Below are 72089 nucleotides of genomic sequence, written 5' to 3' on the forward strand. Positions count from 1 at the left end.
TTTTAAACTTTTTATTCAGTTTGTTGAGAGATGGAGAGAGACAGAGCATGAGCGGGGGAGGGGCAGAAAAAGAGGGAGACACAGAATCCGAAGCAGGCTCCATGCTCCGAGCTGTCAGCTCAGAACCTGATGCGGGGCTCGAACTCACCAACCGTGAGCTCATGACCTGAGCTGAAGTCGGACGCTTAACCGACTGAGCCACCCAGGCGCCCCTTTTTCTTATGACATTTAGGGTAGAAAAGGATATTGAACATTGTCAAAAAAACCTCCCTAAGAAAATCATCGTAAATGTTGAACACACGTCAACATTTTAAAGGTTCCATTCTGCATTTTGAATTTATAAAAGAATAAAAACAGTATCAATTATCCATAAAACGAGCCTGTATTGAGATATCCATTTCCACCTGTGTTTTGATAGCATCGGATATTGCTACTTTTCTCAGCAGCTTAAAAAATGTACCTTTTGGCAATCAGAATGATAACAGCTTTTTGGAGGGGTATTTTTCTGCCCAGTGCTAATTCCTATCTATCAACGCTTTCTGATACTGCGGTCAGCCCCGGGAGGGAAGTGCTTAATTAAATGAATGAGCTCTTAAGTGTTGCACAACTGTTTTCTTTGTTTTCTCTTGCTTCCTGTCCAACCTGTGCTGCTGATTCCAAAAACAGAGCAGCATCCAATGAACTTAAGAAGGAAGTTTTATATATAAAGCGATAACACGCTCCTCCTTGCTCCAGAAGTAATGGGAGAGGCTATTCTACGTGTGATTGATGGGTCCCAAGTGACTTGTTCCAAAAAGTAACTGATCCTTCATCGTGCCTGACTATAAAAGCAACAACGTACAGGGAAAGGCAGAGTGGAAGGAAGAAAAGAAAGTGGATAATTGGGGCAGCTAACATCGAATAAGAAGAAAAGAGAGAGAGAGATTGAATATTTACCTTGAAGTCTTTATTGTTCAGACACTGGGATAAAATGGTGCCCACCATTTTTCTGAGCACCTTCTTGCTTCATTTTACTGTTTCTGTGGCTTCAGAACCGTAAGGAAATGTATACTCTGTATTCTTACCCTGAGTCCTGGCAAAGTGACCAGGGGAAATGCGTGCTGTGTTAAAATATGATTCTACTTGACTGTTTCAACTTCTGAGACTGAGTGCTGGTTTGCCTTATAAATTTTAAACAAGCATATGAGGGGATTAGGACCTTTTTCTTAAGATGCCTCTCTCTACATACTCAAGTTTATCGCAATGCTATGAAAAATGTTTCAGAAACATTTCAATACGTTAAAATTGTTTCTTATGCGTGTTCTGCATTTCTGCTACACTTGTTTAAAGCCTTGGTTACTTTCTTTGCACAGGCAATATATCCTATGGGTGTCCTCCGTGATGCAGAGTCATTCTACAGAGAAGGCTTGTCTCCACCTTTCAAACCTTAACGAATCTGTATCCTTGAGTGTTGTCCTAGAATATGATGGATACAACACCACGATTTTTGACCAGTCTGTGGACGACGATAACTTCTACGCTTGTGCAGATTTCAAGGTGAGGCACTGAACTTGCCGTTTCCGAACTTCAGCGGGGGTGAGGAAATTATTACTGAAAAATTATTTTTAGAGAGGGGTCCCTGAGCGGCTCCGTCAGTTCAACGTCTGACTTCGGCTCAGAGATCATGATCTCATGGTTCGGGAGTTCGAGCCCCACATCAGGTTCGCTCCCGTCAGCGCAGAGCCTGCTTGGGACCCTCTGTCCCCCTCTCTCTGCCCCTTCCCCAACTTGCGCTCTCTCACAAACAAATAAGCATTAAAGCATTACTTTTAGAGAGATAACAAACCTTGATTTTGGATGCAATGTGGAAGCTAGGGAATGGGATCAGAGACTTCCTGAGAGGCAAGAAACAAAAGGAAAATTTACCCATGCAACAAAACCTGTGAAATACTGCCATTATTCTTTCATAGGCAGTGATAATCAAGCACAATCACTGCCCTTTGGATAGAACCGTTTAACAATATGAGGAAAGAAAATACAGGTAAAAAGAAGCAAGATTGACAGTGAGGGCAACACACACACACACACACACACACACACACACACAGAAAATAGAAGGCTAGCGGACGTAAAAATAAGTTTGTCAGAAACAGTCCTCATGCTAACTAAAGCAATTGTAAAAAGTGGTCTCCGAGTCTCCCTTTAAGACATAAGGTCCTGGGGCGCCTGGATGGCTCAGTCGGTTAAGCGTCCGACTTCAGCCCGGGTCACGATCTCGCGGTCCGTGAGTTCGAGCCCCGCGTCGGGCTCTGCGCTGATGGCTCAGAGCCTGGAGCCTGCTTCCGATTCTGTGTCTCCCTCTCTCTCTGCCCCTCCCCCGTTCATGCTCTGTCTCTGTCTCAAAAATAAATAAACGTTAAAAAAAAATTAAAAAAATAAAAAAAGACATAAGGTCCTCTCTAGAGGCTCGCGGCCTGAGAAGCCAGTTTAAGACCTTATTTACCAGCTCAATGTCTACAACTTGTTTTCCCATTCTCTGCTCTTTAACATGAACAGGTGTCTCAAAAGTCCTCTGAGCCCTTGGCCTTTGTGACATTGCGGGCTAAGGGAGAGACTCTTAAAATCTTTGAGAGGAGGTCCGTAGCACTCGCTTCAGAGGAGACCGTAACCTTTGTGCAGACAGATAAGCCCATCTATCAACCTGGACAGAAGGGTAAGTCAGTGTTCTTGTTTCCTTTGTTTCACTGGCCTCAGGAACACATTCCTCAAATTTAGAGCACCCCGAACGTGTGAATGTCAGTCTCAAGTTTATTCTGAATGGTACGGGATCACGGATTTCTCGAATTTCTACTGGCCGCCTAGGTCAGTTACGTAACAGTGCCCTCCAGCCCCAGGAACTGAATGCTTTGCTTCTTAAACGCGTGCATGCCACTTGAAAAGTTTAAAAGTTCTAGTGACAGACTTTCGTAATAAAATGGATACGAGCCTGGGATGCAAAACGTTTGGTTTCACTTCTTGCTCCATAATTTACCAGTTGGGCCAGCCAAGTAAATCTCTGTGTAGACTCAAGTCTTTTCATCTGTAGAATGGAGGGAATAAAAATGCCTCCCTTCCGGAAATAGTGTGAGAATAAAATGAGACAGTCAATGTAAAATAGGACCTAGCACAAAGACTCCTTATTATTATTATTATTATTCGTGCCAGTAGAAATAATCACTAATCTGATAACCTAAGCAGAGTTCTTCTATTTTCTTTAGTATTGTGGTAAGTAAAAGGTGGCAGAAAGAACACCAAACTAGGATTCTGAACTGGGGTGGTTTTTGTTTTGGCTGTACCAGTAAATTATTGGATTTCGCCAAGGAAATTCTGCTCTTTGAGATCTTTAGCTTTCTCATTTGTAAAATTAGGGGGTTGGATGACATCATCTATGTATTTTCTTCTAATATTACATATTTGTATGATTTATTTTGAAAAGAAATAAAAGAATTAAAACAGAATTCCTATACTGAGATTTTTTTCCCTGCATTATATTCTCTCTGTACTTATTAAAATGTTATCATGACAGTTATGTATATAAAGGTAGTTAAAATGATCTTTCTGGAATTCTGCTAAAATTAATTTAATGTTTGCTAACGTTACTATCCTTTTCCAGAAAATTATGTTTAACTTCTACTATACATACTTCACATTTTTCTTTCTACAATTAATTCTGGCACCAATTTTTTATAACGTTTATTTATTTTGAGAGAGAGAAAGCACGTGCGTGCATGCGCACACATATGCAAGCCGGGGAGGGTCAGAGAGAGGGAGAGAGATGCCGAAGTGGGCTCCACACTGTCAGTGCAGAGCCCCATGTGGGGCTTGAACTCACAAACCGTGAGATCATGACCTGAGGCAAAATCGAAAGTCAGATGCTCAACTGACTGAGCCACGCAGGTGCCCCGAGGCTCCAATTTTTAAGGTGTCCCTGTGGGCCATTTAGGGCAAAACTTTCCAGTTGGTGGTAGCAGCTTTGGTAATAATAGAGCATCGTCAACAGTCAACAGAGGAATTACAAATGTGTAACGAGAGCTCTTTCCAAATAGGACCCAAATTTCAAAGGGTCACATCAGAGCTAGGGGACACAGGGCAGCATTCCGTGACAGCAAGACAATTAATTGCTATGTCTATTTACAAGCATTCGTAGACATACCTATGTCTATTTACAAGCATTCATCCCTTCTTCCTCTTTTCTTTTAGTTCAAATTCGCATCGTGACGCTGGATACCAAGTTCAGACCTGTTGAGGAATTGGTGAGTTCATTAATTTCTAACGGTACAATGAAATCGAAGCAAAGTAAACAAATCCATTACCATCTAAAGTGTCACCAGGAGGCTTTGCATAAGTACGGAAATTGATTCTAACATGGAATACTGTACAGGTGGAGTTTCAATGCTGACCCCCAAATTTAGAACTTGTCTTTACTGGGAGTTAGTTTGTACTTCTTTAGGTCTTTTCATCATATAAGGGGGGAAAAAAATGGGTTGCATGGAACCTGCTTTCCACTTCCCTGATGAGGTTCAGGATCTCTCACATTTGGGGTTTTCTTGGCACGCTTAGCTACGGAAACTTGGTCTTCTGCGAAACTTAAGGCCGTCTCAACACGAAGCCAGACGATCTTAACAATGCAATATCTGGCAAAAAAAAAAAAAAAAGAAGAAGAAGAAAAAAACACTATTACAATATTAACCTGCATTTTTTTCTTTTCAGTATCCATTGATCACACTTCAGGTAAGCGATCTGCTTTATCACACTCATTATTTTGAATATTCAGATAAATAAGGATGTGTGTGTGTGTGTGTGTGTGTGTGTGTGCGTGTGTGTGTAGTTTTCATTACATGTAGTTAGAAAGTAAGGGAACTGAAATAAGGGGAAGAGAAATGTTTATCTACTTACAATGTAAGGCATCAGCCGAAGATGTAAATAAAAAGCTGCCACTTTGGTATTGATCCTGTGTGGCAAATGCAGTAATGGATTTCCACAGAAAATGAACGATTGGGCTCCTTCTAAGGGAGGTTTATGTTTAAAATTGCTTCATTTTGGCTACTGGCCCTTCTCAATGTTAATTTAACCATATCTTATTTTAAGGAAATAGAAAACACAAACACCTAAAGGTTTGAAATAGAGTCGGTGATATTATTACAAAATGGACCCTTTGCTTTCAGAAAATAGTTAATGGAGTCTCCTTCTACAGTTCAAAGCTCTAGTGCAGTAGAGTGTGACTTAATTTCAGATCTTAAGTCTGTCAGTAAATCTTTTGTGCCCATCAACTCCAACATATGTACTTTAATTTCTACGTGCAATATGTATTATTACTATTAACTAAGTCTAAATGTTATACTGAGGGGCGCCTGGGTGGCTCAGCTGCTTAAGCGTCTGACTTCGGCTCAGGTCATGATCTCGTGGTTCGTGAGTTTGAGCCCCCCGTCGGGCTCTGTGCTGACAGCTCAGGGCCTGGAGCCTGCTTCGGATTCTGTGTCTCCCTCCCCTCAGCTCCTTCCCTGCTCGCACTCTCTCTCTCTCAAAATAAATAAAGATTAAAAAAAAAATTAAATGTTAATACACGAGGATCTAGGTTCATTGTCATTATATATGTATATAAATATTCCAAATTGTCTTTATAATACGAATTTTTTTGTCTTTATAATGCGATATATAATATAATTTTGTATATATATATATATATATATATATATATATATATATACAATATAATTTTGTCTTTATAATACGAATTCCTTCTTACGTGGGTGGCAAATAGCTCATCCTTCCAGTAGGATAAATATCAAGTCAGCCATTTTCATGTTTTCCGCATCCTTCGTAATCTGTAAATAGCATTATCTTCACATCCTAGTGTGAACACTAGGATTCTACCTTCACAGTTACCTTCACAGCTAGTGTTCCACTGAAAGCAACAGAAAGCTTAACCAACATTTGTTTAAATGAGTAAAAGTTTTATTGTTTTCACAAACCACTAAGTCTGAGTGCAGGCACTTTAAGGTCTGGACAAGAACAACATAATATTACGAAGGATCCGGGCTTCTTCTATGTAACCTCTCGGCTGGCCTCAGTGTGTTGTTTTATTCTCAAGGCCAGCCGCATCTGATTCTTTTAGAAATAATGTCTACTCGGTGACTTCTACTTACATTTCATTGGCCAAGCTGGTTACATTGGTCATTTCATTGGCCAACTTGGTTACATTGGTCATATGGACAATCCTTACTGAAAGGAAGCCTGGAAAATTAATTTAGTTTTCTAGGTTTTATTGTAAAGGAGAGAAAAAAAAATTAAATTAAGTGAGTAGTAAATAATGTTTTTGTTTCTTTGTAGAAATCTTTTTATCAGGAATTCTTTAATCACAACTGGTTGATATCTTTAAATAGGCTTATGGAAGCAGGCTCACATAAGATGTAATATGCTAAAAACAAATAAAGAAGAAAATGTAGAACTCCCATTAAACAGCTCTTGCATGCATTGTGTAAATTCATAACCAGTTTATTTATAGACCAAATAAACACCAGTGACAAATAGAAGTATTTGTTAGAATAAATCCCTCCTTATGCATCTGTTGGAGTGGGTCCACTCTACTGTGGAAAGCACTACTCTGGGGCAGGCATGTTGCGTTTTATTTTTTTAAATTTTTTTTGTGTTTAATTTTATATTTGAGAGAGAGAGAGAGAGACAGAGTGTGAGCAGGGGAGGGGCAGAGAGACAGAGACAGAATCTGAAGCAGGCTCCAGGCTCTGAGCTGTAACACAGGGCCTGAAAAGGGGCTCGAACTCATGAGCAGCGAGAGCATGACCTGAGCCAAAGTCAGATGCTTAACCGACTGAGCCACCCAGGCGCCCCTGTGTTTTATTTATTTTTTTATTATTATTATTTTTTTATTTATTTTTGAGACAGAGAGAGACAGAGCATGAACGGGGGAGGGGCAGAGAGAGGGAGACACAGAATCCGAAACAGGCTCCAGGCTCTGAGCGGTCAGCACAGAGCCCGACGAGGGGCTCGAACTCACAGACTGTGAGATAATGACCTGAGCTGAAGCCGGCCGCTCAACTGACTGAGCCACCCAGGCGCCCCGCCCCTGTGTTTTAAACTTGTTAACTATGGAACTCTGGTTCAGAAGGACAAAAATCCAAAGCAATAGTTAGAGATTGTTGTTCTTATCCTTTTGGGGCTTAACAGAGACATACTGTAATATTGAATTTGTATACCCGAGGAAGTTATGTTATTGTCACAGTGCAAGATATTAGTGCAATAAAATGGTAGTTTTCTTTACTTCCAATAACTATAGAAGGTACTCAGAATAAAGAAAGAAGGGATAATACTCTTCATGACCTCTAATTTTATTTCTTCTTTATTTCTAGGATCCTCAACACAATAGGATTTTTCAGTGGCAAAATGTGACCTCCTTTCAAAACATTACCCAACTCTCATTCCAACTGATTTCAGAACCAATATTTGGAGATTACTCTATTATCGTGAAAGAAAAATCAGGAAAGACATTGACACACCAATTTACTGTTGATAGATATGGTAATGAATTACTACTTATGGTTGTTTCCTTATAAAGGAAGAGTTCAAAGGGCTGAACAAAACAAATTTTATGTTAGATTTAGCCAAAAGATTTAGGTGAGGCTTGATTTGATTTTCTGCCATTTTCCTTTCTTGGGGTTTTCTGCTTTATCATCCTTCCTTCTTGCCCTGTATCCTTATTCTAACCCCTGACCTTCCTACCTGGGAAATGTCTCATCTTCTAGAATCCAGACAATCTTCTAAGACGATCTAAATGATTACGATAAATAACATGTGAAGTTCTGAGAACAGGGAAGATAAAGGAAAGGCCCTATGACTTACTGGTGCCACACACAGAATTGGGGGCAGTTGAAATGTGGGCTATCGAGATGCATACATAGGAAAATGTTGTGCACAGAAACCTACCTAGTTACATGATTAGTTACGTGATTGCCATAAGTTTTTCTCACCAGTGGTTGTAGGGGCTGAAGTCTATTTCTTTTTGTTTCCAGTGTTGCCCAGGTTTGAAGTTAAGGTCAGTGCACCACAAATAGTAACTATTTCGGATGATGAGTTCCAAGTGAATGTATGTGCTAAGTAAGTATTCAGGAGATTTGACTCCAATGGTCAATATAGAGCTCAGAAAGAATGAGAAATGAGATTAACCATGTAACTTTATTTATATGCTTCCTTTAAGATTGTTAGAGAAAGAGTGAATTCTTGTTGTAAAATATTTTAAAAACAAAGAAAACCATAAGAAATTACCTGTAATTAATTCTGCCGATTCCCATTTACATTGTAAGGTATTTTCTTCTAGTCTTGTATGAATCTTTTCATATTCATCAACTGCAATCATCCTTTTCTATACACTATAATTAAGAAAACATGTCTTCATATTCAGCTCATCTTTTACTAATTCCAATTCCTTGCTGCATAAACATAACTCTATGTGGCCATACCAAATTAACTTTTCTTTATTATATAACATGGAGGCTATTCAGCTTTTTTCCGTACTATTATAGTATATGTCTTTGTGTATAAGTGTATAAGAAGTATCTTCTGAATTAAAAACGATTTACTTAAGAAAGATGTCCAGAACTGGAATTGTCAAGACAGAATGTATAATATTCTTTTAGTTTTTTGATTGCCATATTACTCACTAAATACGTTGCATCAGTGTAAAGTTCCAGCAGCTGATACAGAAGTACCTGCCTCACTGAATCTTCACCATCATTGATATTTTCATTTTAAATAAAAAAGAAACTCTTCAAAATGTCATAGTGGGAAAAAAGGTATTTTTAGCAATTAGAATTAATTTGAATCTTCCTCGTGTGAAAAAAAAAAATCCTGTATGATTTGAGAAATTTTAGTTTTCTTTTTGGGAAATGATTTCGAATGCCTTTTACATTTTTAAGAGTATGATGCCTTTTCTCAAATTTCTAATAATAATTAATATAGTTAATATTTATTGAATGCCAATTTCTGTGCTGAGCATTGCCCTTATTATATTCTTACCCCCATGCTATGTGACAGGAGCTGTTATCATCTTTGTTTTAGAAAAAAAAGATAACAAGATACAGAGAACTGAAATAATTTATCAATAGTAATGGCGCCTTTTGATGGCCGACTTAGGATTTAGACCAATACTATTTGATGTTAGAAGTACTCTTCTAACCAAGACCTCTGTTATAATTTATATAAACAATTAAAAATTGTAATATATGACATATTTGTTCCAACTTTTTATTTAATTGGCGACATGGAAATAGTTTGCTTTAGAGCATCTTCAGAGGGTTTCAAAGTAGATTTTGACTTTCAAAATATTCTTGAGTAGAGTCAAGGTACTTTAAAGATATATTGGGTGAAAGGCTGACAGTATCTACAATGTTCTTTGGACTCTAGCACAACTGTACGAATATTTTCTTGTCTCGGTGAAGAGTAGCTGACACGTGCTAGAATTTCATAAACGTAATATATGAAAGATGTAGATATGTGTGCTAAAAATAAGGAGGTAATCAAATACGCTTCAAAAAATCCAGGCTCCTAAACTAGTTTCACTCATAAAATCCCACACAAGCCAGAATTGTCAATGGGATTAATACCTATAATTTATCTGCCCAGGGGTATGCTAAAAAAAAAAAGTACGACACAGATATCAGGAGAGCCAAAGCATTTATCAAGTATCGCCTTCATAGGAGACTTGCTAAACTAACTGTTGATACAGAATTGGGAGTTCTCAAAAACTTCTTGAATGTTACATTTCATTTAGATTTGACATGACATGGTATTCAGTTATCAGCAATCATGATGCCCTGCAACAGGACCAGGCAGTTGAGACAGAAGCTCTCGTGGCTACAGAAATATTTCTGGGCAGGTTACAGGAACAGGATGAATAAAATCAGTATGTCTAGGAGTGAACATCCATGCATGAGTTGCCTACTTCAGGTTGCACGCACTACGTCTGTGCATTGTTTCTTCAGGACTCCCTGGCACTTGAGAAAACAACAGCAAGCCAGGGTATTTTGGCAAACGGCCCCCTTTTAGCAAACAGGGAAGAAAACGCGCCTATAGGCAAAGACACCTTAATAAACCGCATTAGTACCCACCAAAAGCTTTTCAAATCACAAAGGGAAAATGTTTATTCTTTCTGATCTGTACGAACATTTAAGCTACATATTTCACAGGCATGTGTTAACCCCTAGAAAATACGACAATGAGAGTTTTATTTTGTAAGCAAAAGACAGTAAGAAGCAATAATAAGATATGTTCAGTTGTGTCACCTGTGGCCTGATCTGAGTCTTGCCGCTGTGTTATATGTAATTGATCTTTAAAGCGCATGGATGATTTTAGCGATTTGGCTCGAATCGAATTCTCAGAAGCATTGACAATTTTTAAGTAGGGAGAGAAAAGCAACTTAGTGGAAGAGCCCGGACTGTGGGAAGGGAGGAAGATCAGAGTTTGAATTTCAATTCCGTATCTTACAACGTAGGCGAGTTGCTTGACCTCAGTTCACTAATCTGCGCAATGACATTATACGCCGACGTCTCAGGATCGCTTAAAAAATAAATTAGATCATCTGTGTAACCACCAGATACATAGTAGTGCCCAAAAATTAGAAAAAAAAATATTATCATTGATAAATTTAATTATTTTCAGTTTTACTACTTACTAATTTCACAGGTGCTATGTTTTTCCAAATGAAGCAATCCTCAAATAACAAAAAATTTCAAATCAACTGTATTTGCCTTTGATTGAAATTAAAAAAAAAAAACCCACCTTGTGTTGTGGTTTTCTGTGTGTTTTAGGAGAAAATGAGATATTTATTTAATCTCACCCCACAAGACATACTTTTGATCAAAATTTATCTAGTTTATGCCAATCTCCCTACCTGCTGCATTTGTTGGATGTACAATGAGAATTGTTGTTTAAAGTATTGATCTGGGGGTACCTGGGTGGCTCAGTCGGTTAAGTGTCCAACTTTGGCTCAGGTGATGCTCTTCCGGTTCGTGAGTCACAGACCAGTGTCGGGCTCTGGGCTGACCGCTCAGAGCCTGGAGCCTGCTTCAGGTTCTGTCTCTCCTTCTCTCTCTGCCGCTCCCCTGCTCGCATTCTGTCTCTCTCTCTCTCAAAAATAAATAAATATAAAAATTTTTTTTTAAGTATTGATCTGGAAGTATTTTAAGATCCTAAATAATCCAGGAGCGCCTGGGTGGCTCAGTCGGTTAAGCCTCTGACTCTTGGTTTCTGCTCAGGTCATGATCTCATGGTTTCTTGAGTTCGAGCCCCACATCGGGCTTCAAGATGACAGTGCAGAGCCCGCTTGGGATTCTCTGTCTCCCTCTCTCTGCCCCTCCCCTACTTGCACTATCTCTGCCTCTCTCAAAATATAAATAAACTTAAAAAAATGTATCCTAATAATCCACATGTTACTTAGATCCATATATATTTTCTGCTAAAAAAAAAAAAATGGTGCTGCAGACAAATTTTATAATATTTCTATCAGGCTAAAATGTAATTTAAAAAACTCGATGTGATCATTAAATCCCTTTTGCTGAGACTTTAGGTTCTACATTTCCCTGAATTTGATTTTTGTTTTCTTTTAAGTAGGCTCTGCGCCCAACGTGGGGCTTGAACTCACGGTGCTGAGATCAGCCGACACATGCTGTATCAACTGAGCCAACCAGGCACCCCTTGAGTTTGATTTTTAAAAAGGCAGCCGAATCCTCATAACAGATCACATGCCTAATTGAATTCAAATTCGGTGGGGAAGATAGCACTAATAGATGATGATTGCTAATAGAATTCAGTCATTGGGGTAGCCATACGTTCCAGATTTCATATACAATTTCTGAAAAAGCCCATAAAATAGGCCCATGGTATTGATCATCTATAATTGTCACTACACTTTCTCCTACCAGGTACACCTATGGCCAGCCGGTGCAAGGAAAAGCTCAAATCCGGGTGTGCAGAAAATTCTTTTCCTCCGAGAACTGTGAGAACAACAACAATGAAATATGTGAACAATTTATTGCGCAGGTACAGATCATCATTATTATTGTCATTATCATTATATTTCATTATTATTCTTTCTTCGATTCTGTAGAGAAGGAAAAAATCCTCCCTCTACCCTTTAAAGTCTTCCACTGGACTAAATAGAATTAAGTTTACATGAAGCAGGTTAACAGGAGAAAAAAACCCAAAATTTTATTAGGTACATACAGCGGTCCCATAATGAAATTGAGGTCCAAAAAGATGACCAAGGCAAGCAGCTTTTATACTTTTTGACAGAGGGACAATAAATTTGTGAGGAATTGACAGGACAAAGAAAACAGGTGTTTGTAAGCTTTAATTAGTAAGGAATTCGAATTGGAATTTGGGTCGAGGTAGTAGATTAGAAAAAAAACAGCAAGGTTTTTTTTGGGGGTTTTTGGTTTGTTTTTTTTTTTCTAGAGCTTTCTTGGCTTTAAAGTCCCTGTCTCTGGTGGTAAGGATGTCTTTTTACTTTTTAGTGCAGCGAGGGTGCCTTTCACCTGGGAGTTTTTTTCCCTTCTTTCAGGGGGACCAAGGAGGATCTAAGTGTCCTTGCACCGGCTCTTCCTTAAGTAACTTTTATGTAAAATAATCAATATGCCTTGGGGCGCCTGGGTGGTAAGTTAAGTGTCCGACTTTTGATTTTGATTTTGACTCAGGTCACAATCTCATGGTTGTGAGATCGAGCCCACATCAGGCTCTGTGTTGACAGCATGGACCCTACTTTGAATGCTTTCTCCCTCTCTCTCTATCCCTTCCCTTCTCTCTCTCTCTCTCTCTCTTTCTCAATAAGTAAACATATAAAATAAAATAATAAAATGAAATTAAAATAAAATGAAATTAAATGATAAAATAAAATATCGATAAGCCCATGTGGCATGTTTGGGGGGAACCTTGGCCCCTACAATTCCATTTATAAAAGGGACTTAAAAACATTATTTTCATTTCGTGGGTAATGGAGGCTGCAGCTAGATAAGGTGAAGAATAAGGAGCAAATACAACGTCCACCAATAGTCTCTTTCTCTAGGCCATGTAAATGGTTACCCACCTATGGATTCATAGAATTTTTAAATTTGAAAAACCTTATTGGTTTTCTTGTTTTATATACCGTCTAGATGATCTCTCTGGTCTTCCCATGTGGAATCATTAGTCATCTGTTAAATTAGCAAATCCCTGATAAGACCCACCATGCAATCTAGAATTGTCCTTGTGAAAAAAGTTCATTCGCACACACCTGCGATTCGGAGTATCTACCTGCATTGCTTTAAATTTGAGGTTCATTTCTGAAGCCGCCACCTGCTTTCCTGATCTGTGGCATCTTAATCTCAGTAAACAATCCTGCCCATTTATTTGAGAATCAACTTAGGACCTCGAAAATGAGATTTGCATATATTTCAGTTTATAATTTAAGCCTGATCGTCCTGAAGTTACTCACCAAATTGATGAACATCAATTGGTAAATATCGAGATTTGCTAAAGACAAGCAGAACTCCTGTAGATAAGAATTGCAGGCAAAGAAAGGCTGAGTCGACTTCTTCCATATCAGCAGTGCAGTTTTCTGTAGTGTGATTTTAATGTAATTTAGTCATTTTACCAAGTGATGGGTGTTCTCTCCGCGAATGGCTTTTTGCTCCCCAGTGTGACAAATATAGCAATAAATAATCTGCTAAAACTATCTTTCTATATCAGTGGTTTTATGTATTTCATACAGATTCCTTCGCATGGATTTCATGAATCAAAGTAGATGATAGATAGATAGATGATAGAATCACACACAATTTTACATTTAAAAAATATTGTCAAAAAAATTTTTAAGCATTTAAATTCCTGTCAGCAATGTGTGAGAGGACTATAGTTCCCAAGTTACTGCCGGCAATATGTATAGCAGGTTTTAAAATGTTGCCATTTTGAAAGAAGTTTCTTTTGGTTTAATTGGTATTATTTGTGAACTTGAGTGTATTTTCATATTTTTGTTATGAGTTTGAATTTGTTCTTTCAAGAATTCTTAATGGTCCTTGTTTTCCCTGTTTGTGTGAAACTGAAACTTTCTTTTAGTATAAATATTGCCCTCTATCCCCTAAGCAAATATTTTTTCAAGTCTGTTATTTAAATATTGACTTTGATTGTGTTATTTTTGAAATACCAAAGTTCCTGATGTTTACAGGTTCTCAGCCTTAGAAAAAGTTCTCACCTATCACCATGTTGTACGTGTAGCTATCTAAGCGTGATTTTAACATTTTAAAAATTTCTCTAATCAACATAAAGTAGTTTTTATTATGTTGTAAAATAACACATTTCGTTTTCTTCTAAATGGATACTAAGTTGTGTTGTATTAGCATCTAATCTTATACAACTTTGGTCTCCCTCTTTATTCTAAATAGTGCTCGTAAAAGGTTATTCTGTTTTGTTGGATTTCCTCTGACTTTTGTTTTATTATTTCCTTTCCGATATTATTTTTTTGTTCCTAAATCATTTTTTTTAATTTTTTTTTATGTTTTATTTCTTATATTTGAGAGAGACGGACAGAGGGACAGAGCACAGGTGGGGTGGGAACAAAGAGAGAGGGAGACACAGAATCTGAAGCAGGCTCCAGGTTCTAAGTGGTTAGCACAGAGCCTGATGAAGGGCTCGAACTCATGAGCCATGAGATCATGACCTGAGCCAAACAAAGGAGAATGTCCAACCGACTGAGCCACCCAGGCACCCCTAAATCATTTATTTTTATAGTCATCATATTCTTTCTTTTCCCTGAAATTTTAGTTTATTTTGGTGGCTTTAAAAAATGTTGTTTCTTCTCGTTAAAAACACATTGTGTTTTACTTTCTCTTTTAACCATAGCTTAATACCATAGATTTTGATGCAAAACACTTTTTTCCGTGTCTTTAATGTCGAGATTCTTATTGATTTACGTTATATTTTCTCTTTGACTCAGGTATTACTGAAAAATGGTTTTTTTCTTAATTTCAAGGCATGTAAGATTCTTCTGATTACATTTTATTTTCATTTTTTTAATTTTTAATTTTTGTTTTTTTAGAGAGAGAAAGAATGCATGAATGGGGGGTGAGGAGCAGAGAGAGAGAGAGAGGGAGGGAGAGAATCTTAAGCAGGCTCCACATCCAGGGCAGAGCCCAAGGTAGGGCTCGATCCCACGACCTTGGGATCATGACCTGAGCTGAAATCAAGTGTCAGACGTTCAACCAACTGAGCCACCCAGGCGCCTCTGTCATTTCTTTGTAATTTGATTGTATTATAAATAGACAAAGTAAAATTGCCTGTTTTTGTTGTTAACATTATAGCTGATGGTTCAGAGGAGCACATGTTCTGGGATCAGAATGCCTAGCTACCACTTTCTATCTGTGTGACCTTGGGCAGATTATATATTTCAGTTTATTCATCCATATAATGGTGATGACAATCGTGTCTCCTCATGTGGTAGTTTTGAGAGTCAGATGAATTGATCTATCCCTCTACCATTTTAAATTTAGAATTAATAGTACCGTTCATTTTAAAATATAATTAAATCTACATTTCTCTCGTTCCTGATGTCACCAATGAAAGATCATCTATAGATTTGTTCTTCATTTTAAATAACAATTTACCTTAAAAAGAGTTCTTGTGTGACACACTTGAAGACTCAAGATGATTTTAATCTCTAATTCTTAAAATAGGATTCTCATCTTTAATTTATTGCCATCTACATTGTTGTCAATAGAATATCCCTGAAGTCTGTAAAATACACATTACCTCCTTCACTTGTTGTAATTGCTGATGGACTCCCAGCCCTTCTTTTGGAATTCTTGGTCATTTCAACAAGTTTGTGAGATGAAACCATGGGGTGGTGGGGGAAGGTAAAAATCTGTGCTAAAAGTCTATATCCCTTTAAGACTTTTGAATCCCTAATCTTTTCATTATACCTTCTCTTCATTTTTCAGTTGAGAAATGGTTGTGTGACTCAAATTGTGAATACGAAAGTCTTCCAACTCTACCGTTCAGGATTTTTCATGTCATTTCAAACCGCTGTAACAGTTACGGAATTTGGGACAGGTAATGATCATGTTTTTTGGGCAACCTGGGGGTATATGCAGCTTCCTAGGGAGAAGTGTATCTAGTAAGCAAGATTCACCAAATAGAGATCAATAATTGTTCCACATAGTAAAGTGGAGTACATTTACCAATAGGTCAACTTGAAGGTTGCTTCTGAAAAAAGATTTTCCTCCTAATGTTTAAAATAAACTTATTATGTAAATGTTACAGGTTTGTATCTACTTCTGTGCCTGCATCAATCAGACAGAGATTTCTTCTGAAGTAGCAAGCTAAGCTAATAAAGTAGGCACTCTTTTTAATTTTGGGTAAATCAGTTGATAACCAATTGACCGGGTCTGAGCTTTGATTTAATACAAAAGTTCACAATCTACAGCTAGAATGTCAAACCCAGCTCCACGCTTCTTTATGTAAAGTTTACTAGAACATGACCCCATTCGTTTACCTTGCTTAACAGCTAAAATGCCAAAGTTGTGTAGCTTATGGTTCACAAGCTTAGAATAATAACTGTGAGGTCCTCTTCACAGAAGTTTGTCAACTTCTGATTTAATACAAATGGAGACATTTGCAGGTATAAAATATCATTGAGAAATTTACAAGATGGCACATGAGTGCTCAATAAATAATTGTTAAAAGAATAACAAAGAAAAAGAGGAAAGTGGAATTTAATTTGGAGTGGAGAAAGCCAGATTCAATTGCTATTTTTGTTGCTTAAAAATGAGTGAGATAATATTATTTATAAAGTGCTTTGTATAAACACACTTGATCAATAGCGTGATGGCATTTGTTATGGGTATTTCTCGCATTGTAACTTAGCTAGGTATGTTTACCTCTGCTTATCACAATCCATTCCTATTTACTTTGCTTTCAGATATTTTTCTTATCTGGGAAAAGTCTAAAAGCATAGTTATCTTGACAGGCTACAGAAAGATTTAAAGGAAGTGAAAGCCTTCTCTCAAGAGATGTCTGTGACATTCTCTGCTATAAAAGGAGTTACAAGCCAGAACTGAGTAGAATGGTCAGAAGAAAGAAATTAAAAGCATTTTCTCCTGCTTCTGGTCCAAACATTTTCACATTGATTATGTTATTAAGTTTGATGTATATTATAACCAGATAGATACAGAGTATTCTGAAACATACTCCAAAGCACCTACACTTTCCTTTCAATGTCGAACAAGAATGTAATTCTCTGCATAGAAGTTTGCACATATCCCCTAAGCTATTTGTTCTTTTGAGATTCTAGATTAAACAATTCATCCTCCCTCACACTATTTTTTTTATTTCTTACAGGTGTGCAGATCAGTGAAAAGACTTCCATTTTTCTCACTCAATTGCTTGGGAGTGTGAGCTTTGAGAATATGGATTCTTTCTACAGAAGAGGCATTCCTTATTTTGGAACTGTAGGTTTGACTTAAAAATACATATTCTCATTTCATTTTCTTGGATCATGGATTGCCCTTTGAAAATTTCTGGACATCTTTTTCCTACTTTTATAACACACTTGTAGCCTCAGATGTCTGATAGATGAGAGAAAGTCCCCCACGGGGGAAGGAAAGCGATCAACACAATTATAGCTGTTTCCATTTTATGTATCTATTTAATAGACCATCTTTCTGTCTATTGGATTTTAATAAAATTACAAATAAGCGATCACATTTATGAATAGAAAATTCTCTATAGAAATGTGATGTTTTGAGTTTTAAAAATTAATGCCTGTTTTTTTTTTTTTTTTTTTTTGGCACAGCTTAAATTTTCTGGACCTGATAATGTACCAATGGGGAACAAGCCATTGCGATTGGAGCTAAATAACAGATTTATAGGAAACTACACCACAGACGACAATGGGGAAGCTCTGTTTTCCATCGACACTTCAGATATATTCGATTCAGAGTTCAACCTGAAAGTAAGACACCAAAGAGTAGACAAGATCCCACAAAGTATTTGAGTGTTAGGAATTTTGAACATTAGGAATCTCTTAAAAGATCATTTATATTAAGAATATATTTTAGGGTCACCTGGGTGGCTCAGTCGGTTAACTGTCGACTTGGGCTCAGGTCATGATCTCACGGTTCATGAGTTCGAGCCTCATGTCGGGCTCTGTGCTGACAGCTCAGAGCCTGGAGCCTGCTTCAGATTCTGTGTCTCCCTCTATCTCTGCCCCTCTGCCACTCGCACTCTGTCTCTCTCTCTCTCTCTCTCTCTCTCTCTCTCAAAAATAAATACAAACATTTAAAAAATTTTAAATATATATATTTTTAAAAAGTTGCAAAATTTCACGTATTTTATATGTCTCCTTGTTCATTAAATAATATGTAAGAATACTTACTCAAGAGGATGAGATAATAGCCTGGTACAATTGTTATAAAGTCTGTAACATCCAATATTTTCCTCTGAGACACCAGAAATAGTTCATGAAGATGATTTGGCCTTTTTATCCCCTTTGACTTCCATTTTTCTGCTTCTTGAACAGAATTTTAGAGTTAAACAATTCATCAAATTCATTCAAATGTAGCTGAAAGATACAGGGTGTAAGACTATTCCCTGACTTCAGTTACAAAGTAAAAATAAACTAGCGTAGGCCTAATAAAATATACATACAACTATGGTCATGTTTTGTACGCCAAAAAAGAAGAAAGCGTAATTATTATTTTACTTCCAATAACTTGATATTTGAAACGTCAGCCACAAACTAAGATTCCTCTCTACTGTGAAGAGATAAGAAGCCTTCCATTCTGGAATAATCCCTATCCTTAAAAGTCTTTATAGCTCTAACATCCTTTACTTCTCTTTTCCTATTAGGCCACGTATATTCGACCTAAGAACTGCTATCCTCCCAGCTGGTTAGCGCCTGAGTATGTGGATGCTCATTTCTCAGTTTCACGCTTTTACTCCCGAACCAACAGCTTCCTGAAGATTGTTCCTGAACCAAAACAGCTTAGATGCAATCAACAGAAAACTGTTACTGTGCATTACACCCTAAACAAAGAAGCATATAGGGATGATTCCAATATCAACTTTTTTTATTTGGTAAGTCTCCACTGATGGATCCTTGGGTCTTGTCTGATTGTCTGCTTAGCACAGGGCGGCTTGGAACGGGGACATCAATCATGTCATTGTTCCTGAGTGTGCAGACCCCACATGGTTGTGACTACCCTTGGATCTGCTAAAAACAAACACAGAAGCAAGTAAATGAACACATAAAAACATCCAAGGCAATTTCAATTTCCCTAAGGTTGAAAAACCTGCTACTCAGAGTCTGCTCTTTTAAACATTCGGTTATAATTCACATCGAGTATCCGTGACCCTTCATGAGAGTACAACATTAGGCAGAGACAAGAGAGTAAAGGGGAAGGCTAATTTTGATAAGCAGTAAAAGGAATGAGCCCTTTTGGCTCTGTCTCCATATTTATCCATTTTGTCCTTATGAGGCAAAGGGGAAAAAAAAGTTACACTGAATTTTCAGTTTACAAATAAGGGAACAGTGGTGGAGAAGTGACATGACTTGGCTTCCTTGAAGCGAGACAGTCTAAATAATTCAGGGCTTTGTACACTCCCTTGCCTGGTGAATTGCATATTATTTACCAAGTTTCTAGCACATAATAGACTTTCAATTCATCGTTGTCAGTTTCTGTGTTCTTTTCCAAGTGGTGCAGTTTTGCATTTGTTCGTAGAAGTTTCTGTGTTCTTTTCCAAGCGGTGCAGAGTTTTGCATTTGTTCGTAGAAGCTACCTTATCTTTGGAACAGAATTATCATCAGACCGTCATTAGCAATTCTTCAGATTCTGTTAGATAGCGTGATGTTACACGTCGTGTTTCCTGTGTTCTGTCCAGGTGATGGTAAAAGGGGCTATCTTCCTCAGTGGACAAAAGGAAATCAGAAACAAAGGTAAACATAATACATTCTTTTTTTTTTTTTTACGAGGTACTCTGCCTTCATTTTTCTTTCCTTCTAAGAAAATGTTATAGGGATAGAGTCAAGAGCACTTAACGTTAACGATTAGTGGGTGGAAAGCAATAGTATGACCCCAGGGTATTCTTCCAAATATTGCAGAGAAAGTGATTTCAACTCCTTTCAATCGTTGCCAGGCTGTCAAGCCCATTATAGAAACGTGCTCCGCCAAACCCAAATATTGTTGCCGCCTAAATTATGCAGTCTTTTTTATCTGCCCACGTCGTTCCCACTATTTAACTTGTTTGACTTTAACACAAAGCCCAATTCGCTCCCGCTATCCATCAGCCATTCTCTTTTATCCAAGTGTAGCCAGTGAGCCAGGAAAGTTTTGGCACTAAAGTTAATGACATCTCCTACTACACAGCCTGGAATGGAAACTTCTCGTTCCCGATCAACGTCAGTGCCGATCTTGCTCCTGTGGCTGTCATGCTTGTCTACACCCTTCACCCCAGTGGGGAAATTGTGGCTGACAGTGTCAGATTCCAGGTTGACAAGTGCTTTAAAAACAAGGTGATGTTTCTTCTATTTCTTTCCTGTCCTGAGAGAGAGGAGCGAAGCAGTTCTCTCCCCACTCTCTCTTTCTTTACATGACTACTATCGCCTTTACGCGGTGATCTCACAATAAATGTCGGTATGATTAAAACAGGAGGGATGAGGGGCGCCTGGGTGGCTCAGTCGGTTGAGCGACCGACTTTGGCTCAGGTCATGATCTCACGGTCCGGGAGTTCGAGCCCCGTGTTGGGCTCCGTGCTGACAGCTTAGAGCCTGGAGCCTGCTTCGGATTCTGTGTCTCTCTCTCTCCTTGCCCCTCCCCCCCCCCAAAATAAATAAAGATTGAAAAAAAAATTTTTTATAAGTATCTTACTCTCCTTTTCTTCCTCCACTTTAGGTTAGCATGAAGTTCTCTAAGGAGCGGGGGCTACCTGGCTCCAACACGGATCTCTACCTTCAAGCAAACCCTGACTCATACTGCGCACTCCGGGCTGTGGATAAAAGTGTTCTTCTGCTGAAATCAGAACAACAGCTGTCAGCCGAAAGTGTAAGCTCTCTGATCTCCTCCTGTTCCTCGTTTTCATCTGGACTCCTTGCCTTTCAGCCGATGTGCTTTATTTGAGACGAAACAAGTTTTAGAATATCAAGTATTCTCCTTCTTTTTTCTCCCAGGGATTATACACTTTATTTTTCTTGAAACTTAGAGTTAAATCTCTGTGTTGGAGGAGATGCTTGGATACAGTCTACAGTTGTCTATTACCTATTAAGAGATCTTATATTCTCGTAAGCATTTCCAGCAATTCTAGAATTTCACATCAAAATTGTTTCCATTAATAACTGTTGGCTATTTTCCCTTTTTTTTTTTTTTTTTTGGCATGAGGACATATAAATATTGAAAGGTATGATCCCATTTATGACTAATTGAATAACTAAAAATTTTTCTTATGATTAAAATTATACTTATTGTCTGAAGCTATTTGAACTGCTACAAGAAAATACCCCCAAACTAGGTAGCTTATAAACAATAGAAATATTTCTCACAGTTCTGAAGGCTGAAATTCTGACATCAGGGAGCTGGCATGGTCAGGCAAGGCCCCTCTTCTGGTTTGCAGACTCCTTGTGTCCTCACATGGTGGAAGGGACAAGGGACATCTCTCAGGCGTCTTTGATAAGGGCATTAATCTCACTCTCTACCCACTCCACCGAATCACCTCCCCAAGGCTCCACCTCCAATTCCATCACTCTGGGCATGAGGATTTCAACATACAAGTTCAGACCACAGCACCTGTGTCCTGCGGAAAATGTGCAAAATACACAAAGGCAGAAAGAAGGAAATCTTTAAAATCATTCATAATATTAACACTAAGATAATTTGTTTTAATTTCACAAAGTGGACTTTTATTATATAGATATGGACATTTCTGATGTAATTTTTTAAATCTCTTTTTTGAAGGCATATATATTTTACAAATGGGATCTCACTGAAAAACACAATTTAGTATTCTGCTTTTAACAATCTATAGTACATCCAGCTTTAAGTATAAATTATAAAAATTAATGACTTAATATACTAACAATTAATCATGACATAAGCTATACATTTTTTCCCAATGTCAAAGTTGAATACATTTAAATTTCTTATTGGGGTTGAGAAGCTTCTCTTTTTTTTTTTTTTTAAGTTTATTTATTTTTGTCAGGGGGAGGGGCAGAGAGAGACAGAGAATCCCAAGCAGACTCCGCACTGTCAACACAGAGCCCAATGCAGGACTTTCGAACTCAAGAACCAGGAGATTGTGACCTGAGCCGAAATCAAGAGTCGGATGCCTAATGGACTGAGCCACCCAGATACCCTGGAGCTACGAAGCTTCTAACTGACTTCAGAGTCAGAAAAGTATCAACAAATAAAGGATAAGCTTACCTATAAACATAGAAAATCTATATATACTTTTCTTCTAAGAGTTTCATGGAGCCAGAGTAAATCATCTCTACTCATTCTTCCTACAACTGGAGGTAGCAAGGTCTTAGAAAAACCACCTTGAGAGGGGTCTGGGTGGCTCAGTCAGTTAAGCCTCCGACTTCAGCTCAGGTCATGCATGATCTGTGGCTCCTGAGTTCTAGCCCCGCATCAGGCTCTGTGCTGACAGCTTGGAGCCTGGAGCCTGCTTTGGATTCTGTCTCCCTCTCTCTCTCGGCCCCTCCTCCACTTATACTTTGTCTCTCTCTCTCTCAAAAATAAACAAACATTAAAAAAATATTAAAAAAAAAACACCCTGAGGAAAAACCATCAAGGGTCCACCAGTAGAAAATTCCAGAAGCATTTCACCAGACCAGAAGATACAAGTGAATCAGAATATATCAGAGCCAAAGGAAGTTGCCCTTGTTTATTATCTATGGCCATATTAACAGTGTAAATCAAGCGATGTTATATAAAGGAGAACGTTCCTATTCATATTAAGTTTATAGTACTTTCAATATTATGTTATATAAGTTTAATTTTTAGTTTTAAATAATGTTAAAAGATATAAGGATTGTATAGAGAACTCTCATGTACTCTCTACCCAGATTCACCAGTTTCTAACATTTTGTCACATCTGTTTTCTCTTTCCCATTCTCTCTCCCCCCTTTCTCTCTCTCTCTCTCTCTCTCTCTCTCTCTCTCTCTCTCTCACACACACACACACATATGTATATAGCATTTCAATTTTTTTTCTAAACCATTTGAGAGTGAGTAGAAAACTTCATGCTATATTATTCCTTAATATATCAGTGTTCATTTCCTAAAAGCAAGGATATTCTCCTGCATAATTACAATACAGTTATCAAATTTAGGATACTGCACATTGTTTCAGTACTTTCGATCTAATCTGCCAGCTATGTTCAAGTTTTGTCAGTTGTCCTCTATACCACACATTTTTCCTAATTTAAGATCCAGGGCAGAATCGCATACTGCATTTGGTAGTCATGTTCCTTTAGTTTCCTTTAACCTGGAACAGAATCTTTCTTTGTCTCTAATGAATCTGACCTTTTAGAACAACGTAAGCCAAGTAGTTTTTTAAATAGGATGTTCCTCATTTTAAGTTTGTCTGATGTTTCTCATGTTTGGGCCAAGATTATGCATCTCTGCCCGGAATACAGCGTGTAAGATACTGTGTGTTTTTCAAGGTACACAAGATTCAGCCGCGCATTTGGTGATGGTAATTTTAGTCACCTGATAAAGGTGTTTCCATATATCTCCACTGGCTATTTTGTTCCTTAAACTAATGAGCAATTTGTGCTTATTAAGACTCTTTGTACATCCTGCTTCTCATCAGAATTTCCTTGGAGTTAGCATCCATTGATAGTTTTTGCCAAAACCAATATTGGTATGAGAGTTGGAACATGATTTTCTAGTTCTCCCTCTTCCTCTTTACTTATGGATGCAGGAATATTTATTTCTCAACGTTTATAATTTTGAATTAATAATTCACAATTCAGGGGTGCCTGGGTGGCTCAGTCGGTTAAGCGTCTGACTTCGGCTGAGGTCATGATCTCATGGTTCAAGAGTTGGAGCCCCGCGTCGGGCTCTGCGCTGAGAGCTGAGAACCTGAAGCCTGCTTCGGATTTTGTGTCTCCCTCTCTCCCTCTTCCCCTCTCCCACTCATGCTCTCTCTCTCTCTCTCTCTCAAAAATAAAAATAAACATCACAAAAATTTTTTAAATAATAATTCACAATTCATTACTATCCTTTATTTTTATGTTACAATTATCTTAAATTTTCCCAGTGGGAACATCTTCAAGTCGGTGCCCGTGTTCTTGTGACGTGCCCACATCATGGTTTTAGCAATTGCTGATTTTCTGGCGCAAGATGCTAGAGGCCCATCTTGTACTTTCTTTGCTCCAGCCTTGAAAATAACTATTTTTCCAGGGATCCTTAATTCACTAGACAATGGAATAGTACTTATTTTATTTCTCTCTTCTTAAAATTTAGTATCTATCCAGTTGATACAACATTATCTTTGCTGTGCTGGTTTGCAATACTTTTCCATAGACTGTATTTCTATTTGCAATTATATTTATTTCTGGAGTTTATATTCTATTCCACTGGTCTGCCTGTCTATTGATGGGTCAGCACCACAGTTTTAATTATGGAAGCTTTGTAGGGTGCATTAATTTTTGGGTAGAAATCAACTCCTCTTTCTCATCCCCCAGCTCTCATATTTCAGAGTTTCCTTAGCTATTTTGCCATGTTTGATTTTCTGTAGCAATTTTATCTTCAACTTGTCTAATTCCAGAAAACGTTCACTGATATTTTTTTATTGTGATTGTATGGAATTTATAAATCACATCAAGTACATCTTGATGGTGAAATGTCACATCAAGAACATGAAATGCCTTTTTCATTTGTTCAACTGTACTTTTACGTCTTTCATGAATTTTAATTTTAAATAACTTTTATGTAGTTTCTTGTTAAGCTTATCCAGAAGCAGGTTAACTTCTTTTGTTGCTATTGTGAATGAAGTTTTCTCTTCTATAATACATTCTAACTTGTTATTATTTGTGTATATGAGAGGTATTTTTTTTGCAGAATAATTTTATAATTTTGCTAAATTGCTGAAATCCTTTAGTGATTTAGTTCTAGAAGTTGTTCTCTAGGCTTTCTAGGGATACTGCCATATTACCAACAAATAGCACAGAGCCTGACGCGGGCCTCGAACTCACTGACCGCGAGATCATGACCTGAGCCAAAGTCGGACGCTTAACCGACTGAGCCACCCAGGCGCTCCCCTGATGATCTATTTTTTTTTTTTCAACGTTTGTTTATTTTTGAGACAGAGAGAGACAGAGCATGAACAAGGGGGGGGGGGGTGGCGGGCAGAGAGAGAGGGAGATACAGAATCCGAAACAGGCTGCAGGCTCCGAGCGGTCAGCACAGAGCCCGACGCGGGGCTCGAACTCACGGGCCGCGAGATCATGACCTGAGCCAAAGTTGAACATTTAACCGACTGAGCCACCCAGGCGCTCCCCTGATGATCTATTTTTAAAAAATTGTTTGCCTAATTGCAGTAGAATATTAAATTGCAGGAGGAATAGCATCCTTGCCTTGTTCTGGACTCTAGCAGAATATCCTGTGCCTGGTGCTTTGCGCATGGTAGCTTCTTAATAATTTTATTTCTTTTGTAGAAATTGGTCTGCTTAAGCATTCTCTCTCTACTGGTGTCACTTTTGGCAATTTATATTTTCCTAAGAAATTAAGTCTTTCTATATAGGCTTTCAAATTTATTTGTACTGAGAAGTGCAAAGAAATCTCACGATATTTAAAAACTCTGTGCTGTATATCAATCGTTACACCCTTCTTTTCTTTAATTTTTTCCTCTTTATGTAACTTTTATTTTGCATATTTTTAGTTTCTTCCTTTTTTTTTCTCCTTATTAATATGTTAGTGGTTTACCTGTTGTGTTGATTTTTTCAACTTCAGATTTTGATTGATTAATTTGATCTAATATGGGCTTTTTGAAGTATTCTAACACATTAATTTTTGCTTGTGTCCATATAACTTCTTTATTGTTGCTTGTTTTGTTGATGTTATTTGTAACTTCTTTTACTTAGAAATTTGCATAATTTTCATTTACTTATATTTATTGGTTTAAGCGTTAAGGCCTATGAATTCTCTGATCTCTACTTTTAAAGTATCTCTTAGATTGGATCTGTAGCAATTACATCATCATTTTTCAGAAATTCTATACTATCTGCATTTAGCCTTTCCCTGAAAACTTACTTAGTGAAGCATTCTATAATGTATATGTAGACAGGCCTACCTATATGGAGATTTTCGTTTTAATTTCAAGTTATCCTGCCTCGTGATCAGTAATCTTTCTACTTTATGGAAACTACTGATTTTTTTTCTGCGTGCCCAAATGTAGCAACAGATTCTGAGAATGCTTCACTTGTATTTGGAAGATGCAATCTCTTTTATCGGTTCGTTTTCTATCCGTAAGCTCTAATTTGTTTCCAAGTTTTTATTTATATTCCAGATAGTTAACATACGTGCAATATTAGTTTCTGGTGTGCAATATAGTGAGTCCACACTTTCCTACAACAACAGGTACTCATCACGGCAAGTGCACTCCTTAATTCCCTTCATCTATTTAACCCATCCCCTATCCGCCTCCCCTCTGGTAATCGTCCAGTTGTTCTCCACAGTTAAGAGTCTGTTTCTTGGTTTCTCTCTCTCTTTTTCCCCCCCTTTGCCCATTTGTTTTGCTTCTTAAGTTCCACATAAGAGTGAAATCATATGGTGTTTATCTTTCTCTGACTTATTTCGTGTAGCATAATACTCTCTAGCTCCATCCACGTCATTGCAAATGGCAAGATTCTGTTGTTATTTTTTAAATACACTTGACTTGTCTTGTACTGAGAGTAGTGTGTTAAACTACTCTGTAAAGAGTGTTTCTGTCTACCTCCCCTTGCACCTTCTGCTGTTTCCACTTTGCATAAATGACTGCTGTATTATCTGGTGCACAGATATTCATTACTCTTGTCCCTTTATTGTGCAATGGGGGTTTTAGCACTACAAAGTTCCCTTTTCTATCTTATTTGATGCCTTTTGTCCTTAATTCTACTTTGTCTAATATCAAGATAATTACAACCTCTGCTTTCTTATTAATTTCATTTACCTACACTTTAGTCCTAGTATCTTGAAATATTGTATTTTATAGGTTTTTTCTAGAAGTATAGTGCTGGATTTTGCTTTAAAAAAAACTTTTTAGAAAAGAATTAAGTCTATTTACTTGTATTGATATGAGTGATATCATCAACTCTATCATAACAGGCATCAACTCTATCATAACGTTTTTGTTATAATTACTGTGCAACATTTAAATTTACTTTATTTCTTTTTTTAAATGTTTATTTTGGAGAAAGAGAGTGAGCGAGGGAGGAACAGAGAGAGAGGGAAACAGAGGATCCAAAGCGGGCTCTGCACTGAGAACAGAGAGCCGAATGAGGGGCTCGAAATCACAAACTGAACCTGAGACCATGACCTGAGTGGAAGTCGAACGCTTAACTGACTGAGCCACCCAGGCACCCCAAATTTATTTTATTTCTTTAGCTTTTTGAGTTTTTCTTTGCTCTAGATGGTTTCAAATTTCTTGCATTTAACTGAGGTTTAATTTTTATTTTAGTGATCGTCTTTGTGTTTATATCTTTTATAAAACTCTAATCTCACTTTTTTCTTGCCTAACCTTTAAATCTAAGCAGTCATTTTTAAGTAGTATCTTTTGACTCCTTCCTATTGTCTCTACCACAGTCAATAATTTTATTGCACTTTCACCTTTTCTCTCATGTTAAAGTTGGATCTTTACTTCTTTGTCAAAACATCCTATGTTTACATTCTACTTTTCTCTTCAAACGCACCGAGTTTCGCCCATTGCCTTAGCCATCCTTTGGTTGCCCAAAGCTCTTTTATACTAGATTCCTCAGAAGGTCACCTGGGTAGAGAATTCCCTGAATTTCGCATTCACAATTCTTTCACTAAAGCTTTGTTGTGGGAAGGACAAGTTATCTATATTTTAAATTCTTGGTTCCCACTTTCTTTAAATTTCTTGAAAATGCTGCTACCCTATTGGAATTGCTTCAAATCTTCCTTTTAAGGACACTGACATAAGTCTAATTCGTGTGCCCTTGTAAATTATTTGATTTTTTTTTTTTTTTTTTTTTTGCCTGAAGGGCTTGGCTTTTTCCCTTTATATTTAAAATCTAATATTTTTAGTAAAACACCTCTCAGAATCTGTTTGGGAGATGTTTTACCAGCTAGTCAGTAGACCCATGCATTGAGTAAACTCATTTTTTATTTCCAGAATTTGTCTTGAATTATAATTTTAAATATTAGTTTTTCCATTTTCCTCTTTCTAGAAAAACTCTGTAAGCAATATTGGATCTTCTTTGCCTGCTTTCCAAGTCAACTGCTTTGCCTATGACTCATTTTAATTTATTTTCCTCTCATTTTTATTCTTTTGTCTTTATTTTTATGTTGCTTTTTAAAGTTTTCTTTCAATCTATTTTTTCTTGAGCTCTGTATAATTTGGAGTTTATATCTGATATTAATTTGACTATTTCTGACTTTAATAAATTATCATTTTATTTCTTCCTAGGTCTTTCTCATTTCCTTTCTTTCTTTATTGAATTTCCAATTCATGGTGCTTTTTTTAGTACCCCCAGTGAATGTTTAAGAATATTTGATTTAGGGGTGCCTGGAGCCAGTTAAGCGTCCAACTTTGGCTCAGGTCATGATCTCACTGCTCATGGGTTCGAGCTCCATGTGGCAGGCACTCTGTTCGAGCCCCGTGTGGGCTGACAGCTCAGAGCCTGGAGCCTGTTTCAGATTCTGTGTCTCCCTCTCTCTCTGACCCTCCCCTGCTAGTGCTTTTTATCTCTCTCTGTCTCTCAAAAATAAATAAACATTAAAAAAAATTTTAAGAATATTTGATTTATATGAAATGTTTTTGGTTTTTCTTTTTTTTGGTATAGCTTTTTCTCTATTTGTTCGGTTAGTGACTTTAGCAGAGAAGTTGCATCAGCTGAAATGTTTTGATTTTCATTTTCTCCTTTATCTTATAGCAGTTTGGTATGGAATTAATTTTTTCCAGTTCTTGATATGTTTGTGGACAGTGTTCATTGATAAAGAGTGCCTTTTCCAGTTATTTTAATGAAACGCTATTTGTTTAATTACAAATATTGTTGCTGATGGAAATAGGAGTGGAGAATGCTACCCTACATGCTATCCTAAATCCTGAACCAAAGCTGAAAACTTTATGAACATGACATTGACCACCTGAAACAAAATTGAAGTTTCTCTCTTCTGGAAGGATGAGTTGACAAAAAATGTTGGATTAAATATTATGACTATGCTCTTAAAATAAAGAGAAGATTATTATGGAACTAAAAAGTATTTAAAATACTTGCCAATTTTGTAAAAATAAAAGAGGAATGCTTAAAACCATTGGGAACCATGTGATTTTTCTCATAGGTGTACGATCTGCTTCCACGTGTAGAACTGTATGGTTATTTCTATCATGGCCTCAACCTTGATGATGGCAAGTTTGACTCTTGCGTTCCTCAGAAGGATATATTCTACAATGGTTTGTATTATATACCTGTAAGCAACTATGGGGATGGAGACACCTATGATATTCTCAGGGTAAGATCACTTAAGACTTTAAAAATTATTTCATTTCAATTTTAACTGTAGTATTCATAATGCATATCTGTGTTTTATTAAATGTGTCGTTTTCTTCCTATTCTTGGAGACTGGTGTCAGTAATCTCTTTCAAGATGACTCAGAAACTATCTTACAAAAAGATATTAAGGGGTGCCTGGGTGGCTCAGTCACCTAAGGGTCTGACTTCGACTCAGGTCATGATTTCATGTTTCATGAGTTCGAGCCCCACGTCGGGCTCTGTGCTGACAGCTCAGAGCCTGGAGCCTGCTTCGGATTCTGTGTCTCCTTCTCTCTCTGCCCCTCCCCTGCTCATGCTCTGTCTCCCTCTGTCTCTCAAAAATAAGTAAAAGATTTTTAAAAAGGTATTAATTTTTGTTGATTTTCTCCCTCTTTTGTTAAAAATAAGTGGCAGTGAAATTATAAAACTTTGTGTTCGAAGTAATGAGCCAGTCTTCAATTTATTGCAATAAGTGTTACACAGAAATTACCAAACCAAGAAGCTGAAATATAGCCCAGGCTCCATCAGTTAGATCCGCTGAAGTCTCCATAAGAGGAGTCAGAAGGCATGGAAGGAAAAGGGCTAGACAGACTTTAGTTTAATCTACAAGGGACTGTGCAGTGCATGTGTATATATCTATGTGTTTGCATCTGTTTGACGTTAATTAGGGTGATGATAGTGCTTACCTCATAAGTATTTTTCCCTCTGCATTAAATGGAGAATGACTTAAAATACTTAGCAAAATCCTGGCACATACACGCTAGATAAATCATAATGCTTATCATTTTTGTTCCAAATTAAAGACTTTCCATACATCAAATAGAGCTGACTTGACTTCTAAAATCCCACACCCTTGCTAGCAGAGGAAACTTCTATCATCTGTTTATCATTATAATATATAGTTGGTAGGCCTTTTTTTAGGTCTTGCATGAAAGAAACGCACAGCTTTCTTTTGTTGTTTGTTTCTTTGAAGGCTATGGGTCTGAAAGTCTTTACCAACCTTCATTACCGGAAACCGGAAGTATGTTCAACGGAGGGAAGGATGCCATTCCTCAGGCCATTGCATCTAGACGCAGAAGGATATGGGTCAATATACAGTGCCCCACCTAGAATTGCATGTGGGTATCACCTCACGCCAGTCAGACTGGCTAAAATGAACAAATCAGGAGACTATAGATGCTGCGAGGATGTGGAGAAACGGGATCTCTCTTGCACTGTTGGTGGGAATGCCAACTGGTGCAGCCGCTCTGGAAAACAGTGTGGAGGTTCCTCAAAAAATTAAAAATAGATCTACCCTATGACCCAGCAATAACACTGCTAGGAATTTACCCAAGGGATACGGGAGTGCTAATGCATAGGGGCACTTGTACCCCAATGTTTATAGCAGCACTTTCAACAATAGCCAAATTATGGAAAGAGCCTAAATGTCCATCAGCTGAGGAATGGATAAAGAAATTGTGGTTTATATACACAATGGAATACTACATGGTGATGAGAAAGAATGAAATATGGCCTTTTGTAGCAACATGGATGGAACTGGAGAGTGTTATGCTAAGTGAAACAAGTCATACAGAGAAAGACAGATACCATATGTTTTCACTCATGTGTGGATCCTGAGAAACAACAGAAGACCGTGGGGGAGGGGAAGGGGAAAAAAAAAGTTAGACTTGCATGTGGGTAATCTAGAATTTTATGTCTTAGAGATGGCTAAAAGAGTTTGTGGAACTGGGTGTATTTGTGATAAAACTATAAAAATTGGGATTTATATGTGAATTAGGCCATGTTTTTGACTACAACTAGACATCCTGCAGGATAAGGCAGACTAGAAATGGTTTTTGGGTTTTGGTTTGGGTTTTTTTGTTGTTGTTGTTCAAAGGAAGAATTACCTTCGGATGTACAAGGAAGTTTATTTTTATCGGTAGAACACAGAATCAGAAGTGTTTAAGAGCAGGCAATGTGTCGTGATGCAGGAGGGACAATCATTGTAAGTGAGTGTGATACAGGAGAAGGTGTCCTGATGGGGCCCTTATACCTGTATTACGTGTAAACCACAATCCACAGGGTTCAAGACAGAAGGCATTTTGATTCCCAGGTAGCCAAAAAGCTGGCATCAGAGACGTGAGTTCAAATAGTAGTCCGTTTTCTATTGAAAGGGCTGTAAACACAAAAATCAGCCATCATCTTAGGCGAATGAGGTAATGAGACAGATGTTCAAAACGGGAATGTAGTCGGGAAAGCAAATGAAACAAGATCATCGGAATGGGACTAAAATCAAAGCTGAATTCCAGATCTGAAAATACGTGAATGACACCCACAAATCCCCCTACACAATATCGAGTGAGTCCAGTAGTCGAAGTGGGGCTGATCCTGAAGATGAGTACCAGAAACTACTGGAGAAAAATGAAAGCCCTAACAACTTCATGCAAGGGTGGATTCAGCAGGTACTCAAGAGACCCTAGAAGTGTAGAGTTTAAAACCGCTTCGAAGTCCTAGTCAAGAGGTTGAAGCTCTGTACTTTTTTTTCTGCTACTCGATGACACTACATTCAGTAATCTTTATCAGACACATTTAAACTGCTTAGTATCTTTCAATGAAATATACTGAACCCCAAAGTCATTCCCTGTAATGTCCTCCTTCTTCAGTTATTCATTTGTTAACTCACTCAACAAACATTTATTGAGGCCAGGTACGGAGTTACGCATCGTAAAGGCAGTGGCTTCATCTCGGCTTTTCTGGAACTTTTAGTCTCACAGGGAAGCATGACAAGTGAAGCAGGAACACCAAAAGCCTGGGAAGAGTGCACGGAATGGGAAGAATATAAACAGGAGACATAAATTCCTCCAGGGCCTGTTAAATCCTTGGCATTTATGCCAAGACCTGAAAGATGAATGATTGTACATCGCAAAGGAGTTAGAAAACGCATTCCAAGCAGTGAGGGAAGCACTATGCAAGACCAGCGAAGAAAACAAAAGTGTTTCAGGGTGGCAGAAGGATGGCTCAAAAGCAAGAGTAAAGATAGGCCAAGCAAGAGGGATAGACAGCTCAGGAAGACCTTGTAGGGCATTGAAAGCGCTTACAATTCATTTCAGTGAAATAATACACGATTGACAAGTTTTCCGCCATCTAATATGTGTTTTTAAAAGATATCTCTGGCTGCTCTATGGAAAAGGGGATTGGGATTTGGGCTGCTTGTATGAAATATTCTAAATGCTAGTAATTAAACTGAGAGACGGCAGTGCTGGGACTACCATAAAAAGGCAGTGGAAATAGAGAAACATGGATAGATCTGAGAGCTGTTTTCAGAGATTGGTTAGGATAGAAAACACAGAAAGGGGGTCTGGGATCAAGGGCAATTCTTAAGTCTCTGATTTGGGTGAGTGAGTGGATTTTGGTACTTTTCAGGGAGACAGGAAATACTAGAGAGGAGAAGGGGGTGTATATAATGAGTTTGCCTTTGGAACCGATTCATTTGAAATGCCTGTAAAGTATCCAAGAAGAAATGTCCAGGTTGGAGATGCAGAGGTGGGGGGGGGGGGTGCTGGGGGAGACCTCAGCACACGTATTGTAATGGCACCATGTGTGGGGATGTCAATGGGGAGACAGTGCCTAAAGAAGAGAAGAGGTCTTAGAAACCAGAGCTCTTAGAAACCAGTTAAAGAGGGGGAGATCACAAAATGGGGAGAATGGGAGAATGGGAGTGGCCAAAGAGAAGAAAACTAGAAGGATGTGGTGTCACGAAGGTTAACAGGAGTGACTATTTAAAAAGGACGCAGTGATTAAGAATGCCGGTTACAGCCTAGAGGCCAAGTAAGTGCAAGATACCAGAATGTCAAATGAGAAGCTCAATTCAGGAACAAACATCACTTTCTCTAAATCTGGCCCTGGAGGCACAATGTAACCCGGTTGTTATTGTTGTCGGTTTGTTGTGGTTTTGAATAATGGCAGAGATTTGAACATCAAAATGCCGATGCCTAGGTGTAGATATACATTTATTGGCAATGAGCCCCGGGAGCAAAGCCCTATTTTGCTTCACATTAAGCATGTGTGATTAACGACATAGCTTATAGGTGTGTGCCTTTGAAACACATACCTTTATTCTCTTGTCTAAAGCATTTCTCTTGTCTTTTAGCTGGTGGAGGCCTGAAGGAGAATTTTGACTATGTAGAACAGGCTATAATAGAAACGGTAAGAACAAACTTCCCAGAGACGTGGATATGGGACCTCGTCAGTGTCGAGTGAGTTTTTGAGTTTTCTCTCCTGTGTTTATTTCTATTTTCTTTTCGTTGTTATTTCTTAAACTTCACCATCAGCTGTATAAAGCAATACCGTATTTGTAAAATAGAGACGATCATTCATTGTTATGTCCTGATCACGTTATTTTTTTTTTCTCTAGCATTGTTTCTCATTTATTAATCTCATGCAGGCAGATGCAAGCTGCTTCAACTTTTTTTTAAATCGTGCAGTGTTCAAAGAAATTTGCCATTTTTAAAGATAAATTTGATAAAAATACGGCTTTCAAGATTGTTATCTAATGCCCTGTCTAAACATTTTAACTTACTTTTAACCTTCAGTTAATACGTTTTTGCTTGCTCTGCACGACGTTTAGCTTCCTTGTTTAGACAAGGAATGCATTTTATCAATGATGTCTCCTTAGTTCCTCAGGTTCAGCAAACATGTCCTTCCTCGTCCCTGATACCATAACCCAGTGGCAGGCAAATGGCTTCTGTGTGAATGGTGACGCTGGATTTGGCATTTCATCAACAGTCACTCTGGAAATCTCCCAGCCTTTTTTTGTTGAAATGACTTTGCCCTTTTCAGTTGTTCGAAATGAACAATCCGATTTGGTTGTCAGTGTCTTCAGCTACCTGAGTACATGTGTAGAGGTAAGTTGTTCCCTTCGATCTGGACACGAAATCTACCAACGCCAAAAGATCTCTCAATATTTTCCTTGAATATTACCCTAGTCTCTTTATTCTCAAATGCAAAAATGGCACTATCAAGTTATAAGACCTGTTCCCATATTCCTCAGGGAGAAATACTTACTTTAGGGAAGCCTGGATGGCTCAGTCTGTTGAGCAACCAACTCTTGATATTGGCTCAGGTGGTGATCTCCCAGTCGTGAGACCGAGTCCCACATTGGGCTCTGCGCTCATGCTCTGCTTGGTTTTTTTTTTTCTCTCTTTCTCTCAAAATAGATCAATAACCATTTAAAAATTTAAACAACAGCTGTTTTAATTCACAGCATTGATTTGAATACAACTTTGAGAATATCATATCATACTGCTGTGTGTTTTACCATTGTTTATCTTCTTGTGAGAAGTAATTTGGTGTCTTTTGTTTTTGCTAGCAAATTGGCTAATTTTCTCAAGATGGGAAGAGGAATCGTAGCAGCAAAGTTTTTAGAATGCCACTCTCATTGCTTGACTGTTTTTTTTTTTTTTTTTTTTTTCAGATTTCGGTTCGGCTGGAATCATCTCAGTATTTTGAAGCAAATATCAGCACCCCTAAAAACAATGGCAGTGAGATTATCCAAGCTGGAGAGAAGAAAACGTATGTCTGGACTCTTCTACCGAATACATTGGGTAAGTCAACGGGTATGCCAATCCCTCATGGAAAACCAGCCCTTTTGTTTTTCAACCTTTTTTTTCTTGACTTTTATTTCCAGTATAGTTAACACAAAGCATTATATCGGAGTCAGGTTTACAACAGAGTCAACAATTCTATACATTATTCAGGTCTCATCATGGTAGGTGCAGTCTTAATCCCCAGGATGGGTAAAATAGATGTAGGGAAAAAACAGCCTACTTTTATGGCCTTCATTTATTTTCCTTAAATCCTCTATACAAACATAGTTTTCTCCCTCACATTTTGTAAGTCTCATTTTTGTAAATTTTCTTTTAAAAAATTTTTTAAATGTTTATTTATTTTTGTGAGAGAGCACACAAGCAGGGGAGGGGCAGAGAGAGCAGGAGTCACAGAATCCAAAGCAGGATCCAGGCTCTGAGCCATCAGCACAGAGCCCGATGTGGGGCTGGAACCCCTGAACCATGAAATCATGACCTGAGCCAGAATCAGACGCTTAAATGACTGAGCCACCCAGGTGCCCCTCCTCTTTGTAAATTTTCAATTAAAAATCCTATTTTGATAATCTCTTTTCCAGTTGCTAATGCAAAGCCACCATTCATTTGTATAAAAGAATAACATGATTTAAATACAATATAAATGCCAATTTCCATGATCTATCAAATCCGTATGTCATGTCCCAAAAGGAGGTTATATTGTTATTAATGTTGCTCAGGTCCTCCACTTCTAACTTGCTCCTTCACCTATCATCAAGGACATACATGCGTCACCTATACCAAAATTACTCCTCAATCATGATGATTGCCAGGACTTATAAATTTGCTAGATATATCATGAAACATCAAAAACAGTGAACCCTTGGATGGAGATCAGACACTGAGAAGAGTATTTTCTTCATGCATGTGTTATCTGCAATATAGAAAAATAAATTTGCAAGTATCTTGTTGAAAATATAAGGGAAGGGAAAGTTAAAAAAAAAAACTAGTAAACAAAATGCTAGATGTGATAGAGCCGTGATACTCGTTATCGCTGATGTAAAAAATTGTCATTAAAATTTCCTTTATTTCATGTTCCATGTTCATTGTGTTATTGCAGGCAGCAAAAAGTTTATTTATAGATCATTTTGGTTCACCTGTGATGTTGGTGTGACTAAAACTACTTTCCCTGTTAGATTTTGTTTCTCGATTTTTCTGACTACACTTAAGTCTTCAAAAATCTTACCCTGGCAATTGAGATAGAATACTATATGGCATTTTTTTATGGTAAGTTTTATGGCATTAAGTGGGGGACACAGTTCTAAGAATAGAGAATCAAAGTCGTTCTTAAAAGGAAACAAATGAAACAAAACACAGCAACAAGTAAAAACAAGAACAGTAATTGGTTATATATATTGGTATATAGGCATACAGTAATAGGAAGCCAAAAGAATTATCTTTTTCAATCTTCCAATTTTTACAATGAAACTGAAGATCAGTGTTAATTACATGACCCATGATTCACGGGGAGTTAAAAACAATGGATTCCTTGCTAGCACTGACTTAAATCCAGTGCCCTTTCCACTATGTCATATTTTACTATTTGTGTTTGTTCAAACTTGGGAAAAGTGAGGATCCCTGGTTATTTGGTGTTCTGTCCCCATATTGGTATACGTAACCTTTATCGACAACCAATTATCAAGGAATTTTCTCTGGTGGCTTTGCAAATTATTATTTTTCCTTAAAATATTTTACTTTTTAATTAAATAAATGAATCATTTATTATCTTTGTTGGGTTGGTTTTTAACTTCTTTTTTATTTGAGTAGAGTAGGCACACTGTGCGACATTAGTTTCAAGTGTAAAACTTAGTGATTGAACATCACTATGGTATAACCACCATCCGTCTCCATACAAGGCTACTACAGTGTCATTGACTATACTCCCCATGTTGTGCCTTTTATTCCCATGACTTATTCATTCCATGACTGGAACCCTCTCCTTCACCCATTTTGCCCATTACCCCACCCCCTTCCCTCTGGCAACTATCAAGTTGTTTGTATTTAGATCTGATTCTTTTTGTTTGTTTGTTTTGTTTTTTACATAATGAATCATGTATTTAACATAAGGATCTTGAAACAGCTAAAACAGAGCTTATCAAATCATCTTCAGGCAGGAGAAAGAACAAATTATTTTGGTCAAGCACAAACACGATGATAGTATGTATTCAGGTCATCCAATTCAAGATGTGGTTCGTAGAGTCTAACCATTTCCCATTACAGAAGAGGCCTATGGTCAACAATTTAACTTACATTCAGGAATGTTTTCCAGGTAAAGTGAATATCACGGTAGTTGCTGAGTCCAGACAAAGTAGTGCCTGCCCCAAAGAAGCAACTGATCAGCAGAATCTAAACTGGAAAGATACTGTGGTCAAAAGTCTATTGGTGGAGGTATGTACATGCAAAACTGTCAGGCTCTTTCAGATAAGCAATGGGTTAAATACAGGGAGGCATTCTTCTTGAATATACTTAATGAATTGAGTATAGTGACTTTTGACACAAAACATATCATTTTAGATGAATTAAAGCAGCAGGAAAATTCATCCTTTCTTTAATTCATATCTGACCCAGGATAGTAAAGCTTAATATTTGAAACAGGCTTGATGATTTTTTGCTTGCTCCCGACTCGTGGTTCCTGTAGACCTGTTGCTCTTCCTTTCCTTTTTTTTTTTTTTTAATTTTTTTTTCTTTTTACATTTTATTTATTGTTGAGAGAGAGAGAGAAACAGAGCACAAGTGGGGGAGGGGCAGAGAGAGAGGCAAACACAGAATCCGAAGCAGGCTCCAGGCTCTGAGCTCTCAGCACAGAGCCCGATGCAGGGCTCGAACCCACGAACCGTGAGATCATCACCTGAGCCGAAGTCAGTTGCTTAACCGACTGAGCCATCCAGGTGCACCTTCCCTTCCTTTTTTTTAACCGACTCTTAAATCTGAGACAAATCTACTTGTCCTACACTCCGGTGTACATCCCATCATCCTCAAAAAGAATTAACAATTCTCAGTAGATAATTCTCACCTCGCCTCTTGGTCCTACTCCACAAAACACTGTCATTTGTCATTGGAGATGCTGGACGGGATCGGGGGGTCGACAGTGTCCCACAATGATATCGAAGTTATCTCTGTTCGAACAACGGGAACACAGGGTCTAAAGTAGATCTTGGTACTATACAGTGACTTCCAAATTTAAACAAAAGTGGTCAATGAATGGATCATCTCCCGGGGACAAACATGGGCCAGTCATGTCTCTCTGAGCTGATTCTGGATTACGTTTCCTACATGGAAGGTGCCCCAGACTCATTACTTTGTGCTTGTCTTTGTTTACTCTTTGACAGCCTGAAGGTATTGAAAAAGAAATGACTCAAAGTTTCCTTATCTGTACACAAGGTAAGAGACTCTTTTAGGTGGTCAAATTAGTCCCAAAGAAAATTTGTCAACAGAGTCAACTTATTTCCTTTCCTTACACATTAGTTCCCTGGCCACACTGAGTAATTTCAGTGATTTCATGTTAAGTACCTAACGGGGGATGATTTTATTCCATCCCTTATCTTCATTGTACAATTTTGGCTGACCAAAAGTATAATTTGTGAGAATTTTTTTGTCAGTTCATCTATGACATTGGTCTGCCTCAACCCGTTTTCCCATTTTACATATTTTTTGGCTCCTCTTGCCATATGATGTGTTGCACAGCATTGGACAGAGGAAGATCAGGACAGGGAGAAAGCAACCCACAGACACATCACCACCCCTCAGTCACCTGCTTTGTGGCCATCTTGTTGATGATGATCTGATGTTAGTGGGAATCTCCAAACTTTGCCTTCTATGTGTGCTGTTTTATATGTCATAGTCAGTAGCTTTTTACATTTTTTTTTCACACATAAGGAGTTTAGGCACTCTACTAATGGAAACTAAGGGCCATTATCTAATACACACACACACACACACACACACACACACACACACCATTCTCTGAATGTATTATTATTCTAACTGAGATCAGAGATTTCAATTTCATCTTTCTAATAAGCAACTTGCAAAAAAGAAGTCAATAATGAAATCTATTTCCTAATATGTTTGTCCCACGTATCTGGCTGCTGTTGTCTGTAAAAGAAAGTTATCACATTATCTTTTTTATCAATATTTTCCATCTAGGGACCAAAGTCTCCAATCAGGTCGTTTTGGACTTGCCAAACAATGTCGTAGAAGGATCGGCCAGGGCCTTTTTCACTGTTGTGGGTAAGTTGGCTAAATCTTGTCTTTCACAATGAGTTGAAAATTTTGATTGAGGTGATCTTAAAAAAAAAAAAATCCTTAAAATAACAGAATGGAGAGATTTCTCTAAACTATTAGTTGGAGGGAAGGATTGTTGAAGGTCATTCTCTATGCTTATTTCCATGTGGGATCTGAAAGGAGAATGGTACCATTTTCTTTTTTTTCTTCCACATTTTTTATTTAAATTCTAGTTAGCTAAGGAGCACCTGGGTGCCTCAGTCGATTAAGTGTCCAACTTCGGCTCAGGACGTGATCTCATGGTTGATGGGTTCGAGCCCCACATCGGGCTCTGTGCTGACAGCTCAGAGCCTGGAGCCTGCTTCAGATTCTGTGTTTCCCTCTCTCTCTACCCCTCCCTCACTAGTGTCCTGTCTCTCTCTGTCTCCCTCTCTCAAAATAAATAAACATTAAAAAAAATTCTAGTTAGCTACATATAGTGTAATATTGGCCAGGAGGAGTAGAATTTAGTGATTCATCACTTACATATAACACTCAGTGCTCCTCACAAGTGCCCTCCTTAGTACCTATCACCCATTTAGCCCATTCCTATAGTAGCCCATAGTAACAGGCAAAATCTATTTTACAAAAGGCAAACTTCTTTTTCTAACATTAATGCTTTTGTGGGAGGGATGGATTGCAGTTATAATTCACAGGCTCAGTTTCTCAAAAAGCTAACAAGCAAACAAGCAAAGACACACTTTTCTAACTTCCCCCTGTCTCTGGTAAGGAGATTTTCAGAAATATTTTGTATGCTTTGGGGCACCTGGATGGCTCAGTCGGTTAAGCACCCAACTCTTGGTTTCGGCTCAGGTCATAATCTTGCAGTTCGTGAGTTCGAGCCCCGCGTCGGGCTCGGCGCTGACAGTGAGGAGCCTGCTTGGGATTCTCTGTCTTCCTCTCTCTCGGCGTCCCCCCCTCTCAAAAATAAATAAACATTTAAACAAAAAAAAAAACATTTTGCATACCAGAAACTCCTTTAACTTCACCGGCTACGCCTATCTCCTCTTTAGAATTACCTCAGGAGAACGTTCCTTGTTTCCACCATTTAAATGCAATTTTAGGGACACCGAGGTGGCTCAGTCAGTTAAGTATCTGGCTTTGGCTCAGCTCGTGATCTCAAGGTTTATGAGTTCGAGCCCCGTGTTGTGCTCTGTGTTGACAGGTCGGAGCCAAGAGTCTGCTTCAGATTCTGTGTCTCCCTCTCTCTCTGCCCCTCCCCTGCTCGTATTATGTCTCTCTCTCAAAAATAAACAACCCTTAAAAAACAATTGTAATGCGATTTTTAATATTTCCTACTTCCACTGTGTGTCTTTTATCTGCAGTTGTTAATGCTGAGGTACCAACCATAAGCGGTGGTAACCTTCTGCTTTTCTTATTTTTAGGGGATATTCTAGGACTTGCGATGCAGAATCTGGAGAATCTTCTCCAAATGCCCTATGGATGTGGAGAGCAGAATATTGCCCTACTCGCATCGGATACCTATGTCCTAGACTATCTACAATCTACTAAACAGTTGACCGAGGAAGTTAAATCTAAGGCTTTCTTTTTCTTGTCTAACGGTGAGGCTATTTGCGTAATTTCCACCCATAATAAATAAAATCAATTGTCCCTGATACCAAGATGTCCTAAAGCTATTATTATGAGGTGGTCTCGTGGGGGGGGGGGAGCAGGTAGGTATTTATTTTTGACCCATAATAGTGGGTCTGGACTCCGAACTGAGGTGGTCTGAGTCCTAGCTACTTTTTCTTTTTACTTCAGTATCTATGCGGCCATTCGGCTTCACAGATTAGAACAATAACTTTTAAAATTATGAGCCCAGTTTTTTTTTCATCTGGACATTGTGCCACCCTACCTAGTTTGTTGCTCTTGTTACTAATAGCTATAAAAAGCTCACTCATCAAGTTCTGTATTCGTTTGCCCAGTTGTATTCCATTGTAATGAAGTGACTGGATTTGTATGTAAAAAAAAAAAAAAAGGATATACAAACCTTGCAAAATGTGACACCAAGGAGAGATCCAAGAGGATAATTTCTCCAGGTTTACTTTTCAGAAAGATATCACAGAAATAAATTAACCTTAAGGAAAAGGTATTAAATAGTTAAGTGCCACTTATTAAACTAGGCATAGTCACATGTCATATCTGGTCATTAAAACCCTGTAAAGCATGACTTACTTTTTCTCACTATGGATAGAGAACCCAAATTTCAGAAATTAAACTTGAAATGATCCTCCTAGTAATTTCTGTCTGTATAAAACCCAAACACAGGGCTTGTACTATGCCGTTCTTTTTCTTCTAATTTTCGTAGCTTGAAAAACTAATTTCCTATTTTTTTTTTTATTTTAGGTTATCAAAAGCAGTTGTCTTTCAAAAATTTTGATGGTTCATATAGTGTGTTTTGGCAGAGTAACCGGAAAGGAAGTCTATGGTAAGAGATGAACATTTTATTTTAAATAATGTAAGAGTGATCCGAAGAGGGCTTGTGACAGTCTGAGGGGGCTGAGTTCGGTGGGATTTGGAAGCAAAATGAGTTTCAAAGTGACTTTACAGAAATGAATCACATTGACTAAAATGTTTGACTATTCTGTCTCTAATACAACCATATACCTAAAGTACCGTGGCAATTTGCCTAGCAGTCTCATCATTTAATGACACCCCCCTGTACCCCCACAGCCTAACATTGTGGCAAGTGACACAGGTTGGTCTACACTTCTCAGAGAGCCATGTAGATTCAGGAGAGAGGAAAGTAAAACCAGAAGGCCCCAGAGCATCTAATTAAACCCATTCTGTCTCCGTGTATAGATAATCCAATGAACCACAAAACAAGAATTTTGAGTGGAAACACGCTGGAAATTACCTACGTTTATGTTCACATATTGACGTTCACAGCATTTTACTGACCTAGTGGAAAAATCCACTCTCAGTAAATGTTCTTTGCGGTCAACATGAGCCAAATCAGACGCAGCCACTCTTGAAGGGGAACAATGCTGATGAACCTGTTGGAGAAATGACGTCTCTTTCTTATCTAACTGTTGTCTAACTAGTGATTTGTATTACAGGCTCAGTGCCCTTACTTTTAAGACATTAGAGAAAATGAAGGAATATGTTTACATTGATGAACAAGTTCAAAAACAGACCTTGCTCTGGCTTTCAAGCAAACAGCAAATCGATGGCTGCTTTAAAAGTGATGGCAAGCTTTTCAACAATGCCTGGGAGGTGAGAGATGAACAGAATTAGGCCTTCCTCGCGTCATTGCATTGCCTACCTTTCCTACTTCTGGTCTAACTCATCTAAAACAGGAATATTTTTCCTGGGAATATTACCCCTTCTGAGTCCACCAGAGTCGTAGGTCCCTGACGTACTGGTCAACAGCCTCATTCCCCTGCATGCATGTTAACCACAGCTAGACTAACTTTTCCTGAACCTGCTGTTTGCCTCATGGTCTTTAGTTCTTCCATAGAACTTCCATAGAACTAGTCTCCTGCAGTGGATAAACTAAAAATAGGAGAGAAGGAAGAAAAAAGGAACCTAGAAGGGAAACATTCATAAATTTAAAGTCAGACAATATGTTAAAGAATGGGGCCCTAATTAGGGAATTCATTCCTATTTATGGATGGCAAGAACGTTCAGGAAGAATATCCAGTCCTTCACAGCATTTCAGTGAAACTCTTTCAATGTTTTCTCAAGTCAAAGGATGAAGGCTTAGGTTGCTGTAGGTCAAAATACAAATGAGATGAACTATGTCCTTGAAGGTACCCACCCCTTCCCTTCCCCTGTGCATATGTAGGTAAATCACTAGGCATTTTCCCTTCTGGTTTCCCTTCTTTGAGGATACCTGTACATCTCCATTCCATCCTCTACATTCTTTTTTTTTTTAATTTTTTAATGTTTATTTATTTTTGACAGAGAGAGAGAGAGCATGAGCAGGGGAGGGGCAGAGAGAGAGGGGGACACAGAATCTGAAGCAGGCTCCAGGCTCTGAGCTGTCAGCACAGAGCCCCATGCCGAGCTTGAACTCACAGACCGTGAGATCATGACCTGAGCCGAAGTCGGATGCTCAACCAACTGAGCCACCGAGGTGCCCCTCCGTCCTCTATGTTCTTTATTCTCCTAACCTTTGTACTTCCCTCTGAAAACAAGCCCTGATCATGATTTTTTTAGCATGCCATAGTATCGCCTAAAATATTCGGGGCTTTCCCTCTTCATTGTTCAGAGTCACCACACCTATTCTTGGATTTGAAACCTAAAGCTAATCCACTTCAAAATATGGACAAATGGCCACTCTGTATGGTATTTCATTTTAATGCAATTTTCTTCAAATTCTTATACTGTTTGTAGTGTAGAAAAATGTCTTTATCTTTTTACTGTTTTAAAGTTTGTTTTTGAGAGAGAGCACGCACGCAAGCGTGAACAGGAAAGAGACAGAGAAAGAGGGGGAGAGAATCCCAAACAGCCCTCGCGCTGTCAGCACAAAGCCCAAACCTGTGGCTCGATCCCACGAACCGTGAGATCATGACCTGAGCCGAAATCAGGAGTCGGACACTTAACTCGCTGAGCCACCCAGGCTCCCCTAGACAAATGTCTTTAAATTATTTCAAATCTCTTCTTCACAATAGGAGCACCCTGGTAGAGAAGAGCTCTTGTCCTTACGTAGAAAATGAGAATTGTGTATGTTCTTTTCTAAAACATCTCTGCAAGCTTTCTTCTTACTGGGCCCATTACTGATCACTGCTTCCGTTTGTCTGATCTTACCCAATCCCTTTTCCAGGATTCTGTGTGTGTGTGTGTGTGTGTGTGTGTGTGTGTGTGTGTGTTGAGTTGGGAAGGATTAAGAAGCAACAGAAAAACAAGAACCCATACTGCAAGAGAATGGTGATAGAACCTGTTATAATTTAAATGGATTCCCACAGCTTATTTTGGTGTTCCTTTCTACAGTTATTTGCACCTTGCAAACTGAGCTCCTCAGATGTTCATTTTCTGAAGAAGAAAGAGGTCACCTTTTGCTTAAATAGAGAAACTGAGAGGTTTATGCCAGATCAGAGGATCTCAAAAGCCATCTGAAGGCTATGCACCTATATCATTAGAGCACCCATTCATTTCCCTGTGTCTTATTCCTAACTTTTTGAATCAGAATCTCTTGTGTGAATGCTGGTTTATCTAATGCTTAAGTTCCCCACTGCATTTTTATGCATTGTCAACTTACAAATTGCATAACTTACAGATGCTTTTCTGGTTTTACACTCTACGAATCCTTGAGACCTGACTATCGTTACCTCCTAGGATACGTCCCCAGGGATGTTCAGGCAGCTTCGCAGCAACCTTCTGCTCGAGGGCAGCAGAAATTCTGTGTTTATTTTTCCAAATGAACAACAAATAAAGGAAAATAGAGCCATGGGAGTTATTTGGAATTCATGCTCAATCCTGGGTCATGTAAACAGATTGTCATTTCGTGTACTTGACATTAATTGTATTTTTGTTTATTTCATTAGTGTAATGAATCTTGGTGGATTCTCACTCCGATAGCATAGTTATTAACCATCACATTTTAAAATTACATTTAGGATGTTTTCATAAATAAGAGTATTGGTTCCAGTGTTTCTAGCATACTTAGTTTCACTTCAGAAGAATAGCTCTTTTTTGTGTGTGGTCTACTATCCTGTGTGATTAATTGTTCCCTTGTGTTTAGGGTGGAGAAGAAGAGGACGTTTTACTCACTGCCTATATTGTCGGAGCGTTCCTTGAAGCTGGACTCAATTTCACCGTACGGATTCTTATCATCCTTGAGTTCCAGCCAGTTGAATGCACATTAAATGCATTATGGGTTCAGAGCGATTTGAAATCCTTAGACTGAATGAAAATCGGGAGAGCATTTAATTCATTACCCCTCCTTAAGTTAAAGCTGCTCAAAGTTTTTCTGATTCATAGAAACCTCTGATGAACGCTTGCGTTTCTCTCTAGGGAAGATACACATAGGCACACATCCGCAAGCTTTTCATACCATTTCAGGTATTGAGATATCTCCTTATGTCCAGCCATGAATTTCAGGTTAAGAAGTCCTGTTTTAGGTGTAGACGTAACCGAAGAGTCTGTTTGTCAAACCAGTTTAGTATGTAAACATGTTCAACTTAAGTGTGATCATATTGGCTACCCCCGAATCCCAAATTCAGATTATCTGACTGAAAAATCTATTCCTGAACTAAGTGAAATAGCAGGAATTTTTAGTCACTAGTATATCTCGAAAAGCATCCTTAGAAATATAATGCATATTACTTAGCTTTTATTTCCCAAACACTAATATTGTCATTAAAACTGAATTTTAACAATATTTATGAACTATCATACATACGTGTATATGAATAAGTTTATATGTAAAATATACTTCAAGGACATATTGTATACGTTTTACAGAATGATTAGTTTAAATAGTCAGCAAGCTTATAAAGTATTCAGGTATTATTTTAAAATATATTATTCTTCGCCTTGACTAGTTTCCTGCTCTACGAGATGGGCTTTTTTGCCTAGAGGAAGCACTTCAACACGGCGTCACTAATGGCTATAATCATGCAATTCTAGCTTATGCTTTTGCATTAGCTGAAAAAGAGGAACAAATGGAATCCTTACTCCAGATCCTGGATCAATCTGCTACCAAAACAAGTAAGCATTATTATTCACTCTTACTAATGAGGATGGCCTTGAAAATAAAGAAATGAAACTTACTTATAATCATATAGGAACCCTGTCTTCACTGGTCTGCTTCCATTTCTCTTGTGGAATTTCTCGGCGCCCCTTTATCTTTAAAGAACATTCCATAGGGCACCTGTTGGCTCAGTCAGTTGAGCATCCAACTCTTCATTTCAGGTCAGATCCTGATTCTGGAGTCAAGGGATCAAGCCCTGCTGAGCGCAGAGCTTGCTTGAGATTCTCTCTCCCTCTCTCTCTCTCTGTCTCTCTGCCCTTCTAAAATTAAAAAATTAAATTTAAAATTAAAAAAGTTTTAAAACAATAAAAATAAAATCAAGAACGTTACATGTTTTCTATTTCCCTCTTTCTCCTTTCTGTTAGTTTCTTTTCCAATGAGTAAAGTAGAGAAAATCAAGCATGGTGACCATGCCATCGACCAAAATTACTGTTTGTGTGACTTAATCACATACTGCTTTTAACCTTAGGGAATTGCTGTTGGAAGCTATATGGGTTTTCTAAGACTGCCATAACAAAGTACTGCAGACTAGGTGGCTGAAACAACAGAAATTTATTATCTCACAGTTCTAGAGGTTTAAAGTCCAAGATCAAGGTATCAACAAGTGAGGTTTCTCTTCTTGGCTTATAGATGGGCATCTTCTCCCTCTGTCTTCTGCTTTCTTCTGTGCACCTGTCTGTCTGGTGTTCCTTCTGTGTATCCAAATTTTCCCCTCTTATCGGAATACTAGTCATACTGGAGTAGGGCCCACGTTAACAGTGTCATTTTCACTGAATCACTTCTTTAACAGCCCCATCTCCAAAGAGAGTCACATTCAGAGGTACTGGAGATTAGGGCTTCAATATGTGAATTTTGAGAAAACACATCTCAACCCACAGCAGAGGTCAGAAATGGAATTCGCACTGTTCTTATGTGTAATCAGCGGTATTTATAGGGACTATGTGAAAATTCTTCCTTTTCCTTAGATAATGTCATATACTGGGAACGAGCAAAGAAACCCAAGACAGAAGCATCCCGGTTCTTTATTCCTCATGCACCTTCTGCTGAGACTGAGAAGACTTGTTATGTGCTCTTGGCTGTTCTTTCCAAGAAAACTCCTGATCTCACCTATGCGAGTAAAATTGTGCAGTGGCTTGCCCGGCAGATGAATTCCCATGGGGGTTTCTCCTCCACTCAGGTGATTGACATGGGCCTGATATTAATCATATGTTTCATGCGAAAGATGCTAGCCTTCAATAATCTAGATAGCAAAGGTAATCATAGAAAATACCTTCTGAGATGAAGAATATTTGATATTGTGTATGCCCAACGATTTGTTAGGCAGTTCTTGTGCAACAGAGACTCTACCAAGAATTCTTCATATACAGATGAATAAACTAAGGCCTCTGTTCAAGGAATTTGTGACTGATTTTTACCTCCATTTGCACAGTAAAAGTAGAATATGAGTCTAGAATGGATTGTTACTGTAAGCACCAGAGTCTTGATGATGTTAGATATCCAATAATACTATGATACTACATATAGGCCAAGAAAAAAAATTTCTCTCTATTTATGTGGTGTAGACATTGGGAAAAACAAGTGGAAGTAATGAGTAACAAAAGAAACGGGTATAAAAAACAGTGGCTTATGTCTTTCCTTAACAAGAAAAAAGTAAAATTCAAAGAAATGCAGTTTCATTCCTATGAAGGAAATTGTTACTTCCCTCCTTATTTGCTTTAGTCTTAGTATCTGAATAAAATCATATGTTAGTGAATCTCCCAACATCCTTTTCTGATTCTGACTCCTTTTCTTGAAGATTGTTGGGCATAAGCATTATTCAAGGCAGCCAAAGTACATAGAACCTTAATTTTTAGAAAAGATTTGACACTATTTCAACAACAGAGACTACATTTCATTAAATCCTTTAAACTAAAATCTAATTAAGATGGGTTGAAGAAGATTAAATGGCAATCATTGCTTAAGCAAATGTATCTTCCTATGACTTAAGATTTGTTTCTTGGTCCGTTGACCTGTCTTAGGGATATTTTTACGGATTGATTTAAAGTTCATGGTCAAGTGATGACTAATATTGCAACATAACAGAACTTAGATCTTGGCTTCTACTGTTCTTTGCAGGACACTGCAGTCTGTCTTCTTGCCATGACCCGCTACATGAAGTTAACCTTCTCTGATGACCAAAACACCGTCACCTTACACAGTGAAGAATCCAGTGAGATTTTCCAGGTTAACAGTGACAATCGCTTACTGGTCCAACGTTCTGAACTAACAAAAGCACATGGACAATATACAGTAGATGTGGAAGGACAAGGTTGTACATTTATCCAGGTAATGGAAATCTACCTGAGGCAGAAATAAATATTTGCCAGTTAAAAAGCAAGACTATCCTTTTAGTTATAGATAGAGTGTTATTTTACCGTTGTATATTTTCATTATTATCTCCATTCTTTCTCTCACTGATATTTCCTAATCAAAAGCTGAAAATGCAAGTTATTTTATGAAGAGACACTTACAACTAAAGATAGCTGGGTAACTGAGAAGTTTCTCGAGGAATGTCACTGTTAGAAAAAATTCTGATATTTCCATTAAATTATGTAAAGGTTCTTACATCTTCTGAAAACTGAACAATTACATTTAGCTTTATTCCCTGATGGTAAAGATATAAAATAAAGTGCATTAGAAATAAATATAGAAGGGGGGTGCCTGGGTGGCTCAGTTGGTTGAGCGCCTGACTTCAGCTCAGGTCATGAACTCACAGTTTGTGAGTTTGAGCCCCACGTCGGGCTCTGTGCTGACAGCTCGGAGCATGGAGCCTGCTTTGGATTCTGTGTCTCCCTCTCTCTGCCCCTCCCCTGCTCACGCTCTGTCCCTCTCTCAAAAATAAATAAACGTTTAAAAAATTAAATTTAAAAATAGAGGAAACAGAAGTCCTTCAATTTTTACTTCAGGATAAATTTGTCTTATGATTTTCTTACGATTTGCTTTTCTTTTTAGGCTACCCTGAGGTATAACGTACTCCTACCTAAGAAAGCATCTGGATTTTCCCTTTCCTTGGAAATGATAAAGAAAAACTCATCGGATACATTCCAGAGCAATTTTAACCTGACCGTAACCCTCAAGTGAGTGTCCCATTTTGACATCAACTCCCAGCTTAGACAGAGGGCGATAGATCAAACAATAATTATTTTAAATAGTAGCAAAATAAATATTAATGATGGCATCCTCAATGAGTTCATATGTTGGTGGTGATATTTCTACAGCATAGTTACTTTATAGCTCTCTCTGTACACACCAGTTTAGTACTTATGCAAGTATGATTTGTATTATAGGCAAGTATAAATTTGAAAGCTTCTGCTGGAAATATATTCCAGCAATGCTCCCATTTGTGTGTGTGTGTGTGTGTGTGTGTGTGTGTGTGTAAGATCTGTCAGATTTGGGCAACAGAGATACTATTTTTTTTCCTCCTGAAGACCACACAGTGGGGCCAGCACAATGAAACTTACAAATACTGGTTCTCTAACTATGCAGAGCAAAATTTTATATTTTTATTATTTGGAGTAGACAAAATCATTCTCTTGAATTAAAATATAATTTATCGATGCCGGAGAGCTTTAATCCTAGTTAATATGTGGAGAAACACCGAGTAAAATTAGTTTGGGGGATTTTTCTTAGGATTTCCGAATGAAAATCTCTTAAACATCAGAGCTAAGATAAGAACTACATACGCTGTGGAACCCTCAACTTCATGTCCAAACAATGCTGTCCAGAGTCAAGGACATAATCTAGGGACATAATCTAGTAGTCAGGGCACGACTACTCTAAGATTCTGCCAACATCTTGCTTTCTAAACAAAGATATCCTTTAAGTATTGTGCAAATCTAAGGCTAACATAAGTATATGTCATATAAATTTATCAGCTTTGTTTAAAATTCATGATTTTGAGGCCTCGGGTAAACTTAAAAGAGATTGGAGAGATTCTGGGTCCAGATAATTCACTCTTTACTCCAAATTACACTCCTTTGTATCTTCTCATCCATTATTATTCTAGTTGTGCCTATTCTCAGATGTTTGAGAATGACTTTCTTCGCCCTGTTCCCTCTTCAGTTCTTGCCTTTGCTCCAGACGTACAGACAGTTGGCATCTACGTCTCCATCATCCTTGCCTTAATATAGGTCACTTTTCCAGACAGTTGTCTCAACTTGTGTTTGTTTTTAAATTTCAGATATACTGGAATCCGCAATAACTCCAATATGGCCCTTGTTGATGTAAAAATGCTGTCAGGATTTACTCCAGTCATGGCATCTATTGAGGAGGTAAATAATAGAAGCCTAAAACTTGAGCACGGGAAAGGCTATAGTGTATACACGGAATAATTCGTTAGCAAAACAAAATAGTGCAATTTTTCCTTTAAACAAATATATGCAGAGTTCATTTATTTTTGCTGTCACACTGGAGGGACGGTGTTCTTAATTTGTAGCAATTAGAAGTCATTTTTTCCCATAGTTCATAATTAATTTCTTTATTTAGTTCTTACTTGTGTTTATAAAAATATCATGGCATGGAACACCCGGGTGTCTCAATTGGTTAAACATCTGGTTTCAGCTCAGGTCATGATCTCACAGTTCATGAGTTCGAGCCCTGCATCGGACTCCACGCTGGCGGTGAAGAGCGTGCTTGGGATCCTCGCTCTCTCCTTTCTCTCTCTCTCTCACTCTCTGCCCCTCCTCTACTTGTGCTTTCTCTCTATCTCAAAATAAATAAACTTTAAAAAATATCATGGCATGAGGGAACATCCATAAAATGGATTCCTGACAATCAGTTAAGTAAAAAGCATGAAACATTCAATACTAGAAGATATTCTTTAATATCTATTCTCCATCCCTCCCTGCCAATTTCTTTAAAGCTTGAAAATAATGGCCAAGTGATGAAGACTGAAGTCAAGAATGATCATGTTCTTTTCTACTTGGAAAGTGTGAGTTGAGCAACAATTGTTTTTTTTTTTTCTTCCGTGGCTTTCTTTTGATTTCTGAAGGTAATTGGATGCTTGTATTTTATTCATACATATATGAATTTTTATCCAGTTGACCTTTGAATGACACAGGTTTGAACTGCATGGGTCCATTTACACAAGGATTCTTTTTTTTATAAGTGCAATACAATACTGTAAGTATATTCTCTCTTCCTTATGATTTTCTTAATAACATTTTCTATAGATTTAATGTAAGAATACAGCATATGATATAACATACAAAATATATGTTAATTGGTTATGTTATAGGTAAGGCTTCTCTTCAACAGGAGGCTATTAATAGTTAAGTTTTGGGGAGTCAAAATATATATGCAGATTTTCAACTGCACAAGAGGTCGGTACCCTTAACCTCCATGTTGTTCGAGGGTCAACTGTATATCTGATGGGGTTTATTAGAAAATATGGGACATTAAAGATGCTCAGTGTTCTTCCATTCCCACTTCTCCCTCTTAACTCTAAATGTAATTAGATATTTAAGATATTTAATGATATCTAAATATCACTGGATAATAAGAGTTAACAAGCGTGTTCATATATGCTTTAGCTACTTTACTAGAATGACTCAAGTCAACAATATCATTTTCCTGTTTTTCATTCCTCACAGCATCTAACATAGTATGGACACAGAGTCGTAGAATTCATGTAGAGTTTAACTGGAACTCCTAACAAAGGCTGGCATAAGTTTTAGAGTCGTCCCTTCTATGTGTACATCATTACCTTTCACATAAATGCCTGCATTACACTAATGTTCTGAACTAGATTCTTTTCACTTCAATATAAGCAATGGGACTTCAAATTTCTTATAATTTAATGTCACCTAACACATGATTTTGGCATTATGTGAGATACTGATACCCTAGTTCTTTTTTTTTTCAATATATGAAGTTTATTGTCAAATTGGTTTCCATACAATACCCAGTGCTCATCCCAAAAGGTGCCCTCCTCAATACCCATCACCCACCCTCCCCTCCCTCCTAGCCCCCATCAGCCCTCAGTTTGTTCTCAGTTTTTAAGAGTCTCTTATGCTTTGGTTCTCTCCCACTCTAACTTTTTTTTTCTTCCTTCCCCTCCCCCATGAGATCCTGTTAAGTTTCTCAGGATCCACATAAGAGTGAAACCATATGGTATCTGTCTTTCTCTGTATGGCTTATTTCACTTAGCATCACGCTCTCCAGTTCCATCCATGTTGCTACAAAGGGCCATATTTCATTCTTTCTCATTGCCACGTAGTACTCCATTGTGTATATAAACCACAATTTCTTTATCCATTCCTGATACCCTAGTTCTATTTAATTGGGTAAATCATGAACTTCTGGATATGATTTGCTCAATGATTTTCTCTTTGCAGAACTGCTGATGTATTTGTACCTAATGTATTTATCATTTGCGTCTTCGTGTGATGTAAACCTGATGTATTTACCATTTGTATCTTTCTAGGTTTTTAGTACAGTGAACAGTTTTACTTTCTCTGTTGAGCAAAGCAACCTTGTGTCCAACATACAGCCAGCCCCGGTTATGGTCTATGATTATTATGAAAAAGGTAGGCAAGCAACGCCCTTGCCCTAAGGCTACTGAACATGACCATGATATCTAGATCTAAGACTCCCTGAGCCACTAAATTTTCCAAAATCAACCTCAGTCATCAAATACTAAACAGTAACTGGTTTTACTTTCTATATTGCTTTTTTCCCCTCCCTGTTATATCTTCAGACTGGGCCATTTTCGAGTTACCAAAGATTTTCGGCACCTAGAATCTTTTTGATATAGTGTGAGAAAGCGCCCCTTTAACTTGAAATACAAACCATTCGACACTTCCAGTCTCTTTGTTGCTCTTACCATTTCATGCTACCTTTATGGACTTTGATTTGAGAAGGAGAGTGGACAATACTCTGAAATGTTATAAAAAACTCTTGATAGATTAGGTTCCAAAACAGTTGCTAAGATGTTGTAAGGACCATAAAAATTTTCCATGGAAGCTCAGTGCTATTAGTTTCTCATTGAATGACACATGAAATTTGTCAAGTAGCATTTGAATTCCTGCTCTTGTCACTTACTAATTGAATGTACTTCATCAAGCGCTTTAAACTTTAATACGATATTTTTGGATTTAGAAAATGGAGAAGTGATTGACTGTCTTACAAAAGTATTGGAAAGATAAGACCTAATGTATCTATATAGTCTGACATAATCTGATTATAGAAAGTTGGAAACTTAATAAGGGGCGAACTTTCTCTTTATTTTCCAGATGAATATGCCCTTGTTACTTACAACATCAACAGTGTTTCAGATTCCTCGTGAGAAAAAACAAAGCACCGGAAAAGGTAAGGAAATTACAAATACTGAAAATATATCTGCAACGAAAGCCTAAAAAGATAAAAACAAAGATGAAACAAAGGGAAGTCTGCCATATGTCACAGGGTTTGAGTAGCTATGTGTACTAAATGAGTATCCTGATAGTCAATAAGATTTTATTTCTTTCTTTAAAATAGCTTTAAAGAATTTCCAGCTGTATACGTGGCTTTTGTACATGACTCATTTTTTAAAATCTCTCATCTTTGTTTTATAAGTTGATAAGTCATCAAATATAGATGCACATACATTTATACACATTCACATATAGATTAGATGTGTATGTGTATTTGTGTGTGTGTATATATGTATGTTTGTTCAGCAATGTCTATACCTATCTATCCATCTGTCTATCTATCATCTATCTATCTCTCTCTCTATGCACACACAGTTATTTATTGTTTAACCTATGTTTTTAAATTCCAGATGGAAAGCTATTTACTTTGAATAAACTCATCTTTCTGTATCAAACTTGGAAGAAAGCCATGCATCACCTCCCATATTGAAGAGACCACAGTCTTCCGTGACTTCTTATCAGATTGTATTTTTTATTGTCCCATAAAATGCTTTCATTTCTCATCTGAGTCTGTGAGTTTCTCTTCTTTCAATACATTATATGTAATTTTCATCCTGGGAAACTTAGGACTTTCTTTGATAGCGGCTCTCATAATTTGCTTTACTGGTGTCAATTCTGAAGTCAAGTTTCTAGACGCTATGGTGTACAGACTATGGGATCCTCCAATATCCAGAGAAAGGGCAAGAAAGCCAGGGTCAGTGGACGTGAGGGAAAGAGATGAAGTTAAAGAGGACTTCATATGGGCTCAAGGAAATAAAAGAAACACAGGCAACACAAAACACACAGACTCTTCTCCATGAAAGATCATCAGAGAATAAGAGGAAAAGTACTTAGAAAGTCACAAATTAATTGATGAATTTATTAATTTCCTTTATATAATTGAGAGGGAAGTCCAATGGCATTTGATCTTTTGAAAAATTATTATACTGATTAACACAGGCTTATGACTCTGCTGAGATACTACTACAAGTAAGAAAAAGATACAGATAAATTCTCCAGTTGCTGAGCTGAAAAAAAAATGGAAACAGAGTATCCTGGACTCTACCAGTACCCCCAAAATTAAAAATATAGTGTTTGAAAAGAAAATGGTTAAAACTTATTTTTGTAGTATCTCTGCCCAATGTATATTGCTCACAGGGCGTCAATTACAACTGGGCCCTTACTAAATGTTTATTAATTGATTCATCATAGATACACTGTTGGGGTGAGTCCACAGGTGGTGCCACAAAAGTTTATTTGATTGGGTTAAGAATTGCTTTATACCTTCTCAGTTCGCTTATTTTACCAAAACATGGCACATCAGATGTGTAGATACAACATCAGTACTCCATGCTTTTAAAGACACCCTAGGCTCTATTTAAATTCAAGAGTTTCATTCAAGGAAAATATGACTCCTTGGTACATGGTAAAATAAGGGGAATTTACTTTGTGGTAAATAATGTCCCTATGTGGGAAACTTTTTTTTTTTTGTGCCTAAATAAAGAATTCTCAATCCTCATTTTACGTGGCACGTATTCAATAGTCTGCGGACATAATAAAATCGTTTCCCCAATTCTAAGGAGGCAAGGAGGTCACGATGCAGTCTGCTAATGGCTGTATTTCAAGGCACAGAGAAATTCTAGAATTTAATGTTTACTTTTCCAAAATGTCTTGGTGTCACAGTGAGGATGAGAGGTAACAGGGAACTGAGATCTATGTATCTTCTAAAGAATGAAAGACTATTGATGAACAATATAGCTCTGTTACTTGCCCTTTTCATTGAAACCTCTGTCCAGTTTATGTTGGACAGAAAACCAAAATAATTTTCCTGGTCCACATTTCAATATAAAATGGGGCCTAAAGGAGTACTTGGGTGGCTCAGTGGGTTAAGAGTCTGACTCTTGATTCTGGCTCAGGTGATGATCTCACAGGTTTGTGAGATCGAGCCCCACATTTGGCTCTATGCTGACGGTATGGAGCCGGCTTGGGATTCTCTCTCTGCCCCTCCCTTGCTTGCACACGTGGGCATGTGAACTCTTTCTCAAAATAAATGAATAAACATTAATTAATTAATTAATCAATTAAATGGGGCATACCAGACATTCCAGTTTAGGAGTATTGAATGGGAAATGCCAAGTTTTGATGCGATTGTGTGTGTGTGTGTGTGTGTTTAAGAAAAGATCTTTAGTAAACTAGACCACCATGGAATATTTAACGGAGGATATACAGCTTTGATCTAGGTGACACTTGCATTATCAAAGCATCATATGACACTTGTCCCTCTTGCCCCTCTACACAAAAGTACTTGGACAACAGGAATAATTCATTCCATCATGTTTTTATGTAGCCATCACACTTTTTTGTGTTTGCAGTTTGCTATGTTGTGTTTACATTTAACTGGTACATGAAATACTTAACCCTAACATCCCCTTTACTGTCTTCTAGAAATCTCATCCTCTTTGGCCTCCTCCTCATTCTATCAATTTTTCTTATTTCTCTTGTCTTGGCCTCTTGCCTTTTATTGTTTTATTTTTCTCCCATCATCCCTTAAGGATTTGATCCCCTCCCATAATATACACCTTTTCCTTCTCACTCTCTAGATACCAATTGATCTTCTTCTTTTTGGCCCCACTTTCTTTCTCCAAACATTAAATAATATTTTTCATCATGATTCTAGCAAGCCCTCTTCTCTTCTCTTTATACAGACTAAAAATCCTGTGATTTAATTTGCATCTATATTTTTTATGTTTCCCAAATATATGCCTCTCTTTCTACATTTCAGCCCCGTGAATCCCACTGCCTACTGTACTTCGTTAGCCACATGTCCCACAGGCGCTTCAATAACATTCATTATTTACCCCCAAACTAGCTTATTTGACAGAGATCCTTATCTCAGTGTGTGACAATATGATTGCTAAACAATTATCTAAGTCTCAACCTTAACTCCTTCCCTGTCTCATCTCTTTCATTTTACTTATTTACTGTTGGTAATGGACCTGTGTTGACCTATCACATGAATGATTCACTGATCCATTTGCTTTTATCCACATTGTCATGTCGCCTTAGGTCAGACCACCAGTCTTGAGGGCCCACATGTGCCAAAAATCTCTTCGAGATGGTGGGGCTATAGCAATGAATGAAAATAGTAAGAAATGGCTATCCTTGTGGAGCTCACATTTGAATGGGAGATATACACAATATATGTAATCCAATCAAACAATATATGTAGGCATAAAATTAACATCAGAGAAGCAAAATATAGGAAATAGGAAGGTGATAAGTGTTAGGGAAAAGAAAAACTGTAGAGATGAGTAAGAGGACCCACAACATCCAAGGAGACAGGAAGAGGAGAAGGACTGAAATACTGAGTAGATTTAGGTCCGACCTCCTTAAGGCAGTGACATTTGAAGAAGGGTCTGGAGGAGGTGAGGGAGTTAACTACATAGATGCATTGGGGAAGAATCTTCCAGGCAGTGAGAGCAACTAGAAAAGCAGGAAGGGAGGAACATGTGGTAGAAACGTGTCTTCTGTGTTCACAGAGCAGCAACTACTTCAGTGTGACTAGAATTGAGAGAGCAGAGGGGAGCATATAGCAGGGGGGAAGGAGGTGGGAATCATAGCGGGGAGTTAGATCAGGTAGGGCATTGAGGGTCACCATTGGGACTTTAGCTTTCCCATCTCTCGCAACTTTTCTTTCTTTTTACAAAAAGCATGCATATATACACAAGATATGGTGGTCCTGGGGGAGACCCCCCCAACACACACACACACACACACACACACACACACACACACACAGCTTTCGGATGTAAAAGTGCAAGAGTAGAAGTGTGGAGATCTGGTAGATGCAATCATGTAATCCAGACAAAAGATGACGGTGGTTTGGACCAGAGTTTGTAGCAGTGGAGACGGTAAGAAGTGATCAGATTCTCAGTGTATTTTGAAGGTAAAACCAGTAGAATTTCCTCCCGGATTGTATATAACAAATGAGAAAAAGAGAGGTCAGAAATTATTTCCATGCCTTTGGTCAGAGCTACTGGAAAAAAAGAATCACCATCACCTGAGCTGGCTGTGACTGAAGGTTGAAGGAGGAATTCGTGTTTGGACTTGGTGAGTTTGTGATGTTTATATACTCAAGTGGAGATATCAAGTTGGAAACTGAACAATCGATACAGGAATTTGGGCGAGAGCTCTGGGTTAAAAAAAAAAAAAAACTAATTTGGGAGAGATTAGAACCTAGAGAAGAGTCAATGAGAAGAGATTGCTCAGCAGTTAAGTCTGCTGTGAGTACTCGAACCTTAAGAGGTGGGTTAGGGGCAGGTTAAGGAAGAATCAGTAAATATGACTCTGAAAGAGAGACCAGCGAAATAAGAAAACCAAAACAGTGTGCTCATGAAGGCCAAATGAAAAAATGTATCAAGGAACAAGGGGTGATCGACAGTGTCGAGCGCTCATGATTAATCAAGTAAAAGAAATATTGCAAATTGATCATTTACCGACTTGTAAAAAAACATTACCCACAAAGGGACATCATAAACCAAAGTAAATTGCATTCATTCTTTAGGACAAACGTCTTAGAAGAGTCATGTTTTGGGAGGAGTAAATTTTTCCTAAACTTCCTAAGAGTCTGTGGTGTTAATAAATATATATATATATATATATATATATATATATATATATATATATGGTGCTGATCTCTTACCTAGACCAATTTAATTAGAATCTCTAAGGCAGAAGTATTGCCAAAAGTCTATTAGAAATGCAGAATGTCATGTTTTACCCAAACACATGGAAACAGAATCCACATTCAGACAAGACCGTCAGAGGACACACGTGCATCTGAAGGTTTGCACAGACCATCCCTGAATTATTCCCTTGGAGAAATCTGCAAAAGTTAGGATAGCAATCATTCTTGCTGGTCCTCGATCTTTGAGAGCTTTCACTCTCTCCCTGCTGTGCCAAATAACATCTCATCACTTATCTTGCTTACAACTGTCTTACTTCTCCTCTTCCCCAACCATCTGCAATATCTGAAATAAAACATGCTGGAGAATGCACCCTTCTGTGTTTGCGGTTGCTCGCCCAAGAGTATCCTTCCTTCTTCAATTTAGAGAACTTGTGTTTTGCTCCGGCCCCGGGGTGGTTTGGGATGAATCATAATTTTAAGCCAATCACATTATCACAGTTCTCACTGTGAGTGAGTGGTGTCCGTGGGTCAGGTTCCCTGGGTGTAGACTCTGGGTGGAGGGGGTTTACTGAGGAGAGCTTTAAAGAACAACACCCGTGGAGAAGAAGAGAATCTGGATTGTATAGAGAGAGCGGTTGAGCTGCGATGGGCCCCAACAAAAGTTTCAGCCCCCAGAAAGCTTTGGTGCTGGGATCGGCTTTTAGAATTCTCCCACTTAAGGCAAGGGAGCCAGGTCTTGATATCACCACTGTAGTGGTTATTGGATACCAAGCTTACCCTAAGGAGAAGGGGGAACTTGGATGAAAAGTCTCTCTGACACTGAGGGAAATTTTCAGAGCTGAATTCATCGGAGAGCCAACAGTCGCCAACACGTCTAGAAGCTGGAATTAGGAGTATTTCTGTCATAGAGAAGAGTATCTAAAGGACACATCCCAGGTCGCTACTCTGGTCTAGCAGTGAGATACAAGAACCAGATCCGACTAAGGACCTACTACGGGGATGTCTCCTGGCACAGCATCTGGGATGGTTTTGCTCCTGGGTAGAAAAAGAGAAAGAGAGAGGGAGGGAGAGATTCAGGAGATTTAGGAGAAGAAAATTCTTCTTCTGCTGCCCCCTCCCTTTAAGATCGAGATATTATTGGGAATAAATCACCTTTGGTAGCGCGGAAGCCAAACTGGGACTAGAAAGGCAAGACGATGCTGACCCATCAAGTGGCAGAGCAGAAAGAATGACAGAAAGGGACAAGCTGCTGAATCAGGGCCAATACCACGCTCCTCAGAATTTGTGCCACATGAGGTAAATGTTTGATATTTTTGAAGTCTCTGTTAGTTAAGCATTCTGTTCCTTGCAGCTGGTGAAGATTTTCTCATCGTTTTTTCCCCAATTCTTCATCTTTTTTTCCCCCTGTCGTATCTTTCTAGAGAACTTGTGATATCTCCTTTTTCAAGTTCTTTCTTGATTCCTAATCCCGGGGAGATCATGTTGGAGAGGGGCCAGTACAAGGCTGACTGACTGACATGAATCATCCGTTGTTCACAGTATTGTTCTTTACAGCTAGAACTTGAAGGATGGCAGGGCAAGTGCATGTGTGTGTGATATTTAGTCTCGGTAGGGACTTATCCTATGTTTTCTCTGTGCCAGGCACTGGGCTAATCACTTTAAATATATTAATTTAGGGGCACCTGGGTGGCTCAGTCAGTGAAACGGCCAGCTCTTGATTTCCGCTCAGGTCAGGCTTTTGTGGTTCGTGAGATCAAGCCCACATTGGTCTCTGTGCTGACAGCACGGAGCCTGCTTGGGATTCTCTCTCTCCCTCTCTCTCTCTCTGTACCCCCCGCCCCCCGCACTAGCTCTCTCATCAGAAGTAAATAAACTTTAAATTAATTAATTTATTTATTTATTGAAACCCCCCCACAAGCTTATAAAGTTTCGTTATTATTCCCATTTACGGACAAAGCAAGAGAAACAACAGGGAATCTAAGTGACTTACTCAAGGTCACTCCTCTAGTAAGAACCAGGATCGAAACACTGGCTTGGAGGCCACAGAGCCTTCGCACTGTAACCGCTTTGCAAAGAAAGGGAGGAAAATTCCACACACAACCCAAGTCCTTAACATACGACTATTTAAAAGACAGGGTGTGGGGGCGCCTGGGTGGCTCAGTCGGTTGGGCGGCCGACTTCGGCTCAGGTTATGATCTCGCGGTCCATGAGTTCGAGCCCCACGTCGGGCTCTGTGCTGACAGCTCAGAGCCTGGAGCCTGTTTCAGATTCTGTGTCTGCCTCTCGCTGACCCTCCCCTGTTCATGCTCTGTCTCTCTCTGTCTCAAAAATAAATAAAACATTAAAAAAATATATTTTTTTTAAATAAAAAAATAAAAGACAAGGTGAGTAAATGGAGTTTCCCCTGGGCTACAGCAAAAGTAGAACTTCATTTAGGCAAAGGGGTTGTAGTTACTGCAAACCGGTCCCAGAGGGGTGCGTTTGCTCCCAGTCCCGCTCTGCCTGAAGGACGAAGTCGGCCGCGGCTGGCAGGAACCTTCTGGAAATTTTTATAACTTGCTTGCAAAACTTCGATGCCAAAATCAAAACAAGTTTACAGACACCTCGTTGTTTTCAGGAAGGGCAATTCAGAAGAGAACACCATGAGCTCACTCCCCCTGACAGAGGCCCACCACAGGTACATACTCTAGTTCTGCACACAAAGAGAGGTCTGAAGGGAGAACACGGGTGAACATCGCTTACCATCGACTGCCCGAAATGTCTGCCTGCTGGGGTTGTGGGTAGACTTCTCCTCAAGAACAGGTTCCACAGAGGAAAGGACAAGTTCTCATTTGTTACCTGACTCATAGCAAGTTCCTGGCAGATCTCTAAGCCTTTTGGCCTCTGTCCTAACACTCGATGTTATGCAATAATGACAGTCAAGGTTTGCAAAAATGGTTAGGGTTCTTCCCAGAAGTTTCATGTTTTACCATTAAAACTTATGAACAACACCTGAGGAGCCCCACTTTAAAGAAAGTGAAACAGGGAAGGTGCGAAGGACATAGCACAAAACAGAAGTTATACTTCACAATTAGCTTTGAAACTGAGAATATATTTTCACTAAGATGGGAAACATAATTTCATCCTTTTCTTTCTTATTTTGACTTTTTCTTTAAGTTTATGTATTTTTAGAGAGAGAGAGAGAGAGAGAGACCAAACGAGGGGGGGCAGAGAGAGAGGGAGAAAGAGTCCCGAGCAGGTTCCACACCGTCAATGCAGAGCCTGACGCAGAACTTGAACTCACAAACTATGAGATCATGATCTGAGCCAAAATTGAGTCGGACACTTAACCGACTGGGCCACCCAGGCACACCTTATTTTGACTTTTCATGAGTATTTATTACCTGCTTACTTTTTAACAGTATCTATTGCCTATATATTTTAAATCCAATATAACTGGATTTAAAATGTCCTTGTATGTCGCATACACAAATATATTGAAATAAAAGCACACAGTATCAATTAATAATATTATTATAATATATTCAAAAACATACAGACTTGGACTTAAGTCTTGTTTATATCTCATTTTGACAATTACTGGACTCATTTTCTTGCTTTCGTAAAGGAAGTTGCTGTTGTTCTTTTGAAAACATTTCCCATAAAGGGAATCCCAAGATGCATTTTAGACCAGAGCCATGATCTTGAAATTAACAGCATTAGTTTAGATTCTGTTCGCACCTCTTTATTAGTAACTACAAGGAGGCCTTATCCCAAATTTACTCTTTTATACTTCATGATGATTTCATCTCTACTTTACAGGATGAAAAATGAAAATTTCTAGGTAAATAGAAAAAGAGGGAGGGGCACCTGGGTGGCTCAGTCGGTTAAGCGGCTGACTTCGGCTCAGGTCATGATCTCGCGGTCCGTGAGTTCGAGCCCCACGTCGGGCTCTGTGCTGACAGCTCAGAGCCTGGAGCCGGTTTCAGATTCTGTGTCTCCCTCTCTCTGACCCTCCCCCATTCATGTTCTGTCTCTCTCTCTCTGTCTCAAAAATAAATAAACATTAAAAAAAATTTTTTTTTTTTAAAGAAAAAGAGGGATTTCCCACATGTTGGAAAGATTACACCAGTTTTGCCTGATGCAAAACCCAAGCCATCATTTTCTCCACTTTCTCCACACCCTGAACTTTACAAATGAAATCCTTCCTTGCTGGCAAAAGCTTTCCCAGGATAGAAGGGAATTTCCCCATGCAATGGACTGAAAATCAGAAGCCACCGTTCTGCATTTCCTATGTAAACAACATTCTTTTTTTTTTAATTTATGTATTTACATTCAAGTTAGTTAACATACAGTGTGATATTGCTGAGTACATATGACACCCAGTGCTTCTTAGTCATTGAATTTATCCCAAAAACCTTGTGTGTATCTGGTTTTTTGTGCACATACATTTCTGTTATTGTTACTGTTTCACATTTAAATTTCACACTTAAACATCTAGGTAACTTTTACCAAATTTAGAGGGTGTGTTTGAGAGAGACACTCACGCACATGTGCACGCGCACACATTTACACACAACGTCTACCGTGCAAAATTCACTTTGGAGGTCCGCGAGGGACATCTCAAAGCAATAAGCAATCGTAGTCTCAGTCAGATGCAACTGAATTACAATCACAGGCAAATATAAATAACATTAAGAGGATCATTTTCTAAGTTATTATAATTCCATGAAGAGAGAAAATAAACCATAATTCCAAACATGAGCCCCAAACAAGAAAATTATAGGGTAGATACTACAAATTTTAGTTGCTAATTGTCAATCTAGAGAATTCTCATATGGGGAAGTCAGTCGAGTGGGCTTAATGGTAGATATGTATTTATTTATCAGAGGGGTATGTATTCCAGTGTTTCATAATTATGATTGTCTCCACCAAATCAGATCAGATTACATGCATGGGTGTAAGTACAAACTCAATTCACCTTATTAAAAAGAAGTGCTATGTGAGGTTTTTCTCTCACTTAACAAACTTAAACATTTACAGCAATTACCTTGTGTTTTTGAAACTCTTCATGTTGAATTTCCTCTTACTGATATTAGATTTCAGGCATCCAAATTATAATATGGTAAAAAAGTCTTAGAAAGCATTTGACTTCCAGGTATGCTGGCTGCTGCTATGATTGTGTTCTGCATTTTGATTAACAAAGGTGTTCTAAATATAGACACCACTTTGGAATCACAGCTTAGAGTGAGTGTTATAACACGGGGCAAAGAAATCCCAAGGAATCAATAACGGAAAAGCATGGAGGGAGGTAGATTTTTGTTGTCGCTTTTTATAAGGGATAACATAAAGGATCACCAGCCCGAAACTAGATCCCATCTGTGATAGAAAGAAGCATGAGGTTAAAGGCATAAAGACAGTCTTCATCAACTAAATGGGACCAAATTTCTTTAGGTTTGGCCAAAATCTTTAAGGTAAAGAAATATACAATACAAGGCTGTCTTTTTTTAGAAAGAGGTGAGTGAAAATATAACAAGAAGAAAACGCAAGTCAATGCCTCATGAAGTTGACCATACCGTGCGTCGACCTTGTAAAAGAAAAAGGTGAGCGATTCAGCCAGCAGAATTGAGTTTATTAAAAAGAGGGAGGGGCGCCTGGGTGGCTCAGTCGGTTAAGCATCCGACTTCGGCTCAGGTCACGATCTCACTGTCCGTGAGTTCGAGCCCCACGTCGGGCTCTGTGCTGACTGCTCAGAGCCTGGAGCCTGTTTCAGATTCTGTGTCTCCCTCTCTCTGACCCTCCCCCATTCATGCTCTGTCTCTCTCTGTCTCAAAAATAAATAAACGTTAAAAAAATTGAAAAAAAAATGAGTTTATTCAAGAATAGCAGAGGGATTGCAATTCGAGACAAGCAAATTATGGCCAACCATAGACAAGTCCAGAGAACAAAGGAGGAGAGCATCCTTCCATAGAGGAAAGGAGGAAGGTGGAAGGAGTCGTTTTGAGCAAAAGTGTATTGAAGGAAAATGAGAGTTCGAAGCAGTGGTGACTTCTCATTGCCGCCAAAAGAAAATGATCCTACTTCCTGCTGGACTATGCAAGCTGGGACAAGTGCAGGTGCCTAAAAGCCCTCCTTTCATGGCTTGCCAACTGCCATTTGACTTAATATATTTTTATACCTGAGCACTGGATAATTACTGGCTTTAGTCCTTTTCATTGTCTGGAAGGTGCAACAGTCAGAATCCAGCAAAAACCACTATTGATTGGAAAGGTGCATCTTTCTGCATTAAAAGGACAGTGTCTAATTCTGGATTACACTGTCTAACCACTATAACACCACTGTCAAAATGGGTTTTTGCTTTTAAAATTGGGGGATCAAGAGTGCTTCCTTCATTGTGATATATATATAGTGAAACATTATTCAAAAAAAGAGAATGAAGAGAATCCCACCATTGTTGGACCCTAAGGGCATTATGCTAAGTGAAATAAGTCAGAGAAAGACAAATGATGTGTGCTCTCACTTATATGTGGAATCTAAAAAAAGAAAGAAAAAAAAAAAAAGAAAAAACACAGAAAAAGAGATTGGATTTGTGGGTACCAGAGGTGAGGGATAGGGGATGGGGGGTTGGAAGAAGGTGGTCAGAAGGTACAAACTTCCAGTTAAAAGATGAATAAATACTAGGGATGTATTGTACAACATGAGGACAATAGTTAACGCTGTTTTACGGTGTGTTTGAAAGCTATTAAGGAAGTAAATCCTAAGAGTAAGAAAATAAGAACGTTTTTCTTCTTTTTCTTCTTTTTTTGTATTTATATGAGATGATGAATGTTAATGAAACAATATGGTAACCTTTTCATAATGTATGTTAAGTCACATCATTATACTGTATACCTTAAACTTACACAGTGCTGTATGTCAATTATATCCTAATAAAACTTAAAAAAAAAAGAGTACTTACTTCAAACACACATAAGGTGAGTTCAATGAATAGCAAGAAGTTTTCTTTCTTGCTAGAATTAAATTCTCCTACTTTACTCCCTAAGAATATGCTACCTTGTGAGCAGAGGCAAAATTCTATGGAAAATCTGAAACTGACTAAAAGCCATAAGTAATTCAAAAGGGGCTTTTATTATACAGAGAAAGACAGATACCATATGTTTTCACTCTTATGTGGATCCTGAGAAACTTAACAGAAACCCATGGGGGAGAGGAAGGAAAAAAAAAAAAAAGAGGTTAGAGTGGGAGAGAGCCAAAGCATAAGAGACTCTTAAAAACTGAGAACAAACTGAGGGTTGATGGGGGGTGGGAGGGAGGGGAGGGTGGGTGATGGGTATTGAGGAGGGCACCTTTTGGGATGAGCACTGGGTGTTGTATGGAAACCAATTGGACAATAAATTTCATATATTGGGAAAAAAAATAAACATCTAAAAAAAAACAAAAGGGGCTTTTATTAATTTATTTTAATTATTATTTATTTTAACTAATAAAATATTAATTAACTCTTTTAATTATTTATTTTTATTAATAAAATATTGATAACTAATTTAATTATTTATTTTAATTAATAAAATATTAATTAACTATTTTAATTATTATTTATTTTAATTAATAAAATATTAATTACATATTTAAAATAGCATTAGCGTTTATTAAAGGCTTGTGATAGTCTAACCATTGGAAAGTTAGCCATGAATAAAAACATACCAGCTGTGCGTTTGAGATTCTGACAGTCACGTGCAGACATAACATAAAAGCAATCATTCATATGGGAATATGATATTCTATAATGGAGATATCTACCTGGAGTAGATACCTATCTACCTGGAGTCTAAAACAGTGTCAACTAATTTCATCTGGAGAATCATGAAAGTAGAGCTGGCAGAAAGAAATTCATAGGGAGACATTCTAGATAGAGGATTTGGCACATTATACATATTCATGGAGAGGTAGAGTGTGTGGTTCATGTAAGAAATTGCTCAAGTTTTCATGGAAATTAGCAAAGAGTGTCTTAAGGAAGTGGAAAGTGCTGAAGGGTGGGTAGTTAAGGACTTCTTAAGAAGAAACTCGCTAAAGAGTCTGGGATTTATTCTCTAGGTAATTATGGACCATTAAGGAGTTTTTAAAGAGGACGTGATATTATTAATTTACCTTTTTGGGGGGAAAGTTGATCTATTGGCAGCATAAAATGATCTCCTGCTGTTTTCAATAGAAAGGCAGTATTCGAGGCAGAGCCCAGCAGAAGAAATCCTTCGTGACCCGTGATGACATCACAGCCATCACGTGAGTGGCTTCCAAGAGTTTCTTACTTGGCAATACTCTTGGAATGGAAAAGAAGATAATACAATGCAAAAAAAAGGGGGGGGGGGGAGGGGTAATGCTTCAGTGTCCTGCCAAGATACCTTTATTTCACAGATCACGAGGCCTTGATAAGGTTTACCTCGCTCCACTCGGATTCATCTTTCCATGTTTCCCTAACTGTGAATGCTAAGGTGATGTCTTTATCTCCCAGAAGTCTTCTTATGGTTCTATGGCAAATTGCTCCCACAACCTTCCTGACCTCTGTTTACTTACCAAGGAATAAAAAGAGATGTACCTTGAAAAAATATTGGGGTGGGGGACACATTTAGACTGCCGTGACCTCGTACGTGACCACCATCTATCTGGGTTTTGATATTTGGACATTCTTCTTGCCCTCTTCCTCTGCAAAATTACAGAAGACATAACATCAACCCACACTAAAGATTTTACAGGAAGTTACTGATGGTGAAGTAGTTGCCACTTGAGCCATTTAAAATTTCTTAAGACTCGTAAATCATCCAGATGCATCTTCTAACTTTACGTTTTCCAGCTTCACATTTGGCATTTACCATACATGGAAATTCCCTACGTTTGTAATTAATGAATTCTTGGAGAGCCGGTTTCACTAGAATCATCTGCCTGGCTGAAAAACTGAATACGTGTTTAACTCTTCTGGAGTGTTATCACCGCTTCTGCCCAAATTTGCCAAGGACAAGGAAAAAGCAAACAATGAAATTTCACTCAGCGATCAGAAACAAGGACAGGCTGACTAATGTATTTGCCTGTGCTCTTACAGGCAGTGACAACAGGGTAGGCCTCGAGAAATTTACAGTCTATTTCACCTTGTATAATTTCCGGTTGCAAGGCCCTCTGACAAAATGATCACCACTACTAGTCCTTGAGTCCCGAAATTCTGTAGCAAGAGCTTCAGTGCATTTATTTAAAGTGTTTATCCTGCTAGAACACAAACTTAAGACAACGAGCTATTTTCTTTATGGAAACTCAACAAATTTTAGTGTTTTTCTTAAAAATACATACTCACAGGTAAAGAGAGAGAGAGAGAAAAGAAATGCTCATCAAAAACTTGAAAGATGTTTTAAGCTCCGAAAACAACCATCTAAATGTCATTGAATGAGGAAGGGAAGGTTATTTGCACTTACCCCTAGGAGCCCAGAAAAAAACAATAGGACTGCCTAGAAAAGAGTATTATGTTTATACTGACAAGTATTGTCATTCTATCAAGAGAGTTTTACCCTATTTTGGCAATTTTGTGCTATCTGGTTGTTATTTCACTAGAAATATCTGTGAAGTATATGATTTTGAAAGTGTTGAGGTGAGTGTGTGTGTGTGTGTGTGTGTGTCTAAATCCCACTCTATCTTCATAGTCTTAGTGAATGAAAATACCCCCTCATATTTTTCAACTGACAAAAATGTTTCAGTGCTCATAGTTTTAAAGCTGGCAAACTGAGTGTTCTATAAGCTATTTATGCTATGGCCAGATGGGGACTAGAATTTATTCCACAAAAAACACATGTCATGAGATCATGACCTGGGCGGAAATTAAGAGTCAGGCACTTAGTCAGGTGCAAGAGTCAGACTGAGTCACCCACGCACCCCCTGAATGAGTTTTAAATTGAGATTTTCAAGAACATATCTCTTACAAGAAGGGTGCCCTCTTATAAAAAAAAACAGTAATAAAATGTATCTGTTGTGATCTAATATTACGTAGCTGTCTCAAATGTTTCACACAGTGTTAACACAATTCTAAAGCATCTATTTTATTCTGTTGAAAGTTTTAAAAGAAGGAAAAATGCAGTATCATTAAGGTGAGTCTACATGGAAAATATACACACAGGTGTAAGCCCCCAAACCATGAACCAGTTTAGATACTGTTTCTATAATTCATTCATAATGAAGTTGTTTTCATCTTAGGACTTTTCTCTTAATTTTCTTTAAGGAGCATGTGTTATGTAATGTTAAACTTCTATAATAAAATATAAATATCACCTAAACCATTTGACACTATAAAAAGCATTTATTCATTATTCAGTAGAAATCTGTCCTTCAGGGTCTCCTGGGTGGCTCAGTCGGTTGAGCGTGGGACTTCAGCTCAGGTCACGATCTCGTGGTCCATGAGTTCGAGCCCCGCGTCGGGCTCTGGGCTGATGGCTCAGAGCCTGGAGCCTGCTTCCGGTTCTGTGTCTCCCTCTCTCTCTGCCCCTCCCCCGTTCATGCTCTGTCTCTCTCTGTCTCAAAAATAAATAAAGGTTAAAAAAAATTAAAAAAAAAAAAAAAAGAAATCTGTCCTTCAAATCAACAGTGAATAATGCAGTAATAAAATAGCTGGTAGAATTTCCATTTTTTAATATGGTTAAAAAAATCAACGAACTGATTGAACACTTGTTACGTGCTGGGTAAGCCGACATATGGTAGCAATACAAAGGTGAATTAGCGATACAAAACTCATAAGCAGGAAACTGATCAGGGAGCCCAAATAAAAATATTTATAATTTATAATTTACCATGGTAACTGCTGTATACTGGCATGGATAAAGTATAATGGGAAAAGTACAGTTGAAAAAAAAATAAAATGACTAATTCTTCAGGCAATAAAGAAATGTGTTAATGGGAATGTATAGGAGTAAATTTGGAGAGATAAAGGATAAGGCAGTTAAGTAATACACAAAGTCTTTAACAGATTCCAGTTGTGTTTCGGAGAATTAAAGGGGCTGTCCCATGCTTCCAATGGTAAAAGAGAAAGTGGCCCCTTGTATGGAAGGAAAAGGGCAGAATACATCATATTTATAGCAATGAAAGAAGTAAAGCTAATTCTAAAGAAGGAATAACTATAGGAAACTGTGGCATCAGTTTAGGTGGCATCCTAAGGAATGACTGGATAGGAGCTTTCGGAAGATGGCCAGGCCAGGACTCGAACAACAAACAATGTGTGACCGGCTTCCTATCAAGGTATGAAGACACGGATATTTACGCAATGGAAGGCTTTCATCAGAGAAGAGATAAGATCAGGAAGTTAGTTTTTGAAAGGTTAACACTGATAACTATGGAAGAATTAGCTGATCCAGTTAGAGACTTTTGCAGGAGACCAAACAAAAGAAGATTATGTCTTAAACAAAGACAATGAGTAAATGGTGTTAGAGCAAAGGAGAAGTCGATTGTATGTCACAGATGACAATAATCTAATGCCTTCTGATTTATCTAAATAATTTTGTAAGAAAGTTCTTAAGACACAAAAAATAAACACTTTCTTTACCTTACCTTTATTTCCTTCTCAGGGGGTGTGTTGAGTTGTGTCTCTAGATGATCATTTGAAGCCTGTTGAAGAAATTGTAAGTTATAATTGGAAATACGTAGGTATTCATTATGCACATTTTTGTTTCTCATGTCTTAAAAGTAATTCACAAAAAATGAGGTAGGCTAGTCTAAATTATTGATTCTGTATTCTTAGTAGCCTTAGGGCCCATTAGTCAGTGGAGCATGTGACTCGATGTTAAGGTCATGAGTTGGAGCCTCATGTTGGGGGTAGAGTTTATTTTAAAATAAAAACAAGTAAATAAGCAAATAAATAAAATTCACTCCTTTCTTCTTTCTTTCTCTCTCTCTTGGGTGAGCAAAGTTAAATATATTTCCCAGTTCCTACAAGGTTCCTAATTTACTGAACCCTTACTACATATAAAGCAACGTGCTAGCTGAGGTGAAATCAAAATATAGGGAAGATACTGTTTCCCCCTCAAAATGATGTCATAAGAAGTACATGGAGACGAATATAAATAACCACAATCAAAGTGACATTAGGAAAGTATAAATAAACAAAATGTATTTCTGTATCCTTGATATCTGGAAGAATAGGACTTGGCATATAGTAGTCTCTTAATATTATATAATGAATAAATTATATAATGAGTAAATATTACATAGTGATTGAATTATGTGATAAGTAAATGAAAGCCCTAGGGATGCTTCATATTTTAGTTATCAAGGAAGTTATTATCTTAGGTCTGTGTACCCAGAGTCAGATTATGAGACAGAAAGAAATAAGCCAGTGAGTTATTAAGAAAATGCTCCCAACAGAAACCAAAAAGAATGCGGAGGAAAGCAAGACAGGGACAAGAGGAAGCCAGTCAAGTGGGCAGTTGATTTTGGACAGTGTCTTAACTTCAGCCTGATCTGGCCGGAAGCTCCAAGGCATAAATTACACTTCAGTTCATTCCACATTTAGGTAAGGTAGCTAGGTTTTTATACTGTAGCACCAGGCAATTACCAGTGATGGGCAATTCCCAAGGTCGAGGTAAACCCTTAGGGACTTGTCAACGGGCCCAAGGACAGGCCTCTTAAAAAAAGTTCACAGATGCAAGCTGTTAGAAGCAAGCAAAGCACAATGAAGCTGGGAGTAGGACAAAGGGCTAGTAAAAAGGGATCTAGGACATGCGGGTGGGGGATTGACCATAACAGCTACGTGCATCACCGGGCAGATGAAATTTAAGAGACCTTAGAGAATACAGATGATCAGTGTTTAAATTAGGGATAGGAGGATATTGTGAACAAAGGAGCAATGTTAGTGAAGGCACAAGGGTGGAGAATCAAGAGAACCTTGGGACTAGTAATAATCCAGCTTTGCTGAAACATACAACAAACAGGAAGTCACGGTGAAAAAAATTTGGAAAGGAGACTTGGTGCCGTGTTGTGAAGGCTCTTGATTTACAGTTAGTCATAAAGGCACCCTTTGTGATTAGAGAAGAGGGATAAAATGATTGGGGAAGTGTTCCAATGGCATTACTCATTATTTATGCTAGGATGGTAAAAGAGGGAAGTGTTTTTATTCATTCAGGAAAGTGACCCCACCTTACAGAAATACTGGGGAATTATTTTAGAGATACTGATCCACAGTTAAGGGACTAAATAACAAGAATATCGTGAGGATAGTCTAAAACGAGATTTTTGTCAATGGGAGAGTACTATCCAGCTAGGGGGTGGTAATAATGAAAATGGTCAAAAGAACATGAATCATGACTAAATGAATCACGACCTCGAAGAGATAAAGTTGTGGTAACAGGATACCTGACGTGTTTTACAATCCAGTATGTTAGACATAACCATTGTACTTTGGCCTCCCATGTCAATCTGTCAGCTGAACACAATTACATAGATGCCTGCTAAGCTCGCTCGTAGACTTACGCAGAAAATAGGCATGTAAAAACTGGAAGCTTAAAAATATACCAAGTGTTATAATATGTAGCTGTGTGAACCCAGACAGGAAAGTCATCAATTCTCCCTGGGGAATCAGAGGACATCCCCATGGTTTCAATCAGTAGGCTGGAATCTTAATAACTGGGAAGCTCCTTACTGACATTTTCCAAT

The 72089-nt window shown here is 38.1% G+C and overlaps 1 protein-coding gene across 2 annotated transcripts; it reads left to right on the forward strand.

Moving 5' to 3' along the window:
- The first annotated feature begins 737 nt into the window (after positions 1-737).
- Positions 738-54273, forward strand: LOC109259076 (ovostatin homolog 2-like). 2 transcript variants are annotated; one of them, XM_019436397.2, is made up of 36 exons: positions 739-1035; positions 1353-1536; positions 2536-2692; positions 4219-4271; positions 4729-4749; positions 7386-7554; positions 8046-8130; positions 11952-12069; positions 15996-16107; positions 17395-17504; positions 17849-18007; positions 18904-19131; positions 19936-19990; positions 20421-20566; positions 20946-21095; positions 29552-29722; positions 30715-30859; positions 33871-33976; positions 34396-34624; positions 35194-35323; positions 37629-37747; positions 38689-38740; positions 39506-39589; positions 41008-41184; positions 41969-42050; positions 42682-42838; positions 45309-45383; positions 46111-46276; positions 47285-47496; positions 48435-48644; positions 49311-49435; positions 50539-50629; positions 51220-51288; positions 52783-52885; positions 53591-53666; positions 54121-54273. In XM_019436397.2, exons 1-35 carry the CDS (start codon positions 971-973, stop codon positions 53641-53643), a joined length of 4368 nt encoding a protein of 1455 aa, XP_019291942.2. In that variant the 5' UTR covers positions 739-970; the 3' UTR covers positions 53644-53666; positions 54121-54273. The 2 variants fall into 2 exon arrangements, with proteins under 2 accessions (XP_019291943.2, XP_019291942.2); XM_019436398.2 differs by lacking the exons at positions 51220-51288; positions 52783-52885; positions 53591-53666; positions 54121-54273 and adding an exon at positions 51349-52321 and having other exon boundaries at positions 738-1035.
- Positions 54274-72089: the final 17816 nt, after the last annotated feature.

The sequence above is a fragment of the Panthera pardus genome, unplaced genomic scaffold, assembly GCF_024362965.1.
Source record: "Panthera pardus isolate Hobbes unplaced genomic scaffold, ASM2436296v1 HiC_scaffold_6, whole genome shotgun sequence".
In the NCBI taxonomy this organism is placed as follows: Eukaryota; Metazoa; Chordata; class Mammalia; order Carnivora; family Felidae; genus Panthera; species Panthera pardus.

Bases quoted from the DNA above. Each gene is read 5' to 3' on its own strand.
- LOC109259076 (XM_019436397.2), top strand. From the start codon at position 971: ATGGTGCCCACCATTTTTCTGAGCACCTTCTTGCTTCATTTTACTGTT. The intron at 33,977-34,395 runs GTGAGTTTTTGA...ATGTCTCCTTAG, and splicing joins TGGGACCTCGTCAGTGTCGA to TTCCTCAGGTTCAGCAAACA. The intron at 38,741-39,505 runs GTAAGAGACTCT...TTTTCCATCTAG, and splicing joins TTTCCTTATCTGTACACAAG to GGACCAAAGTCTCCAATCAG.